The sequence below is a fragment of the Oncorhynchus kisutch genome, linkage group LG12, assembly GCF_002021735.2.
Source record: "Oncorhynchus kisutch isolate 150728-3 linkage group LG12, Okis_V2, whole genome shotgun sequence".
NCBI classification, from domain to species: domain Eukaryota; kingdom Metazoa; phylum Chordata; class Actinopteri; order Salmoniformes; family Salmonidae; genus Oncorhynchus; species Oncorhynchus kisutch.
This window is the reverse complement of record NC_034185.2, coordinates 27,194,915-27,256,681: the sequence shown is the minus strand read 5'-3', so window position 1 is coordinate 27,256,681 and position 61,767 is coordinate 27,194,915. Positions and strand designations below refer to the sequence as shown.

Sequence of the window (61,767 nt, the reverse complement as noted above, 5' to 3'; positions counted from 1 at the left end):
CTGTCATTGAAAATAAGAATGTGTTCTTAACTGACTTGCCTAGTTAAATAAAGATTAAATAAGTGTGAGTGCACAGCTGTCTGTGTTTCACACCTGACTGTCCTAGCTAATCAGCCTCACAATATGGGCATCAAGAAGTAGAATGGATGTGTTTGTGCAAACATTGACATACATGTTGTGATTTGGAGTGCGGTGGTAGCGTCTAAGAATTGGATTTCATTTTTTCTTGCGATGCAAACGTCAACCTCTTAATCTTACAGATGTACATTCGGACAAAGGAAAAGTGTCGCCAAACAGGCAGAGGCCCGGGTTGGCAAATAATTCGTCAGACACGTGCTGCTAAACAGGTACAGTCATTTGCCTCCTTCCTTGGGGCCTGAGGCACTCAATTTCAGTGCTAGAGGTATCAGACCCTGGTTCGATCACGGGCTGTACCACAATGATCGGGAGTCCCACAGGGCGGCGCACAATTGGCCCAGCATCGTCTGGGTTAGGGAGGGGTTTGGCTGGGGAAGGCCGTCATTGTAAAATAAGAATTTGTTCTTAACTGACTTGCCTAGCTAAACAAATAAAAATGACTTGAATGCTTCTCCAATGTTATTCCCTAAGATGAAAAGTTACTGTTAAAATAACTGTACTTACTGTTAATAATTGTATATGTGACGGAAAGCTCTGTAGAGATGTGGAGATATGCTCTGATGAACGTCGACTGACCGAAAGCTTAGCCTCTATTAAAATAAATGCGCTAATTTAGACTAATTTAGGTATCTAAAAAAAATTGCTGATTGAGTGACTGACACCATGAGGAAAACTGCTGATACACAATCAAATTTCGAAATTTCTCCTTGTCTATTCTACTATTCTGTCAACAGTATGCTGAGACCCCGAACAAGGGGGATTGATCCTGGGGCCTACAAAAGGGGGTCCGCCAATAGCCCAACCCTGGTCTAGCTACTGTATTTTCTGTCTGCTGTCGCCATCTAGAGGTGAAAGTGATTAACATGTTTTCACTAGTGACTCGTTACTTAGTAACTTATGACTCAGCAACATTCTTTTACGCTTGAGTCTGACTTGGAAAGTTGGCTATACTGACGCCGGTTGGTGCCACTGGTGGGTTTGGCCATGCTGATTAGGGTATGGGTGGGGGAAACAGACAGATGACAGCAGTGCCGGGTGGGGTGTTAACAGATCCACGCCAGATCAGCTTTCTGCTATGGAATCCAAAACAAAACTCCATGTAAATGTGGGTGTGATTATCATCAAATGAATATGGGTGTTTCTCTGTCCTCTGGAATATCATCCAACTGTAGACAGAATTTGTAGACAGCCTGGTCTGTAGACAGCCCGGTCAATTAATGCCCTATGTAATCACTAGTGTGGAAGACTACAAGTGTACATGTGTACCGAGAGTAGTTAAATGTTGGATTGAATAGTTACAGGAGGCTTAGTTTGATGAGGAGCATTTGTCTTCGGGAAAATGTAGGCACAACTATATCATTCATTCAGCACTGCAGCATCCACACTCAGACACACCCACAAACTGACACAGTGAATGGAGATGGTAAATAGTTGTGTTAAAAACAACTTTGTTTTCATTGTGTAACTCTCTAGCAAGTATGTTTAGGCAACTAACTACTGTAATCAACATACCCTAACACATACACCCCATGTGGGTATTAGACAGTCTCATTCATACCAGCTGGGTAGCTTTAACCAGTTCAGCCTGACTGAAGAGGCCCTTATTGCCAAGCCTGGACCAAAGCCTGGAAAATGTAATCTTATGTAGACTGGAATCTCATTATTCATTGAATTCATCTAACACTTAATAGCATAAATCATACCATGACTTGCTGGTCCTAAACCTTCCTTTACTCTCAACATATCTCCTCCAAAGTAATGGATGCTATGGTGTAGGATTACATAAGCATAGGTAGGACACTTATTCCTTGACGAAGAAGCCAGTCTGTTCCTGTTGGCTGAAAAGTACACGTCAGCACTCAATTTGTAGGTTACTCGTACGCTATACGGCAGATATGCCACGTTCAAATGCTAATGGTAATTATGAAATTCAGAAATCTCCGACTTGCTAATAGGTTGTACTTATACACGTGCCGCGTTTAACCAGTTAGAAAGTCGGATATATTTGAGTTTTCTAGTTCCCGACTATCACTTGAACGCTGCAATAGTTCTAAAACACCCTTACTTCCTGATAGCGGTTTACTGACACATGAAACTCTGTTGGTAAGTCGACTCAACTACTGTAAATGAACTTCCTGAATGGAAACAAAGCTAATATGTCTGACAATACATTATTTCATTATCTTGTTACTTTTCTCAGGTGATACCACCGAACGCTAAACTTCTAAACTGCAATAGCAACAGATTATATCAACCGAACTGACAGATATTTGTGGCAGCAAAAGGAGTCATCATCAGTAGACTTTTATATATTTTTTCGCGTGCCAGTTTGCAACGTTCTGCGGAAACCGCTGCCTCTTGGCTCTGGGTTCCATCGAAAGTTACAATGTTGCAACTGCAAGTAGGATGAAACACACGATGTGGACGCTTTCAATAGTCAGGTGATTCAAGTCATTGTTATTGTATTCAAAGTTAGCCTTTACCGTTACGAAAATGAGGTTACGATTCTTTAAAAAGAACCTGCTCATTCTCATGGGTGTTTCTTTAATTATTGCCACTGTCATGATCATAACACGTGTATTAATTTATGATGAAGTCACGGGTGTTGTCGCTCAGGAAAACATGTTGTCTGGTGACATGGCGAAGTTTCAGTATGGTTCTGTTCCTTTATTGATGAAGTCTGTTTACAATGCCAATTATCACCAATACGTTCAGAATGCGGACACGTATCCTGGGGAGCCTAAACTGGTCCTGGTTATTCAGGTTCACAACAGACCAGACTACCTCAAAATACTTATCAAGTCATTGGAAAATGCAGCTGAGGTCCACAACTTTTTGCTGATTTTCAGCCATGACTATTTTTCAGAGGAAAACAATGACATAGTGCAAGGGATAACTTTCTGCAAGGTTGTACAAATATACTTCCCCTACAGCAAACAGCTCTATCCCAGTGAGTTTCCTGGGCAGGATCCACGGGACTGTCCACGAGACATATCCAAGGATGATGCTTTAAAAACAGGATGCCTCAACGCTGAGCATCCAGATTCGTATGGCCACTATAGGGAAGCCTCCATCACACAGACCAAACACCACTGGTGGTGGAAACTTCACTTTGTGTGGGAGCGAGTGCAGGCTCTTCATGGTTACAGTGGCTTTGCAGTTTTCCTCGAGGAGGACAACTACATCTTGCCCGACCTCTACCACCTTTACAACGAGATGGTTGGATACAGGAAGAGCAGCTGCCCTGACTGTGACATGCTGGCGCTAGGCAACCACAACGGCCTGGCAGAGTTTGATAAGCTCAGCAACAAGGTGCAGACTGCCGGGTGGATGTCTACCAAGCACAACATTGGCATGGGCATTTCCAGAGAGGTGTACTACAAGCTGATGGGTTGCAATGATGAATTCTGCACCTATGATGACTACAACTGGGACTGGACCCTCCAGCACCTGTCAGGGACTTGCATCTCCAAGCCACTCAAAGTGCTGGTGGCCCAGGGATCCAGGGTTCTCCATACTGGGAACTGTGGGCTGCACCAGAACAAGGAGGCCTGTCTGCCTGAGCTGGCCCTACAGAAAGCACAGGAGTCTCTTAAGCTTGCCAAAGTCTCCCTCTTCCCTCAGTCCCTGGCCCTAACAAACACAGAGTCAATGGAGCACAAGGCTCACATGAAAAACGGCGGGTGGGGTGATATCCGTGACCATGTTCTTTGTAATAACTATGCTAAACGTCTATGAACTAAGGGTTTCTCACTTTCATCTTTTTGATGTACTGAGGATTGAGGAAATAAGTGCCATTCATACATTGAGTTCCAAAGACCGCAGTGTGTTTTAATTGTGGTTTTTAATGAGGTCTTCCAAGGGTTAGTGAACATTTGATTAGGAATGTTTTGGTGTGTATGCAGCAGTGTGATTTATAGCTTGGTTGTTATTACCGAAAGTACCATGATTGCCAAATATATTTCTTTATTTTTTTTAACAGATTATGCAAGCCTATTCTTATGGACTGTAACATCATTTGCTTTATATTTTCTAAAAATGAAGACCACATTTTTGTTGATGTAAAATGACTGTGTTAGACTTCATGAAAATAACAATGTTTCAACGCCAGCAGCTAATTATTATGGTACACATAAATTGCTTCATATTGAAAATAAAACTAAATCAGAGTAATACATTCTTGGTTTCGACTACATGTTAGATCATTGCCATATGTGTACATCCTTCAGAACAAATAAGAGAGTTGATCCATTTTCCCATTTAATGTGGTGACGCTTATCCAACTTCAGGATCTCTTACCCATTCACACAAAATCTAGAATCTAATATTTTTCCTTAAATTTGTATGTGGTGCATACGGTATAAATAGAAAAATAACAGCAACAGTCATTGTTCGGTATATAATGAACAAACCTATAGGTTCTATTGTACAATAAAAGTGACAATCTTGAAATGACTGGTTTATTGACAAATATATTAAACTATGTTCACTTTGTATCTGACAATTGGTTTTACTTGTACAATACTTACTGTACAAAGCCTACAGTATGTAATTTGTTTGACAAATGTGTGAGTACAATAAAACATGTTTTACATGGGAACAACAGGAATTTACTGATATTGGTGTGTTTTTTTTATTGTGATGGTTAGGATTTCTTATCATGACCTTACAATGATCACCGACCTATTCTTGTTAGAGCAAAAGAGTCGGATGGGTCCACACTCAAATGTTGCATAAAGCTTACTTAATAAAAAAAACATATGTGTTTGAACCAACCAAACTTCTGGCAGAGCGCAATCCCCTTTTGATTACAATGGCTTGTGAAAGTATTCACCCGCCTTGGCATTTTTCCTGTTGTTGCCTTACAAACTGAAATTAAAATACAACCCACCCCCCCCCCCATTTGATTTACACAACATGCCACTTTGAAGATGCAAAATATATATTTTTTTGTGAAACAAACAAGAAATAAGACCAAACAGAACTTGAGCGTGCATAACTATTCACCCCCCAAAGTCAATACATTGTAGAGCCACCTTTTTCCGCTGCAAGTCTCTTAGGGTATGTCTCTATAAGCTTGGTACATCTAGCCACTGGGATTTTTGCCCATTCTTCAAGGCAAAACTGCTCCAGCTCCTTCTAGTTGGATGGGTTCCGCTGGTGTACAGAGATCTTTAAGTCATACCACAGATTATCAATTGGATTGAGGTCTGTGCTTTGACTAGGCCATTCCAAGACCATTTAAATGTTTCCCCTTAAACCACTCGAGTGTTGTTTTAGCAGTATGCTGGAAGGTGGACCTCTGTCCCAGTCTCAAATCTCTGGAGGAATGAAACAGGTTTCCTTCAAGAATTTCCCTGTATTCCTTCAATTCTGACCAGTTTCCCAGCCGATGGGAAAAACATCCCCACAGCATGATGCTGCCACCAGCATGCTTCACTGTGGGGATGGTGTTCTCGGGATGATGAGAGGTGTTGGGTTTGCGCCAGACATGGCGTTTTCCTCTATGGCCAAAAAGCAACATTTTAGTCTCATCTGACCAGAGTACCTTCTTCCATATGTTTGGGGAGTCTCCCACATGTCTTTTGGAGAACACCACATTTTTTTCTTTAAGCAATAGCTTTTTTTCTGGTCACTCTTCCGTTAAGCCAAGCTCTGGAGTGTATGGCTTAAAGTGGTCCTATGGACAGATAGTCCAATCTCTGCTGTGGAGCTTTGCAGCTCCTTCAGGGTTATCTTTGGTCTCTTTGTTGCCTCTGGTTTATGCCCTCCTTGCTTGGTCAGTGAGTTTTGGTGGGCGGCCCTCTCTTGGCAGGTTTGTTGTGGTTCCATATTCTTTCCATTTTTTTAATAATAGATTTAATGGTGCTCCATGGGATGTTCAAAGTTTAGGATATTGTTTTATAACCCAACCTTGATCTGTACCTCTCCACAACTTTGTCCCTGACCTGTTTGGGGAGCTCCTTGGTCTTCATGCTGCCGCTTGCTTGGTGGTGTCCCTTGCTTAGTGGTGTTGCAGACTCCGGGGCCTTTCAGAACAGGTGTATATATACTGAGATCATGTGACAGATCATGTGACACTTAGATTGCACACAGGTTAACATACTTAACATACTGCTTGACTAGTTGGGCCCAAGCTTGCTGTACAACATTAAAACCTATTCAGTCTGTCTACAAACAGGCTCTCAAAGTGCTTGATAGGAAGCCCAATAGCCATCATCATTGTCACATCCTTAGAAAGCATGAGCTCTTGAGTTGGGAAAATCTTGTGCAATACAACGACGCATGTCTTGTATTCAAGATCCTCAATGGCCTGGCTCCCCCTCCACTCAATATTTTTGTTAAACAGAAAACCCAGACATATGGCAGCAGATCCACAAGGTCTGCCATGAGAGGTGACTGTATAGTTCCCCTAAGGAAAAGCACCTTTAGTAAATCTGCATTCTCTGTGAGAGCTTCCCATGTCTGGAATACACTGCCATCAGACACACAACTGCACCACATATCACACTTTCACAAAATGCTTGAAGACATGGCTAAAGGTCAATCAGATTTGTGAACATGGTCCCTAGCTGTGTGTTGCCACTCTCCATGTTGTCTGTTGTCTGTAGCTTGTGAGGTGTGGAAACACTTTGTTGCTTTTATGAATTTTGTCTTGCTGCTTTTTGTCCTATGTTGCTCTGTCTGTATGCTATGTCTTGCTTGTCCTATGTTGCTATGTCTTGCTTGTTCTATGTTGCTATTGTCTATATTGTAATTGTTTTTAATAACCTGTCCAGGGACTGCGGTTGAAAATTAGCCGGTTGGCTAAAACCGGCACTTTTACTGAAATGTTGATTAATGTGCACTGTCCCTGTAAAAATAAAAATAAACTCAAACAGGTGGACTTTATTTAACTAATTATGTGACTTCTGAAGGTAATTGTTTGCAACAGATCTCATTTGGGGCGGCAGGGTAGCCTACTGGTTAGAGCTTTGGGCTAGTAATTGAAAGGTTGCAAGTTCAAATCCCCAAGCTGACAAGGCACAAATCTGTCATTCTACCCCTGAACAAGGCAGTTCCTAGGTTGTCATTGAAAATAATAATTTGTTCTTAATTTGTTCTTTAACCTTAATAAAGGTTCAATCGAATTTAGGGGCTTCATAGCAAAGGGGGTGAATACATATGCACGCACCACTTTATTATTTTTTTGAAATAAGTAATTTTTTAAATTTCACTTCACCAATTTAGACTATTTTTGTGTATGTCCATTACATGAAATCCAAATAAAAATATATTTCAATTACAGTTTGTAATGCAACAAAATAGGAAAAATGCCAAGGGAGATGAATACATTTGCAAGGCACTGTAGCTTTTTTAACTTTCAGCAAATATTTCCATGGGCTTCCACGATCTTCCTCTATTGGCAAACATTATTTTCACATAATTTGCCTAAAAGGGAAATATTTGTATTTCCCTCTCCTATGCCTGTGAATTTGACAATGTACTTGTGTTTTTGAAAACCAGATGACATCATTGCATCTGTCTTTAAATAGAGGTGGAAATGTAACCTGCAGTGCTCTGACGAGTTTCTCTTCAGTGGTGGAAATGTGTAGGATGGAGTTACTTTTTCTTATTTAAAAAAGGATGTAGGATGGAGTTACTTTTTCTTATTTAAAAAAAAAAAAATCGGTGCCTCGTAGAGATGCCCCTTTCTGCTTCTTATATCATGTGTAGTTTAAGATTGCATATGCAATATATTATATGAATGCTGAATGCAAATTAATGCAAAATGTTACTCACCCACTTTTTTATTATAAAGCACAATATTTCTGAGATTTTTCATTTTACCACGGTTTCTTGTTGGGTGGCTGATCCACATTCCTTTTGGGAAATTGCTTTATGAAATTATGTTCAGACAAAAAGCTTGTAGGCTACTATGGTTCTGTTATACGCATTATAGCTGTCTATTTGCTTTCTCATCTCATCCTTTAATGTTTAACAATATGGGGAAATAAAAGATGGCATTGTCAATCAGTGATACCATTCTTCAGAATGCATGGTTTGTAAATGGGCTTGGTTTGAATAACATGTCTCGATGTGAGCAAATTACTTTATGCCCAAAACTCTCCCATATTTGGTGCAGCCTATAGTTTTAACTGGTTTATGATCATTTTTAACATTTTAATTTCGATTGATTAACATTACAGCTAGAGCAGAAAAACGGATCCTAGACCTGTCGCAAAAAGCAACGTATGGTCACATGACTCAATACGTTCTTTCCACTGGTCAAGAACCATTCTGTGCCTTTATTTCCGGAAGTGCATCTTCAGATTGTAAGAGTTCCCAGATCCAAGGTTCGTAAACATCGCTTCCACAATATTGTACAAACTAGCTTAATGATCCATCATGAAAAATATCTGAATTTTGTGGCTTTAGATTTTCGATATTTTTAGTCCATTAGGCAAACAACAAGCTAGATGCCAATTTGTTTACATTAGCAAGCTAGCTAGCTAACGTTAGTTGGAGTTGCTGTTGTCACATTTGGATAGAGGTTACGTAACAAATCACTTATTAATATTCATGTGTATTTATTTTTTGGTAACATTATCTAGTAACATTATACGAACAATGTGGTGTGTAATGTGTTTACAATAGCTACGTCGTCTTGCAATATGCTAACCCGACTAGCCTGTATGGAAACTAATGTTAGCTAGCTAACGTTACCTACGCTTAGCTATTGTAGCTAGCTAACTATTTGTGTGTCATCAAGGCACAGTCAGCAGTTAAGATACGTTTACTGTCATAAGTATTTTATTTGTAGCTAATCAGGCCGTTATATGTCCAATTTATTTATGTATTAAATAGTTAATTCATGTCCCTGTGCCTCATCTAGCAGACATCCAGCTTTTACAATCCAAGCCACAGAATGACTCATTGGTTCCACCGAAACCCATTGAAAGCAACTGCACCTGTCTCCTTCAACTTCTATGGAGTTGCTGGAAGCCCATCAGCAAACAAGATATGCAAGTATGTAGACTTGGCAATTGATATCCATTCTTAGTATGGCAATTGAAAAAAAGTTTGCTTACATGTATATTTTCCTGATCAGTGACTTGAGAACAACAAGGGCAAGACTCTTGGAGATGTTCACAGATACCACCTGCAATCCCGAAATCATGAAAAATGCCACCGATGCTTATTTCTCACTCTTACAAGGTGAATTTGCTGTTTTGTTTGTGCCTTTTTCTCCTCTCTTTAGCCGGGCTCACTGTTTTGTTGTGTTTTTGTGACGTCTTTTAGCTACACTCAGCTCAACATGCTTAACTATTTTCCTTTTGTTGTTATTAACAATTAGTTGGCTCTCTTTTGATTGACATGACACAGGATTCATTGCATCTCTGGATGGCACCACACAAGAGAACAAGCTTCGGTTCATGCAGAACTTCAAGTGGACTGACACTTTGCAAGGAAACACCCCAGGGTAAAGGCTTCTAGCCCATAGGTGGTTTCACAGAGGTGGTTGGTTACCTCCATCAGCCCCACAGTCAGGTCTCCAGTCAACACATACATTTTTAGTTACAATAGACTTGTCTTGCATTTCCTGCTGACCCTGTTTTATAAATGTGACGAGTGGCTCGATTCGGTCTTATGAAGCAAAATGTGAAATGTTTTTTACATTGGTTTAAAATTAAAGACTTAGAGCTAGACAATGGTATATCAAACTCCACAGTTGAGTAACAATGTGAATGTAATTCTGCTTTGAAAGTTGGCTCTTAAATGTTTTGGTACACCTACTTGTTAGCAATGTATGTCATTCTTCAATAACACAAACTCCAAGCAAATCAGAGGGAGGAAAATAGGTTTATTCAAAGAGGACAAATCATACGGGGCGGTAGATTGTCATTCTCCCCTGTCCTCACTGGTTCTCTCCAGTGATTCTCTCTCCAGAGCAAAGGGACAGCATGTCATTTTATAACCCATCCCTAGCCTGTGGTTGACCAATTAGAATTCCTTCCTTTAAAGCTAGCCAATGGCCAAATAACAAGTATCCTATTTCAGAAGATGTCTCTGAACCATTGATCAATAATTCCCTATTACAGAAAAAACACTATTTCCCTTAATCGTTATTACTCTATTGACTTCTCGTCCTTTTGACCTCTCGTCCTCTTGACCTCTCGTCCTCTGTCTCTTCATTCTGTATTTATCTTTGACATATTCTTACATACTGGAGAGCTCTTGTCTACACCCATTCTGCATTTTTCACACCTTAAGTTAGCCAGTTAAAATAATGATCATATAGGTGACAGCGTCTTAACTTTAGCTAATTTGTATTAATTATTACAGGAAAATAAACTCACAAGATCATTATTTACAAGTCAATTTAGAGAATTTTTTGGCCTAACGTTATATCCTCCTTTGACTTTGGTGCAGGTCATGTTGTTTTTCAAATTAAGGTCTCTGGTAAACACACACTATATAAAATAAAATTAGTGTATTTGTCACATGCATAGGATACAGAAGGTGTACACGGTACAGTGGAATGGTTACTTGCATAGTGGAGTCTTTTAGACATCTAGCTAGCTAAACAATGAACCATATCAAATCAAATTGATTTTATTGGTCACATACACATGGTTAGCAGATGTTAATGCGAGTGTAGCGAAATGCTTGTGCTTCTAGTTCCAACCGTGCAGTAATATCTAAAAGTAATACATTTCCTGGGGTAACAGTGTAAGAAATAATACATTAAAAAAACTAAATACTTCATAGTTTCCTAAGAACACAAAGCAAGGCGGCCATCTCTGTCGGCGCCAGATGTACTTGAACCATAATCCCAACTCCTAATGTAACTACCCTGCATGAAAAGCTGTGTTAGAAAGGATTACCTACACATACCAAGCAGCTCATGTTATAGACAGAAGCGTGGTACATGTCAGCATGTCCAGCCCAGCCATTATCTCAGCCAATCATGGCTAGCGGGAAGGTTCCTGTTTTTTTCCCGGTGGCTAAACCAACTAGGCTTGTAATTTAACATTTGTATTCATATTTACAGATGGCATACAAGTTTGTTATTAAGACATGAAAGTTCACATGTTCCAGAAGGCATTTCTGGCAAACGTTGTTTGCATTCAAATGCCTCTCCTGTGAAGTGACACACATGTGTTATTACATCATTACTCAGGTTCAACATTTGCATAGTTCTCTCACTGCAAACAGATGTCTCTGTTCATTATAGAAATACAGTCTCTCTCCAATATTGTTATTAATATCCTGTCCTATTGCCTCTTTACAGTGCCCAACAAGATGCTATTTTTGAACTGATCTCCATGGCCTACAATGTTGCAATTTGGCACACCAAGTTTGCCTCAAGACTTGCAGGAAAGGAAAAGTAAGTGTTTATTTTCTGCTTTTACTAATTTATCTTACAATGCATCTGATTTATGCAAATTAGGTCATTTATGACTTTGATGTCAATTCACACTCATTCTATTTACATATCGATATTTTAAACGGTACACATTGACATTGTAATTTTCTTCCCTTTTCAGTGTAACAGAGGTAGATGCAAAAGATGTCCACAGGAGCCTGAAATTTGCTGCTGGGATTTTCAAACACCTCAAGGTGATAAGCTCATATCTCATTATTATTATTATTATTATAATAATACATTTTATTTTAAGCACTTTTCAAGACACCCAAAGTCACTTTACATAGAGATAATCAGCAAGTTAAAAAGTACACTCTGATAAACCTAACATATGGTTCCTATATTGCCCACTTTACATTAACCTCAACACATGGTGAATAAATTACAGTATCATCAACCTGGACACAGGTCACTGGTTGTTGGTGCATGGTTGTGTTTAGCAGCAGACTCATTCTCCTCTCTGGTCTCTCCTCTGTAGGAGGTCCACATCCCCCGCCTCATCACCCCAGCAGAGAAGGGCCGGGACCTGGAACCCAGAGTCATTGACACCTACATTGTCCAGTGCCAAGCAGAGGCACAGGAAGGTAGCTTCACTGGACCCAGTCAACTGTTCTGCATAATGACTAGGGTTGGGAGCTGAAAATGTGACTTGGTCAGGAAAACTTCTCTGGCCTTAGGGCAAACTCATGTTCCCATGTTTTAGTCAATTCAAATTTTATTTGTCACATACACATGGTTAGCAGATGTTAATGCGAGTGTAGTGAAATGCTTGTGCTTCTAGTTCCGACCATGCAGTAATATCTAACAAGTAATCTAACCTAACAATTAGTGTGTATGTGAGAGAGGGAGAATAGCCTACTTATAAAAGTGTTTGCAATGAATATGATATTAGCAATTATTTACCCATTTTTTTCTGTTTGCAGTGACGATTGCCAGAGCGATTGAGCTCAAGCATAACGCCACTCTCATTGCAGCCTTGGCCTTCGAGACTGCAAACTTCTACCAGAAAGCTGGTAAGTATTTAGGTCTGTCCTGTCACTTCATTACAAAAATGCAACAAAGTCAAGATCTTAAATTGTGTTGGAATGTCTGGATCTAACCATTGTTGGTCCTCCTGATCATTCAAATGAATGTTATCCTCTCTGTCTTCCCAGACGGCACACTGAACACCCTGGAGCCAGAGTGCAGCAGTAAGTGGAGGAAGTACCTCCAGCTGAAACAGCACTTCTACATGTCCTATGTAAGTCATTGAGCAGTTCTAGACAGTTGAGAGAAAGTCTTCGTTTTTGTTTTTTGGTATCCAATTGGTAATTACAGTCTTCCCTCATCGCTGCAACTCCTGTACGGACTCGGGAGAGGCGAAGGTAGACAGCCGTGCGTCCTTCAAAACCCAACCAAGCCGCACTCCTTCTTGACACAATGCTCAATTAACCCGGAAGCCAGCCGCACCAATGTGTCGGAGGAAACACCATACACCTGGCGACTGTGTCAGCGTGCACTGCGCCCAGCCTGCCACAGGAGTCGCTAGTGCGCAATGGGACAAGGACATCCCTGCCAGCCAAACCCTCCCGAACCCAGATGACGCTTGGCCAATTGTGCAATGTCCATGGGTCTCCCGGTCGTGGCCGGCTGCGACAGAGCCTGGACTTGAACCAGGAATCTCTAATGGCACAGCTAGCACTGCCTTAGATCACTGCGTCACTCGGGAGGTAAAATGTGTTTCTAATGATGCTTATGCCCTTCATTTGTCACTTTTTCAGGCATACTGCTACCACGGACAGACTCTCCTCTCTAGTGACAAGTGTGGGGAGTCAATAAGATCTCTCCAAGAGGCAGAAAAATGTTGGTATTTCTGTTCTAGAGATGATACATCATGTTTTGCCTTTTTGAAGCACTTAACAGGTGTCTCTTCATCTTCAGAAGTGTAAATATTTACAGGTCTTGCTTACTGTGTTAAGGCTACTCCAGAGCTGAGACTCTGTGCAAAGAGTACCGTCAGACCAAAGGGCCGGGTAGCACGGCCAAGCCCTCTGAGCAGCTCTTCTTCACCAAGCTGGGTGGCTTGATCAAAAATACCCTGCAGAAGTGCGAGAGAGAAAACGGATTCATGTGAGTCAACACACACACACCTCCCGAAGAACATTGATTTGTTTAGAGTAAATAACATTAAGCAATTGTAGCATTTATACACAAATGTTTCATTTCTCCAGATACTTCCACAAGGTCCCAGCCGAGGCGCCCCAGCTGGAGCTGAAGGCCAGCTATGGCCTTGCTGAGCCAATCTCCTTTGAGTTCCCAGTGCTCAGCGAGCAATGCACCCCTGAAGTCTACGCCACCTTTGACCTCACCAAGGGGGCCAAAGACGAGAAGGTAATGCTGCTCAGCCATTTGGCACTGAAACATAACTTGATTACTATAGTTTTTGTGCTCTGATTTTGTTTTGAAGTTATGTCTTCACATATTTTGTCTTGTTACTGATAATAATCATATAAAGACACTGATAGAGTTTTGTTCATTTGCTTGTCTGGGACAAAAGGTTTCACATTTTTCCCCCTCACTATTTTGATTGCAGGCCAAACCAAAACGGGAAGAAGAGGTTATTAAGCCAATGAAGGAACCAGATTTGAAGCCTCAGAAAGATACAGGCTGCATCATCTCTTAAACAACAGGAAGACTACTCCCATACTGTACACAGGCTTAAATTCCACCTAACACAGATATGGAGTCCCATTTCCTTTCCATGAAAAGTAAACCATAGGAAAAGTCCTTGTTGTTTCTTTGATTTGTGGTAAAATGTTTTACATTATGCTGATATGCAGTGCTACCAAGCCAGACTATTCAGTCATTGAGTATAAAATGGCCTCTGAGAAAAGGTTATTGGTGATGGGGGGGATAACATAATAGATATGGGAGTAGAAATGTTAATCAACAAGGAACAAAAGAAAAGCATGGATTTATTCATGCATTGGCTTGTTTTACATGTAGTGTTTTATGGTCAGTGATTTACGGTAGCATCTGTTGTACTTCATTTTATACGTAGCTGTTTTCACATTTTTTGGGACAAAATATTATTGGGTCAGACTTACAGCTGAATTGTTCTCTCACTAGTGCTGTTGGGGATTTTGTTAAAAGCCCCTGTCATATTGGATCTTTATTTATTACTCATTTAAGAAACTGACAAATCGTATAGTAAGAACTTAACACTCCATGATGAATATCTAATCATTTGAGCAAATCATATGTTTTCATTTATTTTATTTTTCTGTCTCTGCGATTCTCTAATTTAATCTGTTTTCTTAACTGAAAGGACACTCCTGTACATACAGAGAGTATTCATACTCTCTCAAGACTCTCCATTGCTGGGTAGGGCCTGTATTTATTATAGTAACCATTGTGAAATATTCCCCTCTTTTTATTAGAGATTTGAGGACAAGGCGGTGCTTGTCTTAGGTCATAATAACCATAGCAAGGCCAACTGTTCAGCAGGAACATGGAACAACATCTGGGAAGCAGTCAGGAGAGCGCAATGTGCTGAATGTTGCAGATAAAAATGTAATTTATAAAGCTGATATGAGCATGCCTGTTCTACTCAAAATATTTCTCTGAACATTCCATAACATTGTACCCTGCGGATCTTCCTGTGATCTCATTTTTTTTTTTTAATAACCCAGACTAGTGGCCATGGTTGCTGTTAAGTCTGATTGATGAGCGCAGGAACAATAGAATAATGGTTAATGAAATTCAAATATGATGTCAATCAACCTGCTCAAACCATTTCAGTGAAGGGAATAATGTTGTACTTTGGCACATGGTTTTACACTATGTACGGAAATCTATCAAATTCATTTACTCAGTTTTATTTTCTGTAAATGACTGATATACTCCATATGTATGCATTACTATAGCTTTCAGAGTACTGATTCGCCATCATTTCCTAACAGCTTTTTAGAACTAATGACAACTAGCCTCTACTAAGGTAGTACAATAGGGGGACAAGTAACCACTAGTATAGTATACTAATTTGCCAATCAAGGAAGACAATTTGGCATTCTTTCTGTGCAACCTCAGAGCCCATTTGAATGGCTTTACATTTGAAATCTTATTAGTCACACCGATGTCAGACCTCAGTGTAGATGTACTGTATCCAGCTCTAAATTAGAATGAAAATAACACAGACTATATATTATCTTTACAAGACCTTTTTATTCTTGGAACAATGGATTTTCACATTCAAGGACCAATTGTATTTATTTTAATGAACACATGTCATTTGCTGTATCATAATGTATACACCAGTCTAACATTACTCTTCTTCGAATGGTGTCCTTCATTGAAAATGTGTTTCAAATGGAAATAAAAACATCAAGAAACCTGAATTACTATTTTATGTTAAGTTCAAACATTACATTTCCTGGTGTGTGTTGTAGTTAGGGTTGCAAAATTTCAGGAACTTTCAAAATCCCTGGTTTTCCTGAAATCCCAGCCTTAGATAGACATCACATCATTGTATGTCCTATTATGGTGTATGTGAGGGCATGGGCAGTGCCATTGAGGCCATCTCCATTTGAAGTAGTCAAGTTTGTTCTACTTTTATGGGTTAGCAAACAAACTGCCACCTGTAGTGTTGCTTGAACAGGTATAAAGACAAGGTTGTTGATTTACTGCCACCTATATTGAATGTTTGCTCAAGAGTACAATTCATTGGTTGATCACTCCTCGTGTGATCCTTCCTTAAACCATAGGAAGTCCCACCCAGTTGACTACCTCAAAATGGTGAAAGTCCTCAATGGCTCTGCCCATGCAAAAACAATGGCTTTTGGGCACTAGCATCCTCTTTCTATGTCTATGGTTAGTATCATTAGCCAGAGGAACAACAGTACTGCATATAACAGTTATCAATAAACCTTGGCATTTGAAAAAGCCCAACCCTCAGCCTTCGAAGGAACTGAAATGAGTAGCCTGTCTGACTTGTGTACACAGTAATCATGACTCAAATGTGTGTTTCTGGTGTGTATCAGGTTTCAAAACTAACGAAGGACTTGGTATCTTGCTTTTTTCTTTTGCCTTGATTGACCATTCCAGTAGCATCAAAGTGGAGGAAATGTATTTACTCTGAGGTGAGAAAACATTTATACTCTACAGACAGCAGCACAAGGAAAGGAAAACATTTTCTTCAGTGAAGAATGAGCGAAAGTTTCAAAGAAGTAAGTGCTATTCATATGAATGCTAAAGGTTTTACCTGTCGGAGGGTTACATGCTTTTCTTTATAATTACTTTTTCAGTATCTCAATTCAGAGCTACTTTTATGTTTGCTACCTGCATGGATCTTGCTAATAGCTCTTTAAAGCTAGAATCTGCAGTTGCTACATCAATTTTTGGATTTCTAGATGTATGATATATACTCATTGAATATAACGTATACATGCCTCATGACCTTAGTTGAACTGTCATACCCTATCAGAATCAAAAATGTAAGCTTGTTAATGTAAACAAACACTGTATAGCCTCAAAACATGGTTAAAACTATCATATCGATATCATGGGTGCATCCATAGAGCTATGTATTTGAGTGGTTGCATTTTTCTAGGCCCTTCCCCCAGCTTTTTACCAAAACAGAGGTGGGGTATCCACTTTGTTATTGTTTCAACTGCAGATTCTAGCTTTAAGACTATCCCTTGACTAATAGATGGCGCCATTGGAAATTGCTAACCATAAGTTTATGTAGTACGCACACAGACACCATTATCAACACAACCACAGACCCTATATGAATTGTTTATGCAGAACAGGGCTATTCGAGAGGATATGGAGTAATTCCCAGTGTGTCTCTCAGGGCCATGACATTCAGGGGACACAGTTCAGGGGTCCTTCTCTGTCCCAGCAGAGGAGGGTCATCCATTTCTCCAGCGGTGAGACTCTAGAGGAAGATAACAGTGAGGAAGAGGAGGATACATCACATGAGCAGGTGTTTAGGGAGCCTGAAGACATGGTATGGAAGTATTCAAACAGATAAGATTTAGATTCTTAGTAGAAATACTTTTTTGTCCATTAGTAGTCTAAATGTAGCACTAACCTGTGTGTTTTAGCTTAAACTTCCGTGGAGAGCATATACTTGGTCTCTGGGCAGGAAGTCATTGCGCAGTAAGTTGCATTCCATTCCAGTGTGCTCTTGAAACATTAAAATTCAGCAAGGCAGTGTACTCCATATAATTCAGTCAATGTATAGAAATACTGCTTTACCACTGTATGTACAATAAATACATTTTTGAAAAGGTCTTACATAAAGTATTTTTGTCTTCAGCTTGTGATTTTCTTGGGGAAAAACTGGCTGGTCTACTTGGCCTTAACACTGCCAAATACCAGTATGCTGTAGACGAATATCAACGTTCCATTAAGGTAAGGTAGTTGTACACATAACATAACACATCACATAGTCTTTCTTGACCACATAGGGCCAGGCATGAGTTTTTCCTGACAATGTGAGCTGACCAGGTACAATTGGCATTAGGCCCAACAGTTGTTCCTGTTCTGGTCAAGTGGCCAGGAAAATTTCCTAGACCTACATATAAAGCCTGCATGACATATTCAGAAATGTAAGCCACATATGAATGTTTCCATTCATCAGTCATTTTTAGCTCTTGATTAGACATATCAACTCTAGCAATCAAACTCAGACAAAACTCAATTCTGTCTGAGTTTCTAAACATAATTGAAACATTGGTAACCCAACAGTTTTTATCACTTCTAGACCACAGCCAGTAAAGAAACGGAATGCTCTTATGAGGAAGGAACAGAGAGAATTCACCTTTCTTCAAGGATGAGCAGTGAATATGGGGCCACAAGCTCCCACAGACCCCCTGCTGGTTCTCAAGCCTCCCAGAACATTGAGCACAGAACTACAGGATCCCACAACAAGGGCTATCAAAATGATAATGAGCACTGAGAAAGAACTAGCTATTATGAATTAAACATATTAACATGTGTTAAGAAAGCTAATATTCATGTTGATGATTGTATTTTTTGCTGTTCCTCTCGCTATGGTTTCTACCAAACCAGGGTTCAAATACATGTATATTTGATATTTAAAATACTTGTTTCTGTGTATTTGAGTATTGCCCAAAACCAGTACTTTTATACTCCTGAGACCCAGTAATACATTTTTGTCCTCTCTAGTGGACATCAGTTCTTGGTCCATATCACTGAGGCCATACAAGCCACTGTATTAAGTCCTGTTGTCCCTCAGAGGACATTCTGGGCTTTTCGATGATATCACGCATAGTAGCAACACAACATGACGACAACCATGTATGGCGCTGTGTGGGCGAGCGGTTTGCTGATGTCAACATTGTGAACAGAGTACCCCATGGTGGCGGTGGGGTTATGGTATGGGCAGGCATAAGCTACGGACAATGAACACAATTGCATTTTATCGATTGCAATTTGGATGCACAGAGATACCGTGACGTAATTCATAATAGCTAGTTCATCTGCCGCCATCAACTCATGTTTCAGCATGATAATGCACGGCCCCATGTCGCAAGGACCTGCATACAATTCCTGGAAGCTGAACATTTCCCAGTTCTTCCATGGCCTGCATATTTACCAGACATGTCACCCATTGAGCATTTTTGGGATGCTCTGGATCAATGTGTACGACAGCGTGTTCCAGTTTCCGCCAATATCCAGCAAGTTCACACAGAGCCATTGAAGTGGGACAACATTCCACAGGCCACAATCAACAGCCTGATCAACTCTATGTGAATGAGATGTGTTACGCTGCATGAGGCAAATGGTGGTCACACCAGATACTGACTGGTTTTCTGATCCACGTCCCTACCTTTAAAAAAAAAAAAGGTTTCTGTGACCAACAGATGCATATCTCTATTCCCAGTCATGTTAAATCCATAGATTAGGGCCTAATTTATTTATTTAAATTGACTGATTTCTTTATATGACCTATAATTCGGAAAAATAATTGAAATTGTTGCATGTTGTGTTTATATTTTTGTTCAGAGTATATATATAATATATCCCTTATTTTTTCTCCCAGCTCTCAGAAGGTTATTTTAGTATTTGAATGGTTGTTTGACAAAACAAACTAATTGTCTTCCAAATTGTATTTGAAAGCACTGTATTTTCAAATACTTATTTCAAATAACTGGGTTAAATTCATGGGCGTCAGAATTTGATCATTTTCAAATACTTTCCAAAATCAAACGACTTGTTTTTTCAAATAAAAGTGATATGAATAATTGTTTTGAAATGTATTGAAAAGTAATTTAAATACCTGAAATAGCATTTGACCTCAGGTTCTGCTGGATTTGAAAAAAAAAAAGACATTTCCCATGCATCCCTTCAATTTGATTGAATTTCTGACAAAATACGTTTGTACAGTATGCGAGAAAATGTCAGACATATTTTGTAGAGCATAGTTAGTTGCTACATATAACTACCTTCAGGACAGGGCCAAAATAATTCGACGAGGATGGGATTCGAACCCACGCGTGCAGAGCACAATGGATTAGCAGTCCATCGCCTTAACCACTCGGCCACCTCGTCGTTCTACCCAATGCTAAACAGTTAGCTTTATCAAACGAAGCTGCATATGTTTTCACAACATATAACGTTGCATTTCAGAATCGTTCTGATTTGTATAAATAAAATGTATACATTTTAGCTAGCTACATCTGTCTTAATCATTCCATTGTGGTAGATAGCTAATGTTAGCCAGTTATAATTTTTAAACTGGACCTATCAGCGTAAGAAAACACTGGCGCATTCTGAATTCAACAAATATCCAGTAACAGCAGCGAATGCTTTGAAAGCCAATATGCAAATGATTGACAGAGTAATTTAGTCTGTTTCGGATCATCGTGAGTTGTATAACATAATTTTTAACTCTTACAAGGACTCACAGAGAAAGGCAAGGGCACGGAGAGCTGTAACTCTGCAAGTGGAAATGCCTGGTAAGGACAGCTTGCTGCTAGCAAGATAACCTTAACTAGCTAACTCGTAAGGGTGAGGACTAGATGGTATATAACTACGAAGATAATGGACTTTTCGTAGCAGGTTAGGATAATTAGGTTAAGGGTAGGACAATTGTTAGGTTTAGGGATAATTAAAATGCAGAAATTCTCCCGAAACGACATTTTCTCTTTAAGATTTAGACGGTATTTGCGTCACTTCCGTTCGTAGCAGTATAGCATTTAGCCACAACCGCAAGTAAACTAGCCAACTTGCTAGCTACCTGCTTGAGCTGTGTTGTTGACCAATTACACAACTTTCTCTCACCTATTAGGTAGCCAACCGCATACATAGCTAGCTACATACTTAGCTAGCTACCTGCCAAGTATTATTTACCTAATAAAACAACAATGTGATCCCTGCAATAAGGTAAATTAGAAATAAATATATGTTTACATAAGATTCAAGAAATTGCATGGTGTGTATTTCCCTCAACCTTTGATAGCTCAGATTGAGATTGCTCTATTTGTGTAAAATGCAGATATCTTTCCCTGTCTCCCCTCTTTTTTTTGTTTGACGTGTCATTTGGTGTGTTCAGTTGATGACTGTCAGAAGAAATGGAAGAACCCGAGGGACACACTCGTCAGATTCAAGCAGGCTGAAGAGCAGAGGAAAGCCTCTGGGGAGCCAGATAGTTACAAGAAGAACTGGATGCACAGCAGGAGAATGTCCTTCCTCACCCCCTTCATCCAGGCCAAGAGCTGGCAAGGAGACACCACACTTGACTTGGAGGATAGGGGAAATAAGGAAATGGAGAGGGGAAAAAAAGTGCCACAGAAGGCGTGGATGACAAATCAGCCTTCATTATCCACGAGATCGAGGGGGACTAGGCAGACGATGAGGACGCTCCCTCTCCTGACACTGCATCAGGATCCTATGGGCCCAGCCAGAAGAGGAGGTGGCAGATGGATGGAATGGAGGACATAGAGGATGAGATGTTCTTTAGTTTGCTCCCATATTTTAGGAAGCTCCCCCATGGAAAGAAGAGTGCTGTAAAACTGAAAAATACACCAACTTTTACATGAAGCAGCATTCCAATAACCCACTGCCCCACCACACCCCCTCCTTTCCTCGATTCTGTTTACCGTGTTTTGTAAAGCATAAGCCTACATTTTGTCATGTTACCAATTATGGTTCTATACTCCGTTTGATACTATGCCTGTTGTTTATGGTGATTGCAAGGTCAATTGTTAACAAATAAATACTTTATATATTTGAGGGCCTGAATTGATTGCTGTGTCTGCAAGCAATTCTCCCAAATGCTCAGAATAATGAAACACTACACCCTTCCCTCTGGGCAGATGTGGAAACCATTGGCAATGGTGATGCTACCAGTTAAGCAAGGTTAACCATTAATGTAAATCATTGGCAAATCCGGGGAGGGAAGATCTCATTAGCCAGCTTTGACTCTGTTTTGCATGCTTTTTTAGAAGAAGCACCAACACAAGTCAGTATTTGTTTTTAACATATACGCAGAGCGGGGTAGTTTTCAATACTTACCAGGTGGTGGCAGTCTCACTGATTGTCATATAAAAAAGTGTTATTCCCCCCCAGCCAATGAGTGTTGTCCCCCATTCGTTTTCCCTGAGTTGTTTGGGGAGGCACTCTGAACTGGTTTTATAACGTCCCACATATCAGCAGCACTGTAGATTCAAGGCCCCCAGTTACTTTTTACCATAGCAGACATAAACTTTATCAAGGGCTAAAGGTCCTTTGGTTCACTTGGACACTTAAACCAAAGCAGAAACTAGTCTAGCCATATTCATCATGTCCATGCAGACACTTCTCTTCTTGACAGGGCTGGTTGCGCTGTCCAGTTCGTACACTGTAAGTACAGTCAATACATTTGAATTATGATTGTGAAGAGGATTACTAGACATGTAAAGGTAGTGCTTAAAGGAATAGTGGAATTGAAATTCTAGCATCTTTATTATTTGCTAAATATTTGTTTCTCTTTGGGGGGACAGATTCCTCTGTCTTCTCGTGTGCATGGTATGTCAACCAAATATCTTACCATAAAGTTAATTCCAAATACATCAAAATGATTCTACCTGCATGTCTTGATCTGAGCCATGCTTTTTATGTGCAGAGGTATACGGAAACGGTGAAGATGATAACCCCTTACTTAACTTGGGTGAGTTTGAGGAACTTAACAGGATGTTTGTATGTGGTCATTTTGATTAAACATGTAATGTTTGATGTTCATGACATGAATAGTGATCAAATGTTCAATTCATTGTTTTCAAATTATATTTGGCCTGACAGGAGCAGAAGAAGACTTGGTTGAAGGGGATATGCTCATTCTGGCAAGAACCAATGGCGTTATTTTGCTATATGTTATCAGATAGCTGTAAAAAAACAAACAAACAAAAAACATTGTCCTTTGATAATCTTTATAATGTCTTCCCTGAGTCCAGAAAGATTCAGTCCAATTAGTACATGACTATTTTTCTTCCTTTTAACAGCCAGGACGCAATGCCTTGATTGACACTAAATACAGATGGAAGTTTCCCATACCCTACATTCTGTCAGATGACTTGGGTAAGTGCAAGTTGAATTTGATATAGAGTCCAACTAAAATGACTTGAATTAATTTATTTACATGCAACACAGCATACAAGGCATATTATCAATTTATTACACTGTAAGCCACTTGTAATGTCTTAGCTTTGTTCTTCCTTGTCTGTCAGATTTGAATGCCAAAGGTTGTGTCCATCAGGCATTTGAAATGTATCGTCTGAAATCTTGCATAGACTTCAAGCCCTACGAAGGCGAGAAGACATACATCAAGTTTGAAAAGAGAGGCGGGTATGAGCTGACAGTGTACATATTGTCCAACAGCCCTTGCTTTTACATAGAACGCTCTATAGCTTTCATGTATGCATTCACCAGGACAGACTAAATGAACAAATCTCAGTCAATTTGTTACGCAAAACAATTGCCTTCTTGCGTAACTGCTGCAATGTTTTAACATTCGACTTTAAACATGTCTGCCCTCACACATCCATATAACTCAACGTTGAACTGTGTTTGCCAGGTGTTTCTCCAGCGTTGGGGACCAGCAGAATGGACAGATCCTGTCCCTGGGCGATGGCTGTGACCACAAGGCTGTGATTGAACACGAGCTCCTCCACGCTTTGGGCTTCTACCATGAGCAGTCTCGCCAGGACAGAGACGACTATGTCAAGATCTGGCTGGACCAGGTCACTCCAGGTCAGTATCAGTCAGCCCTCTGGTTGATGAGAGACAGCAAGGGTAGTGGATCTTGGCCACAAAGGGCCAAGTGGAGGGTTTTGTTACTGCCCAGCATTAACACTATTCAGCCTAGCACTATTCACAACATGTGACTGTCTAGATGCAATACCATTATTAGTTAAGTGGGAACATTTTAGTATAACATGTTTTTTATCCTTTCTTGCAGGGCTGGAACATAATTTCAACAAATACGATGATTCCTTCATCACTGACCAGAACACTCCTTACGATTATGAGTCTGTCATGCACTACCGGCCATACTCCTTCAACGTGGACCCCAACATTCCCACAATCACCACCAACATCCCAGAATTCAACAACATCATTGGCCAGTACCTGGACTTCAGCAAACTGGACATGCTGAGGTTGAACAGGATGTATAACTGCTGTAAGTGTTGTGAGACATATGACAGAGAGTGTTACCTATTTTTCCTGACACAGCTGTGTGGCAGCAGTGTAGGAAAATGCAAACTACTCGTTTTAAATACAAGCTAATCACCTCTCCGTTTTTGTCAAGTTAAAATGTTCTAGTGTCAGATGAGATTATCAAATTATAGTTGCTTCATTGTGATCCACGTGTCGACTGAGATATGCCCCTCCTCCGTTGCCAGCCTCCCCTCTCACTCTCCTGGACCAGTGTTCCTTTGAGTACAACAACATCTGTGGGATGATTCAGAGCCCCACTGATGATGCAGATTGGGTCCACACCAAGAGCAGCACTGGGAATGAGGATCACACTCTCATTGGCCAATGCAGAGGTCAGAGTTCAACAATACATCACCTCAGTTCAACCACTTCTAGGAGTAGATTACCATACCCCCAATCCTAACCATTAGAGTGAAGAGCTCTAACATATTGTATGTGTGATATCTTTGTGGTCTTTTAGATGCAGGTTACTACATGCACTTCAACACTTACACCGGGAAGGAGGACGAGTCAGCTCTGCTAGAGTCTCGCATCCTGTACCCCAAGAGACACCTGCAGTGTCTGCAGTTTTTCTACAAGATGACAGGCGGACCAAAGGACAGACTTGTGATTTGGGTGAAGATGGACGATGGGACTGGGACAGTTCGCAAACTGAAGAAAATACACACCATCTGGGGTATTCATTTTCATATATACAATCACTGATATATGTATTGTTTATCCTCTTTGGTTGAAACTTTGTTACTGCATGATTTCATTTCGATTTGTAAACTAGGAGATGCCGACCACACATGGAGGATTGTCCACGTCTCCATGGAGATCGAAGAGAAGTTCCGCTATGCTTTCCAAGGTGTCCGAGGAGATCCATCTACAACCAATGGAGGAATCTTCATTGATGACATCAGCCTGACTGAGACTCGCTGTCCCAACGCTGTTTGGCAGATCAAGAACTTCACTGGAATCCTCAACACTGCAAACAATAACACCGTCATGGACAGTCCAGTCTTCTACAGCCCAGAGGGCTATCGTTACGGTGTACGTGTGCGTCCCGTCTCTGACTACAGTGACCACACAGGGGGCTACACTGGGATGTACTTCCACCTGGCCAGCGGGGAGAATGACGTGGTCATGCAGTGGCCGGCCCTGAATAGGCAGGCTAAAATCGTGGTCATGGACCAGGATCCTGACATTCAATTGAGGATGTCGTCTGCTCGCAGTCTGACTACAGACCTGATTAAGAGTACGTCATTACTGTGTTTAGAGAATACACTTTAGGTTAGATTTGTCTTCATGTACACTTTACCTTAAAGTATTTTCTCTTTGCTTAACTTAATCATATCTGGATAAATCAGGAAATGCTTTGTTTGTTATACCTGGCCCAAAATCTGGTCAGATTACGACGGCAATGAAACAGCTATAATGTGATTTAATAGTCTAATGATATACAGTATGTTTCTGTGTTCTTCAGCTCCAGATGGAAAGCTGTGGTGGGACAATCCAACTAATGTGGGGACCTACGATCCAGGGTGTGGGTGCTACAGGGGAGAGTCGCGGGGATGGCGCAACATGATCAAGCATTTCGACTTGCGACGACGGAACTACCTGAAAAACGATGACCTCATCATCTTTATCGACTTTGAAGGTAAGAATTTGTTATTAACTGACTTTCCAAGTTAAATAAAGGTTACAAAAAAAATGTGGAGGAGGATTAGTATCATTACTGGTCAGATCACACACTATTACAACACTGTCAGATATCAGGATTTGACTTTCTGCAATGCTTTGCGATAGCCAGAGCAATAAAGGAGCTTGCTAGACTTTGAGGTCAGCTGATTAAATGGCCACACTGCTTTTAATGTCTCTATAGACATAACATCTCTGATAAAAACAGAGGTTCCCATCAACCCAAAGGAGTGAGGACGTATTTTATTGCCACCGAGGGGAGGTAAGCTGTTTATTTTAAATTCTTTAAAATGTATTTTATTTTTGTGCTGGGGATTTTGTGAGATATTTCCGAGAGTCACTTTTTAAAGTAGACTGACATTTGTATTTTCATTAATATTGTTCCAATTTAGTTTTTTGTGTCTTTGTATTTGATATTTTGGCAGAACCGGCAGTCCTGAGGATTTGGACAGACTCAAGAAGAGTACAGAAAATAACAGCACAATTTATCTAAACTAATGTTGTGAGTAACTATAAATTATTTTGTAGAAAATTTGATTGGTTTGAAAACTTTATAAAATCACTAAAAACTCTTGAAATGTTATTTGTTTTTACTGTTCAAACATTCTTATTCACAAATTCTTTCATTAAAGTTTGAGTCTTCAAATAAATGCTTCATTATGTTTTTTCTGTTGCACAGGATTTTTTTGTTATGGAATAAAAATCAATATTACATAACACTTCGTAGATATGATCACAGTAAAATATATATATTTGTATACGTATGAGGATCATGGCTCCTTTATATGTCACTTAAATGACAGGGGATTATTATGATTCACTTTTAGTATCTCAAAATGTTCATTTTGTAATACATTTGATCTCACACACTTCAATCATCATATTCATAATCTAAAATATGTTTGCATTGTTACCATAGCATGTTATATTACCCATAGAAATATATACTGAACAAAAAATATAAACGCAACATGTAATGTGTTGGTCCCATTTTCATGAGCTGAAATAAAAGATCCCAGAAATGTTCCATATGCAAAAAAAAGCTTATTTCTATAATATGTTGTGCACAAATGTGTTTACATCCCTGTTAGTGAGCATTTATTCTTTGTCAAGATAAACCATCCACCTGACAGGTGTGGCATATCAAGAAGCTGATTAAACAGCATGATCATTACACAGTTGTACCTTGTGCTGGGGATAATAAAAGGGCACTCTAAAATGTGCAGTTTTGTCACACAACACAATGCCACAAATATCTCAAGTTTTGAGGGAGAGTGCAATTGGCATGCTGACTACAGGAATGTCCACCAGAGCTGTTACCAGATAATTACATTTTTATTTCTCTACCATAAGCCACCTCCAATGTTGTTTTAGAGAATTTGGCAGTATGTCCAACCGGCCACACAACCGCAGATTAAGTGTAACCCTGCCAGCCCAGGACCTCCACATCCGGCTTCTTCACCTGCGGGATAATCTGAGACCAGCCACCAAGACAACTGATGAAACTGAGGGTTTGCACAAGTGAATAATTTCTGCACAAGCTGTCAGAAACCATCTCTTGAGTCCCTGTTTCAACTGTACCGGGCAGATGGCAGACAGCATGTATGGTGTCTTGTGTGCAAGCAGTTTGCTGATGTCAACATTGTTAACAGCGTGCCCCATGGTGGTGGTCAGGTTAGGGTATGATCAGGCGTAGGCAATGGACAATGAACACAACTGCATTTTATCGATTGCAATTTGAATGCACAGAGATACCATGACAAGATCCTGAGGCCCATTGTCGTTGCATTCATCTGCCGCCATCACCTCACGTTACGGGCGGCAGGGTAACCTAGTGGTTAGAGCATTGGACTAGTTCAAATCCCTGAGCTGACAAGGTACAAATCTGTCGTTCTGTTAACCCACTGTTCCTAGGCTGTCATTGAAAATAATAATTTGTTCGTAACTGACTTGCCTAGTTAAATAAAGGTAAAATAAATAAAAAATTCAGCATTGTCCCATGTCCCAACGATCTGTAGCATATTCCTGGAAGCTGAAAATGTCCCAGTTCATCCATGGCCTGCATACTCACCAGACATGTCATGTTTGGGCTGCTCTTCGTCGACAAATACAACAATGTGTTCCAGTTCAAGCCAATATACAGCAACTTCACACAGCCACTGAAAAGGAGTGGGACAACATTCCACAGGCCACGATCAACAGCCTGATCAACTCTATGCAAAGGAGCTGTGTCGTGCTGCATGAGGCAAATGGTGGTCACACCAGATACTGACTGGTTTTCTGATCCACGTCCCTACCTTCTTTTAAGGTATCTGTGACCAACAATTTATTTCAATTGATTGATTTCCTTAAATTAACTGTAAAATCTTTGAAATTGTTGCATGTTGCGTTTATATTGTGGTTCAGTGTAATTACTATGTTGTTGCCAATGGACGCTCGCAGAACTCAAAACCCCACTATTGCACTCTTGAACACACTTATCAACACTTATCACTTTCATGGCCATATCTGATTATTAACCAAAACTTTCCACTGAACCTGACAAGACAGTTTCCACACGACAATAAAGTATTGGTGTTGTATTGAAGTTTTGATATGTAACATGATCACCTGTGGGTCAAAGTTTCCCTTCCAGCTTGCTGTATTAAGAGTATTTAAAGGGCTTTAATTAGTGCTGTGGTATCAGGTCTGTGGTCAACCTCTCCAAAATGTCACTACTGGGGGTCTTGTGCTGTCTGGGACTGCTGCTGTCTCCGTCCTCTGCATTCACGGTAAGATCTCTCTCTCTCTATCTAATGCATTTGCCATGAATGCGTGATTTTGAAAACAACATTCTCATCTCACTTCACAGATTAGGCGGATGTCAAAGGAGAAATGTGAGGACTATTTTTTATTGAACCTATAATTAATCAAATCGTATGTATACATTTGTAATGCACCCGAATGGTGCTCATGTCACATTGGTGAGTTATTTTACATAACAAGACATATTTGTAGATCCAAGACAGGTCTAAGAAAAAGTGTTCAAATGGGTTTATAGCCAAATGAAAATGCATTCATTGTCTAACATTGTGGATCTTACTGTAGCCTTTGCCATTGATGCTGATGAGGTGATACGACGAGACATCCCCTTCGTCAACTCAGGTAACTTTCTTTGTGCGTACTGGTATACAGTGTATGTATTTGCTATTATATTTTGTGGTATTTTAAAACTATCTTCCATGTCTATAATCTTTGATTTTCCATAGGATTGAAGACCCCTGTTGTTGAGGGCGACATTGCATTGAATGTAAGTTAGTACTGTGCTAAACCTCTCATTGTCTGCAAGTATGTTCGCTGTCTTTCGACTTAGAAGAAAAAATAGGGCTTTCAATAATAAAAAGAAGTGTGGTAAATAGCCCGCACTCTATAAATGAAACTTTGACCTTTTATCTATCTCGATTTTTGATTGATGTGATTTCAATAAAGACAACGATAGTACTTCCGGTGCAATCAATAATTAAGTGTTGTAATAAAAGTTATATCACTCTATCAGCCTGGACGCAATGCCCTTGTGGATCCAGCCTTCAGGTGGAAATTCCCCATCCCTTACATTCTAGCTGACAGCCTTGGTAAAAATGTGCACCATCTCTCATCCTAATAACATGATTTACACTGGTGATAAACCATGATTAAAGAATACTGAACTATGGGTATTGCTACCAATACCATTATAATCAATACACATACAGATGATAATATTTCTAGTCTGTTAATCCCTTGTTTGTATTTCAGACCTGAATGCCAAGGGGGTCATTTTCCAGGCCTTTGAGATGTACCGGCTGAAATCCTGTGTGGATTTCAAACCCTATGAAGGAGAGAAGAGCTTTATCAAATTTGAAAAGCTAGATGGGTATAGTTTGTTTTTCTGATATACGAGTCTGCTCCTCCACTCGATTCTGCTAATGATCACAGTCTTAACAGCCTGAGTTGAATCTTGTGCATTACTGCTTGGCTGGAACAAAGGTCTGCACCCACACTGGCACTATGTGGATAAGATTGGTCTCTCGTGTTCAAGAGATAATTCACTGCTGTGGCATCACGGAATTGTTGCAGGTGCTGGTCTATGGTCGGAGACCTACAGACAGGGCAACAGCTGTCATTGGGCCCATCCTGTGACTACAAAGGCACCATAATGCATGAGCTCCTCCACGCCCTGGGCTTTTACCATGAACAGTCTCGCACCGACCGAGATGACTATGTGGACATCTGGTGGGACCAAGTCCTGCCTGGTAAGGTTCAAGAGCTCAACACCCAAAACATTTTTGCATGGCCAGCCTTATTGTAAGACTTACCACAACCTTTGTATGTACATTCTACAGGTATGGACCACAATTTTGATAAATACGCTGATGATTTCATCACCGACCAGAACACGCCATACGACTACGAGTCTATCATGCATTACGGTCCATATTCCTTTAACAAAGACCCACGGTACCCAACCATCACAGCCAAGGACCCAGAAATGACCAAAGTGCTGGGCCAGTACAATGACTTCAGCAGCCTGGATCTACTGAGGCTCAACAGGATGTATAACTGCTGTGAGTTTTTCCTGATCAGGTCAATTGATCAGGAGGACCATCACTTTTTTCCTAATCACTTGATTTGACCAGAGAAAACTGCTGATGTTGTGTTTAACTTATGTTATGTTTAACTGATTAAGTTTGCTTAGTGTGCTTGTGTATGATGTCTGTCCTGTAGCCTCCTCTCTGACCTTGTTGGACCAGTGTGCCTTTGAGACCGTCAACACCTGTGGGATGATCCAGAACCGTAACGACGATGGTGACTGGGTACGCACCATGAGCCAGCCAGGGTCTCATGACCACACTCTCATTGGCCAGTGCAAAGGTAGGGTTAACATACAGTAATACTAGGGTCAGGATCCCTGACATTGTCCAGAAAAAAACTCCTGCCCCTACACATGGCAAGGGTGGACACAGGTCTATCAACCATTCTGAATGGCATTCATAACTATTTTACCATAACACATCTAAGATAACATCTTGTTTGGTATCTGTGTAGATGCAGGATTCTTCATGAACTTCTACACCGACACCGGCCGGGCAGGCGACTCAGCCTTTCTGGAATCCAGGGTCCTGCACCCCAAGAGGAATCTGCAGTGTTTGCAGTTCTTCTACAAGATGACTGGAAGCTCCAAGGACAAGCTGGTGGTCTGGACCAGGAAGGAGGATGCTAAAGGCAAAGTCTTATCCCCTACTGCAGCTGGGAATTTCATAGGTAGGCTTGAGAAAACTGGTGAACAGCCATGCTCAATAATCTGATAAACCATGGCTGTGCTATGCGTTGTAGCATCATGATATAGCTTCAACAGGTACAGTTTGAAAATGTTCAACCTTAAAAATGATCATTACCCTGCATCTGTTTTCACAGGTGATGACGACCACTCCTGGAAGATTGCCCACGTTCCTTTGACGATGGACTCCAAGTTCCGCTATGCCTTCCAGGGGATCAGGGGCGACCCAGCCAACTCCTTGGGGGGGATCCAGGTGGATGACATCACCCTAGGTACGGTACTCTGTTTTAACATTTGAAGTAACTGTAAAACCCTTCGATGTGTATCACAGATGCTATGTGAATGAAGTTTTTATTGTCTTTATTCTTATTCTTATTAGCGGAGACACGCTGCCCCAGTGGAACATGGCGTATCAAGAACTTCAGCGAGTACATGAAGAGTTACGCCACAGGAGAGTACATCCAGAGCCCACGTTTCTACAGCCCCGAGGGCTACGCCTTTGGCATCCAGCTGCTACCCAACTCCTACTACGATGGGTACATTGGGGCCTTCTTCCACCTGAGCACCGGGGAGAACGACCAGGCCCTGGAGTGGCCGGCAGGGAACAGACAGGTTACCATCACACTGCTGGACCAGGACTCTGACGTCAGGCAGAGGCAGTCCTTCTCCTACAGCTTCACCACCAGTCCCACTCATCTCATCCCAGGTATGGGGCAGGCTAATGTTGGTTCAAAGGGGCACATACATTTTTTTTTCCTCACACTCAGATTATTGTGGCTATTAAAGCTTTTTGGTTAAACAATCGTCATAGAATTACCAACATTTTTATGAGTCAGCATAACAAGACATCTATACATCAATATAAATCAGGACATGGAAATCAATTGCCTTCACATAATCTATATGCAGATTATCTGCTTATTTATAACAATCTTTCAGACTCCAACATATTGTACTGGGATAACCCGTCCAAGATGGGGACGTACGACCCGTCCTGTGACTGTTATCATGGCTGGACCTGGGGCTGGAACGCCTACTTCTCCCACTACCACCTCAATAGTAGGAGCTACCTGAAGAATGATGACCTCATTCTCTTCGTTGAGTTTGAAGGTGCGCCTGACTCTACTTTCAAAGGGCTCTGAGATTTTTTTTGGATCACACTTGAAACTGTGTTAAACATGTCCCCTGTCGTTTTGTATTTCCAGATCTAACTCCGCTGATCAAAAGTGAAGTTCCAATTAAGTCTCCAGTTCATCTCCGGAGTCAGGACTGAGGCTGTCCAGAACAACTATCAGATGCAGACTTTATGCATTTTTAAATGTCAATGTTCACTTTTCTTTTTATTTCAAACATTCACAGAAAGGCAGTGGAAGTAAACATTGGCAGGCCTATACAAGTAAATGTGTCAGTTGTAATGTTAAACACTGTCTTGACAATCTGTCTGTGGCCTCCATCTGGATACTGGTTTGTTTATTTGTAGGCTGTGAAATGCACCTCCGTGCAGCTTTTAACAGATTCAAATCAAACTCTTCAAAGTATTGTCTCCAACATTAGTCTGTTCACCAGTTATCCACCATTTGCCCTGCCACCCATAACCAGAATAAAAGATAAGGATGTACAGTGCGCTCCAAAAGTATTGGGACAGTGACACATGTTGTTGTTGCTTTAGCTCTGTACTGGATTTGAAATGATACAATGATTGTGAGGTTAAAGTGCAGACTCAATTATTTTTACAACACTAACCAAACAACAACAACAAAAAACACCACATGTAAACATGACACCACATTGTTCTCTCTCATCCTATTTTGATTTAAGGGCACATTTCTATACTTTCATTTCTGTCATCCTGACAAAAAATCTAAATACAAATGTTGCATATATGGGAGGGCTGCAACAAATTTTCAAGAATAAGAAATAAATAGGTAATTAATCATTCAAGAAAATTGCCAGCATTTTTTCATTATCTACATTATCTAAATTACATATGATTATTAGTATAATATCAATAATTTTTAATCAATTTCCATGATTAGTATTAATGACATACTGTAAATAACAATATAATAATATATACAGACTGTCAGCTTTAATCTGAATGAATCGTGAATAATGATAAGTGAGAAAGTTACATACGCACAAATGTCATACCCCCCAAAAATGCTAACCTCCCCTGTTATTGTAATGGTGAGAGGTTAGCATGTCTTGGGGGTATGATATTTGTGCATCTGTAACTTTCTCACTCACCATTATTCACGATTCATTCAGGATTATCCGTAATCATGGTAGCATCCACATTAATGTAGAAATGTTTATAAACATATTCTATTCTTATTTACAATAAAATGAACAAAAAAATGGCACATTACATTATTTACCCTTTCTTTTGGGCACAAAATAATCTGAAACACAACCAAAACAAACAGCAAATGCATCCAACAAAGTTGTATAGTCACAAGCTTGATGTAGTTGTTATGTGCTATGAATATGGGACCAAATACATCGTTTTTTACTACTTTAATACACATAAGTGAATTTGTCCTAATACTTTTGGTACCCTAAAACGGGGGGACTATGTACAAATTGTGCTGTATCTCTTAACGGTTTATTCGATAGGGATGGAAATACCCTCAAATTAAAGCTAACGGTCTGCACTTTAACCTTATTGTCATTGTATAATTTCATATCCAAAAGTTACGGAGTACAGCGCCATTAAAAATATATATCACGTTCCCTATACTTTTGAACTCACTAGCTAGCTAGTTAGCGGGGTGCACGCTAATAGCGTTTCAATCGGTGACGTCACTCGCTATGAGACCTTGAAGTAGTTGTTCCCCTTGCTCTGCAAGAGCTGCAGCTTTTGTGGGACGATGGGTAATGATGCTTCGAGGGTGGCTGTTGTCGATGTGTGCAGAAGGTCCCTGGTTCGAGTCCAGGTAGAGGCGAGGAGAAGGACGGAAGCTATACTGTTACATACGTTCGAACTTTTGGAGCTCACTGTATGTTCTAACACACTATTACCCACTCTGCCTGTCTTTAATAACACCATGTAGCTCAGGACAAATGAAGACTAGTAAATACATAAACCTGGAGAAAACACAACTGCAATTAATACACTATTTGTTTTATATTAAAATCATTTAGAAATTAGGTTTAAACTTAAGAAACTTAAACCTGCATGCTAAAAGTGCATGTCAGAAACTCAATCGAAAACACTAAATCATGTTTGAAACTGTTGCTGACATAGTACCAAAACACAACAACATATTTATCTGCCAAGGTTACAAGATAAGATCATTGAAGATAATGATATGACACGACACATCTGACTGAATGGCAAAGTTAGAGAGAGAGATGTGATGGTCAAGTGTTAAGTTCACGTTACTCATTACAGTCATTATAAACAGATGTAGGATCTTAATTTGAGCAAGTTTGTTACAACAGGAAAATAATCCTCCAGCAACAGTAAATGTGAATTATTATGTGGATTATTATTAATGGACATTTATGTCAGGATTGATACATTTCCATTAGAGCAAATCAAGTCTGATATTGTAAAGTGGATACATTATTTATAGCTTTGCAATTCCTGATGTGCAAGAAATTCTTAGCAACAAAATGGTGTTCAAATTAAGATCCTACATCTGTATAGATCAAAGTTTCATCCAGACTCTGACTTTATTGGCCTGTTTACAATAGCAGATAAACACATATCCAACTCCTCCAGATTAAACATGGGCTTTGTCAATGCGCCATGGAGGTTCACCGCTTTCATTGCAATTCTGGTTGTGTTCAAGGTACGGCACACATCCTATGTTATTGAAAGGAATTGACTTAATTATAATAATTGTACATTTGATCAATTATTAGCAGTGTCTCTTTTTGTTGTAGGTGCAAGCTGTTCCGACACGTTATGGTAAGTTCTAGATCGTCTCGTGCATAAGGGTGTATGTGTGATAATGCTCTGTGTTCTTACAGAATGGTTTCTCTGTTGATTGAATAGGTGGTGATGCAGATGCAGGTGAATTGCGAGAGGATATACTTGAGATCAATTCAGGTAATTTTCTCTACACTCTCTCAGTTAAACTGTAACATTACTGAAGTTATATAATAGTATGTGCAATAATCTCACAAATCTGGCAATATTTATTTTACTGAGAGTGATAGATTTGTTTATTTCCTGATATTTCAGAAGCAGATCTACATCTCTTTGAGGGAGACATTGCAGGTGATGTAAGTACACTTCTCTTCATAGCCTTGTTCTATGTAATAGTTGACTAAACATAAATCAGTTAGCCTCATTTTTTTTAATGGATTTTGCAGCCAAGGCGAAATGCAATCCTGGATGAAACGAGAAGATGGAAGTTTCCCATTCCTTACATCTTGACAGATTCTTTGGGTATGTAGGCTCTACCAACCATGTCTCAATGCTGTGTGAAATACAGTCATTGACAACATTCTGAAAACCAGTTCATATTCACTCCCTCAGAGCTGAATGCAAAAGGTGTTATTCACCAGGCATTCGAAGCATACCGCCTGAAATCCTGTGTGGACTTCAAGCCCTATGAGGGAGAAAGCACATACATCTCCTTCACAAAGCTGAGTGGGTGAGTTCAGCCAAATACACTGTAATGTCATGAGCTCTTGGTTAACTTTATGGACCACCTGTCCCTCCAAAGCATAAAATACAAGGTTTTATGGAGAGCACAGATTAGAAAATGCTTATCTAAGGAAATTACATTCATCATAGTGTTCTATGCGTCTACAGATTCCAAACCTGTAATAAACGGTGACCCCTCTTTTAGTGTAAAGTCGAGGAATACTTTATGTCACGCTCTGACCTTAGATATCTCTGTTTTCTTTATATCTGGTTAGGTCAGGGTGTGACGAGGGTGGGTATGCTAGTTTTTGTATTGTCTAGGGTGTTTGTATGTCTAGGGGTTTTGTAGGTCTAGGTATTTGTATGTCTATGGTGGCCTGATATGGTTCCCAATCAGAGGCAGCTGTTTATCGTTGTCTCTGATTGGGGATCATATTTAGGTAGCCATTTTCCCTTTTGTGTTAGTCGATTCTTGTTCTATGTTTAGATGCCTGTCTGCATTATTCATATTAGCTTCACGGTTTGTTTTGTTGTTTTGTTAATTTGTTCAGTGTTCAGTGTTCATTCTTTTAATAAATATAGAATGTACGCAAACAACTCTGCGCCTTGGTCCGATTCATACGAAGAACGTGACAGAATATGCTAAAGCATTTTGTTGAGTACTGTCCTTCATGTCACCATTGTTATGATGAGGTACATATTCTGTGTGGACCACAGTAAAGTAATGTTATGGTGAAATATGAAGTAAGATGGACGATTGTAAATCAGTTTTCTCCACAGAACAAATGAGGAAACATTGTATTGTTCCTATTTTTCCTTTAGCACATTTTTCTGACTTACTTTTTTAAAACTCTTCATTGTTGGTTAAGGGCTTCTTGGTTAAGGTGATCATTTATGGATAATTTAGCGATTTGAGTTAGAATTTTAGAACCCCTTCAGGTCAAAAAATATATATATAAAAAAATGATTGATAAAATATTACATTAGGCTTTTATTACTATAGCCCATAGAAACACATTGAAAAACACATTCATAATTGTTTTTTAAGTGTCTGTCATATATCTAGGAGCTCAGAAATATTGCAGTTTTTTTTATACACATATTTAACCCCTTTTGGGGGATAGGCAGAAAACTACCTTCACACTTCCATTCATTTTTTGAAACTAGTACCAGTTACCTTCAAACGAGTCCCATGACACCATCATTTTCGTGAGAATCTCCACTTTCCACAGTGGGGTCACATTAGTTTGTAGCTGTAACAGTTTGGACAGATGAGTCCCCTGACACTTGTGGGGGTCATAATAGATAGATAATGGGCAAAATAGTTCAGACGCTACAGGCGTTTTCGTGAGAAGACCGATTTTTCTCATGGTGTGACAAACACATTTCACCGCGACATCTGGGGAGGTGGATTGAGAAACATCCAATGCAAAAAAAAAAAACGGATATCTCTATCTTAAATTGACAGATTTTGATGGGGATTGTGTCAATCGACACTTAGGGATAATTAAGGTCTATTAAGTAAGCATTTCTCGGTATGTGACGAATAACATTTTTTTAAATTTGATTTGATTTTGTGTTTACTCTCGTGTCATAATGCGTAATCCTGTCTGTGACGGTCACAGATGCTGGTCATTTGTAGGAGATGATAAGGTAGGACAGAACCTCTCCATAGGGGCGCGCTGTGACACCAAGGCCATCGTGGAGCACGAGCTCCTCCACGCTCTGGGCTTCTACCATGAGCAGTCACGCTCTGACAGAGACGACTACGTCAAGATCTGGTGGGACCAAATCATAGAAGGTGGGTGTGATGGAGTTAAGCACAGACGGTGGCAGATACAAGTATCAGTTGTGTATCAAAGTGTACACAGATTTGCAGATGTTATCACAGGTAGAGCAAAATGATTGTGTTTTTAGCTCCAACAGCGCAGTAATACCTAGAAATAGGAAGAAAAAAACCCACACAATCCACACAAGAATAATTGCAAATCTTACTTGGAAAAGTGATTTACAAGCGTCTAACCATTTTGAATAACACATTCTGTAACCTGCATATCTACAGGAAAGGAGCACAACTTTAACAAGTATGAGGACGACTTCATCACAGACCTGAACACGCCATATGACTATGAGTCCGTCATGCATTACAGGCCATTGTCTTTCAACAAGAACGCCACCGTCCCTACCATCACCACAGCCATCCCAGCGTTCAATGAGATCATCGGACAGCGTCTGGACTTCAGCGCAGTAGACCTGCTCAGGCTGAACCGCCTGTACGACTGCAGTAAGTGACCCAGATGGAATGACCTACATGATCAAACTGCAAGAGCCATCAACTTTGCTCAGTAGCATCAAATAAAGTATAAGGAAATTATGATGAACAACCACAGCCTTAGACATTGCCATTCTGATAGAGATTTGATGATGATGATTATGAATAACAGCTAACAGAGTTGCTGTTGTTGCAGCCAATACACACACTCTCCTGGACCAGTGTTCCTTTGAGCTGATCAACATCTGTGGTATGATCCAGGGTGAGACTGATGAGGCAGACTGGGTCCAGACCCTGAGCAGCGCTGAGGAGCCAGACCACACACTGGCAGGCCGCTGCAGAGGTTCCTACAGTACTACCTACACACACGGACAAAATCTTTCACATTCTTCATCCTGTCGTGACTTTACTTTCATTCATATGATGACTGTTATTCATCTAATCAACTGACTACGTTTAATTGTTTCCCGATTAAATGAATAATGTTACAATTAACGCATAAGAAATTTGGGCCACCATGAGAGCGGTTGTTTATTTAGTTACCATCTCCTGAATTAAACTCTAAAAGGTCTTTACTTATCACATCCATAAAACAGTCAATGTATGAATCAACCCCTCGTATCATATCATCATTCTGAACAGTCATAACCTCCTGCATCTGCAAAAACCTCAGCCTTACTTATGATTCAGTACTACACAAATTTGATTAATTATTTATTTACTAGCTAACTAAATGATAACACAGGATAAACATACACACTTAATACATTAGAAACAGGTCCCGAGCAGACTGTCACAATATTGCAGCTTGTTACAAAGGAGATGGAGAGGGCGAGAGAGAGGGGCAGAGACATAACACTTTGGTACATTTAGAAACTACTCTCACAGTAATCATATACTTTGCACACGAACCGCCGCCCGTTTGGAGTAAGAAATCATGAATGTATTCACGTGTAAATGCCTTGGTTCGCCAGGTATCTCGGTTGGAACCAAGCCTTCTTGGAAGGGGTTTTGTTTGGGCCTTTCCCGAAGCACGCTTGTAATGCTCCAAAAGGGTCCCCACCTGTCTCTTCTACTGTTGTCCTCTGCCGTTGTCCAGTATCCATTGACTTGTCGCATAGTCCTGAACAGAACTACAGAGTTTATTCTACTTTCCATTCGCTCCTGAACCTTTCTCTTTGAATATAGGCTAGCCAGCAGTGTCGGTGTTATACATTGGGGGATGAGATTAAGAAGAGTAGTAGTATGGTCCCACTTAAGTTCACTTTTCTAGATACTTTACTTAGGACAGCTGATCAGCTGTACCAGTGATTGTCTGGGAGGTGACTATCGTCTCTACCTCATGTTGAGATTTCGAACCACTCATATGTGAATTCTTAAGTCCTCGTTTTATACAGTTAATTCAAAATGGGGTTGTTCGAGAGACTGACATGCTCTCTGACCTCCCTCAAGGGGCAGTGACTACTCAATTGTACAAAGTTATAGAAACAATTTCCTCTTATATTTCTAACATCACATCGTTCTCTTAACAAAAACACTTTCATCATTGTTCATATTTCATGCACAACGTATTGGATGGAGATTTCGCACATGTAGTGGGTATACTTTTCAAGTTACAGTATTTCCTTTATAACATATTTAATGACATCACAAAATAACCAACAATGTCACCATTCCCAAGTTCTCTGTTGGGAATATTGTTCCAGTATTCACTTTTGAATGAGTTAAAGTTTCTGCGGGAAAAGTCTCTGGAGATAAAGCACATTCCTTTATGAATTTGGAGAGGGAGACACTGGATCTCCTCTCCTTTAATTTACCACAGGGTGTGAGGTCTCAACCCCTCCACACCAATTCCCTCCTCCCCCTATACATTTGGATCCTCACAGGACAGTCATGACAATCCTTCCACTTGATGTTAGCAATCATATATGGTTGGTTAAGTATGTGTACTGTATCAATGACCCTCTCTGTAGATGCTGGCTATTTCATGAGGTTTGACACATCTAAAGCGACAGTGGGGAAAAGCGCTCTTCTAGAGTCACGCATCCTCTACCCTAAGAGGAAGGAGCAGTGTCTGCAGTTCTTCTACAAGATGGTTGGGGCCCCCAGGGACAGGCTGTTTGTGTGGGTCAGAACAGACGATGGGACAGGAAATGTCTGCAGTGTCAAGAAGGTCCATACCATCACAGGTACTGTATTCAGGATAACCCCACTTTCAACGAAATACAGTGCCTTGCGAAAGTATTCGGCCCCCTTGAACTTTGCGACCTTTTTCCACATTTCAGGCTTCAAACATAAAGATATAAAACTGTATTTTTTTGTGAAGAATCAACAACAAGTGGGACACAATCATGAAGTGGAACGACATTTATTGGATATTTCAAACTTTTTTAACAAATCAAAAACGGAAAAATTGGGCGTGCAAAATTATTCAGCCCCCTTAAGTTAATACTTTGTAGTGCCACCTTTTGCTGCGATTACAGCTGTAAGTCGCTTGGGGTATGTCTCTATCAGTTTTGCACATCGAGAGACTGACATTTTTTCCCATTCCTCCTTGCAAAACAGCTCGAGCTCAGTGAGGTTGGATGGAGAGCATTTGTGAACAGCAGTTTTCAGTTCTTTCCACAGATTCTCGATTGGATTCAGGTCTGGACTTTGACTTGGCCATTCTAACACCTGGATATGTTTATTTTTGAACCATTCCATTGTAGATTTTGCTTTATGTTTTGGATCATTGTCTTGTTGGAAGACAAATCTCCGTCCCAGTCTCAGGTCTTTTGCAGACTCCATCAGGTTTTCTTCCAGAATGGTCCTGTATTTGGCTCCATCCATCTTCCCATCAATTTTAACCATCTTCCCTGTCCCTGCTGAAGAAAAGCAGGCCCAAACCATGATGCTGCCACCACCATGTTTGACAGTGGGGATGGTGTGTTCAGGGTGATGCGCTGTGTTGCTTTTATGCCAAACATAACGTTTTGCATTGTTGCCAAAAAGTTCAATTTTGGTTTCATCTGACCAGAGCACCTTCTTCCACATGTTTGGTGTGTCTCCCAGGTGGCTTGTGGCAAACTTTAAACAACACTTTTTATGGATATCTTTAAGAAATGGCTTTCTTCTTGCCACTCTTCCATAAAGGCCAGATTTGTGCAATATACGACTGATTGTTGTCCTATGGACAGAGTCTCCCACCTCAGCTGTAGATCTCTGCAGTTCATCCAGAGTGACCATGGGCCTCTTGGCTGCATCTCTGATCAGTCTTGTCCTTGTATGAGCTGAAAGTTTAGAGGGACGGCCAGGTCTTGGTAGATTTGCAGTGGTCTGATACTCCTTCCATTTCAATATTATCGCTTGCACAGTGCTCCTTGGGATGTTTAAAGCTTGGGAAATCTTTTTGTATCCAAATCCAGCTTTAAACTTCTTCACAACAGTATCTCGGACCTGCCTGGTGTGTTCCTTGTTCTTCATGATGCTCTCTGCGCTTTTAACGGACCTCTGAGACTATCACAGTGCAGGTGCATTTATACGGAGACTTGATTAGACACAGGTGGATTGTATTTATCATCATTAGACATTTAGGTCAACATTGGATCATTCAGAGATCCTCACTGAACTTCTGGAGAGATTTTGCTGCACTGAAAGTAAAGGAGTTGAATAATTTTGCACGCCCAATTTTTCCGTTTTTGATTTGTTAAAAAAGTTTGAAATATCCAATAAATGTTGTTCCACTTCATGATTGTGTCCCACTTGTTGTTGATTCTTCACAAAAAAATACAGTTTTATATCTTTATGTTTGAAGCCTGAAATGTGGCAAAAGGTCGCAAAGTTCAAGGGGGCCGAATACTTTCGCATGGCACTGTACATAAATATGTTACACATATGGTTTGTAGAGTTTTGATAGTGTCTGTGTTGCATGTTACTCCAGGAGTATAGGAAGGTGATCAGGAAGCTGATCAGATGTCTTATTTCCTCAGGTGATGGAGATGACTCCTGGAATGTAGCCCACGTGACCTTGAAGGTCAGAGAGAGGTTCCGCTACTTCTTCCAGGGCACGGTAGGGTCCAACAACAATGCAGAGGGGGCCATCTTGATCGATGACATCACATTAACAGAAACCACCTGCCCCAGCGGCGTTTGGAGAATTCAGAACTTCACTGGCCTGCTCGCCATAACTCCAGCCGGAGGGCGCATCAGGAGCAAGCCGTTCTACAGCGCTGAGGGTTATGCTTACGGGATCAGCCTCTACCCCAAGGGAAGAGACGGCACATATCCTGACTATGTGGGTGTGACCTTCCATCTATGCAGCGGGGAGAACGACGGTGTGATGGAGTGGCCAGTGATGAACAGGCAGGCTACCGTCACTGCCATGGACCAGGACCCTGACGCTAAGCTGAGGATGTCTGCCACCAGAAGCTTCACCACCGGTCAGTTAATGTAATCATGTGCTTATGAGTCCCTTACGTAAAATATGTCTTGCATCGCATACAAACAGGCACAGTATTGTTCAGTATTTACTGATTCGCTGTGAAATTGTATACGCTTGTACGATCTTAGTCCACCATAAAATATACTATCAAAAGTATACACCAGGCAATCTTTTGATACATGTAAAATAATTGGCTTTGTAGCATGTTAATACCATAAACTGTTTTTTCCCCCAGATACTACTAACCCATATTGGGTCAAGCCCACCAGCACCAGTGGGGCGGAGTGGGACGCGAGCTCCAACTGCTACAGAGGATCTGAGTATGGATGGACTACGTTCCTCTCTCATGACCAGCTGCACAGGAGAAGCTTTCTCAAGAACGATGATCTCATCATTGTTGCCGACTTTGACGGTGAGGGCCTGTACATCAAACTTGACAACATCAGTTTATTTGCTCCACATACAAAATAGCGAGACATACAGTGCATTCAAAAAGTATTCAGACCCACTTCACTTTTTCCACATTTTGTTACGTTACAGCCTTATTCTAAAATGGATTACATAAAACATTTTACTCATCCACCTACACACAATACCCCATAATGACGAAGCGAAAGCAGTTTTTTTAGAAATTTTTGCAAGTGTAAAAAAACAAAAACAGAAATACCTTAGTTATATAAGTATTCAGACACTTTACTATGAGAATTGAAATTGAGCTCAGGTGCATCTTGTTTCCATTGATCATCCTTGAGATGTTTCTACAACTTGATTGGAGTCCACCTGTGGTAAGTTCAAAGGCACACACCTGTCTATATAAGGTCCCACAGTTGAAAGTGCATGTCAGAGCATAAACCAAGCCATGAGGTTGAAGGAATGGTTTGTAGAACTCTGAGACAGGATTATGTCAATGCACAGATCTGGGGAAGGGTACCAAAAAATTACTGCATCATTGAAGGTCCCCAAGAACACAGTGGCCTCCATCATTCTTAAATGGAAGAAGTTTGGAACCACCAAGACTCTTCCTAGAGCTGGCCGCCCGGCCAAACTGAGAAATTTGCGGAGAAGGGCCTTGGTCAGGGAGGTGACCAAAACCCCATGGTCACTCTGACAGAGCTCTAGAGGTCTTCTGTGGTGATGAGAGAAACTTCCAGAAGGACAACCATCTCTGCAGCACTCCACCAATCAGGCTTGGCACATGAGAGCCCGCTTGGAGTTTGCCAAACGGCACCTAAAAGACTCTCAGACCATTAGAAGCATGAATGCTTAGCGTCACGTCTGGAGGAAACCTGGCAACATCATTACGGTGATGCATCGAGGTGGCAGCATCATGCTGTGGGGATGTTTTTCAGCGGCAGGGACTGAGAGACTAGTCAGGATCAAGGGAAAGATGAACAGAGCAAAGTACGACTGGGGCAAAGGTCCACCTTCCAACAGGACAACGACCCTAAGCACACTGCCAAGACAACGCAGGAGTGGCTTTGGGACAAGTCTCTGAATGTTCTTGAGTGGCCCAGCCAGAGCCTGGACTTGAACCTGATCTAACATCTCTGGAGAGGCCTGAAAATAGCTTTTCAACCTGACAGAGCTAGAGAAGATCATCAGAGAAGAATGGGAGAAACTTCCTAAGTACAGGTGTGCCAAGCTTGTAGCGTCATACCCAAGAAGACTTGAGGCTGTATTCGCTTCCAAAGGTGCTTCAACAATGTACTGAGTAAAGGGTCTGAATACTTATGTAAATGTGATATTTCAGTGGTTTTGCGTTGTCATTATGTAGTACTGAGTGTAGATTAAGGAGGGGGAAAAAACCCAATTTCATCCATTTTAGAATAAGGGTGTAACTTAACAAAATGTGGAAAAAGTCAATAGGTCTGAATACTTTCCGAATGCACTGTACACTGTACATTTATATATAGTGTATATTGTTATGTGATGATTTGAACAGTTTCTGACTGTTACTATTTAACCTAACCCACGTCACCCTAAAACTGTGCAAAGCAATCAATTGACATGGTCACTTGACAGCAAGAGACAAAATAGAGTTGAATAATTTAGCAGTTGGATTATTACACCACAAAACAACAAAAACAACAACATTCTCTCTCCTAACACTAAACAATTATTATTTGTGGATGTGTTCCAGATTTGACCCACCTGGTGAAGATGGAGGTCCCTGTCCAGCCAAAGAGTCCCAGTGGTGACCTCCCAGAGGAGGAGACCCCCAGACAGGAGAAGGAGATGGCTGACGGTCCCAAACACAGACAGGCACGGGCCGTCCCTAGTGACCCGTGTAGCCCCGACCCCTGCCTCAACGGGGGAGTGTGTGTGGTTGAGAAACATGGGAAAGCCACGTGCAGGTGTGTTTACAAGTATGACCTGCACAACCCCATACCAACACCTAGGGTTCAATTCAATCTGTAAACGCTGCATATGTCGGCTCAATCTGAAATTATCTTTACATATTAATTGCGCTATAGTGCTGAATTGATAGTGCAGTTATACTGTGTGACAAACCATACACTAATTTCCTTTTCTGTTTTTTCATACACACATTTCCACTCCAAAATCTGCCAGATCTTTGTCTGTGTTGACTGATTCTGTAATTGTGAAGTTTGACATGGGCACATCACATCTGAGTCACTACTTGTAATATACAGTACATTATCATTTTGACATGCTCCCTGCATTTTTACTAGGGTTAGCTTCCATGAAAGTACAGTACAATATGGTATAGGAAACAAGGAGTGAGTATGTGTATTCACTGTTATCACTGACTCATAATGGCTGTTATTCTCACCAAGGTGTGCCACTGGCCAGGCCACATACTATGCTGGTGAGACGTGTGAGAAGCAACATATCGATGGCCGCATTCTGGGCGTTCTGATTGGTGGAGCGGCAGGGACGATCGTGCTGACTCTGGCCATCTTCTCAGTCATCCGGAGAGTTCACTGAGTCACCATACTGCTTCACAGCTATACTTATGTACCACCTCAATCCCAATGCCTCTCTAAGAAACAGTGATTATAGATTGCCACGCATATTGTATATTTGATATTGTTATTTTGAATCAATAAGAACTCCTTGACCATGGCTGGCATGCAATCAATTCATTGCAGAGAGTGACTTTTCATAGACCAGTTCACTCTCCACTGTATGTGAAATTATTTATTAAATTACTTATGTTTATGTTAGGTTTGGACGCTTGTAATTGTCTATAACACAAACTAAAACAATATTGTGGCAAGTTGCTCAATAATTGTTTATTTAACTAGGCAAGTCAGTTCAGAACAAATTCTTATTTACATTGACAGCCTACCCCGGGCCAATTGTGCGCAGCCCTATGAGACTCCCAATCACGGCTGGATGTGATACAGTCTGGAATCGAACCAGGGACTGTAGTGACATCTCTTGCACTGAGATGCAGTGCCTTAGACCACTGCACCACTCAGGAGCCTGAATGAAATAATGAAATAATTGCTTCTGTGAGATGTATGTTTCTTTATTTGATTGATTATTAGATGATTGCAAGAGCACACACACATACAGATAACAATGTAAAAAATAAACATTAACACAAGATCCATGTTACAGCGTAATTGACATTTAAAGGCAATTTCCGATTGGACTGACATTACTGTGACTGCAGTCTCTGAGAAATGTGGGAACATTGCCTTTAAATGTCAATCACACTCTGGATTGAATCGAGACCATAGACTAATGGAGATACTACCTTTCCCTAATAAAGCTAGTTAATCTAGGGGCTCTATTCATTCCGTAGCACTGAAGATCTTAACATTTTTATGTGGATCTTCCACGATACTTTGTCGAAATGGATTGAATCCAGCCCTAGGTTTCTCATTCTATTACATAAATGCATTTGCTCTACAGCCACAAATGATACACCTATATTCCAAACAATGAATTGGTGGCAGCGGGTTTAGATTAAAAAAGACAATTAGGCACGTTGTCTACAATCAAAGGCACGTTGTCTACAAGTGCAAAGCACTTGAAGGGCATTTTCAAGGTAATCTCAGCTTGAGCCAATATCTGCAGTGTTTACCGTGAATGCGATCTTTGCAAATGTTGGGGAAATAGCCTTTAAAAGGCACTTTGTCAGTATGCAATGTGTTTGTCTACAACATGCCTGGAATCCTGGCCTTCCTTTATTACAATAACTTTGATTGCCATAGTTCATCTACAGTTATAAATAATGCAAGTACAGGAAAACTCAATCAATTGAATCATTAGTATTATTAACCAAATGCCATTGACCAACACAACAGTAATATTATGACATCATAGTATGCTACTGTACTGTTTGTAGAAAATACGTGTACAGGAAATCACAAAGATGTGTTTAGCAATTGATTCATGTCTAGGAGTTCAGATATTAATATGAAACTTGATAGGTAATTGACATAATATAATGAAATCATGATAAGACCTGTCTAAACACCACCTAAACCACAGCCATCCCTGTCTTTGAGGAAACAACCAGGTGGATGTTTCTGTCTGGGTGAGAGTAGTGGCAGACATATAGGTTGGTCCTGATCCAGTATATAGCTTGATCCAGAATATAGCTCGTTTTCTGAGGCAGAAAACATATGATGAGTACGGTGTCTTTCATTCCCCAATCGTGCAGACCCTTAAAGTGTGCAGGCTTTTGTTACAGCCCAGTACTAGCATGCCTGATTTAACTAATTAAGGGCTGGAGGAGTTAAGAGTTAGGTGTTTAGCAGCAGACATGTTTGTCTTGTATCAAGACTGTACAAACCTTGATGTTCATCAATTATTTGAAGTGGACTTTGTCAGGTCTTTTATACTCTCACTTGTCCCTTTGGTAGTACGTGCCTGGTGAGAGAGGTGTGCAGATTTATATCTGTGCTTTCAGTAACACATGACACTATGTTGGCATTACAATATTGATACATGGTGCTTTATTTTGCTTTCTTTGTTATTTAACAGTCTTTATAAACTGGGTGGTTCGAGCCCTGAATGCTGATTGGCTGACAGCCGTGGTATATCAAACTGTATACCACGGCTATTTTAAAAACTTTTATTTAACCAGGCAAGTCAGTTAAGAACAAATTCTTATTTTCAATGACGGCCTAGGAACAGTGGGTTAACTGCCTGTTCAGGGGCAGAACCACAGATTTGTACCTTGTCAGCTCGGGGGTTTGAACTCGCAACCTTCCAGTTACAAGTCCAATGCTTTAACCACTAGGCTACCCTGCCTCCCCAGTATGACAAAACATTTATTTTTACTGCTCTAATTAAATTGGTAAAAAGTTTACTATGTCATTACAAGACAATTACCATAGTACTATGGAAGTACAGTGTTGTAACTAGCGTAATTATAGCATTCCTACACAGGTATAAGAGCAACTTGAAGAAAGATTTAACCACATTTGACTGCTCAATAATTTATTTTTTTTATTTTTATTTATCCGTTATTTTACCAGGTAAGTTCACTGAGAACATGTTCTCATTTACAGCAACGACCTGGGGAATAGTCACAGGGGAGAGGAGGGGGATGAATGAGCCAATTGTAAACTGGGGATTATTAGGTGACCGTGATGGTTTGGACACCGGGGTTAACACCCCTACTCTTACGATAAGTGCCATGGGATCTTTAATGACCTCAGAGAGTCAGGCCACCCGTTTAACGTTCAATCCGAAAGACGGCACCCTACACAGGGCAGTGTCCCCAATCACTGCCCTGGGGCATTGGGATATTTTTTAGACCAGAGGAAAGAGTGCCTCCTACTGGCCCTCCAACACCACTTGAAAGGAAAGACAACAAAAGCAGGGAAAAAAAGAGCAGAACTCACCCCAGCCAAGAAAAGTTTCAACACCTCATCTTTCACCTGGTATTAACATGACAAAGAAGGAGTAGTAGTAAGGGTACATAATATCTATACAGTTAGTATACATTATTCACTATTGTAACACTATTAAATGATATCTTTCATTTATTTCTAAATTATATCTATATCTTTAAGGATGGACAAATACCCTTTTCTCTGCAAAACATCCAGTCAGCAAAATGAAAAGGCCCTGAAAAACATCACACAATGAATACAATGGTAAAAACTAATTACAGCTAATTTCACTCAATAATTTCAGACAGGAATATCTGTAATGGAAAATGGATGACAAAGTACCTGAAAGGAGTTTATGATGGTGAAAGCATATTTCATCAGAACACCCATTGGTGCGTTGATATCAATGAGCAGAACAAAGAATCCCAAAACCCATGTTACTCCAAAGACTGGCGTTAAAAAGACCATCACTTTCATGATGCTTTTGGCTGCCTCTTTCTCATCGGCTTTACTCCCATCAGAGACAGTGGACTTTAGGAGTGTCATAATGACAACACCCATGGAGAAGAGATTCATCAAAATAATCGTCCCGACGGGCAGAAGAAATGCGTGAATGGACCCCTTCAGAAGTCCCTCGTAAGTGAGCCAGCAGGTTTCCGTGTTGTGGTAGGGTTTCCCTGTGTATTTGTAGTACACATAAGTAGCTGACACTATCACTGTGGGACAGATGTAGCCAAGGATGGTGGACAGGAGCAGATATACCCTCTTCCTCAGCGGGTGGAAGATGAAGATGAGCTGGTGTAGTAGCATGATGCTGAGGCATAGCATCCAGCAGAACATAGCCAGGAAGAAGTACTGCTTGGTCACGGTCAGGACGAGGCACCAGGTAGAGGTTTTGATGCTGGAGAGGCAGGCGGCCAGGAAACTGCAGTCGGCCAGTAACAGGCACAGAGAGATGTTGACCAGGGCCGTGTGGCGGAAGTGCGAGAGGTTGGACTTGACGACGGCCGACCACACCAGCGCCTCGATGATGAGGAAGATGATGAGGGAGCAGATGGACACGCCGAGGCCCACGTAGGTGATCTCATCCAGAAAGAGCAGGGTCACTGGGATCTTTGACATCAGCACTGAAAAGGAGGTCAGGTGGGTACACTCGCAATAGCTTCTATTGTTGACCCCTTTCTTCCACTTGCAGCCTTCTTCAGACCATTCGTTCAATGTGGTGTTCCAGAACACACAGAGGATGTTGGAGTCTTGAGTCATCGACTGGTTGATGGGAAAGTCCAATTTGATGTCTATTTTGGAGTCATTGCTGTTTTGCAGTGTGGCTGACACCACAATGCTAGGGAATTTATAGTCTGAGAATTTAGAATTGTTTAATTTGTCAGCCAGGTTTTTTACTCCCACAGTTTTCACTATTCCCGAGGACAGGGCCAATTTGACCTCTACACCAAACACAATGTCATTGCAAGATGTGCCGTTTTGAACATTGCAGAGTTTGAGTTGTATATTTGGGGTGTCATTTCCCTCACTGGTATTCATTTTGATGTTATTCACTAGACCTTCGATAGACGTGAGGTATTTTGAGGACATGTCGTATTCAAGGGTTTTGTTGACTGCCTTCCAAGTGTTATTCAACATGTTGCTCGCTGCATCAAGAAATGTCTGAAAAATAAATATACATTTATGTTTCTGTATGAGATATACTGTACACGACTGTATAACAGTTATTTGGGGTATGGCTCACATCTAAAATGGAGTTATCCAGGGTGATGGTTTCTGATGCACTCGACATGGTATCCAGCACATTGATGGATGCACTCAGATCAGCAACTGAGTCAGCAACCATGCTCTTCTTCAAATCAGAAAAGATTTGAATAGCAACCTGAAGAGTAGCTCCAAGTCCCTCTTTAAAATTCTGTGATGTAAAAACAAACATAGAATAGTAACTTGGTTTCCTATACCAACACATTCTACAGGCCCAGAGTATTTCAACACAAGTCACACAGCATTCCATTGGCTGGATGTGTAGTTGAAGAATGTGATATATCATATGACCAACCCGTGAGTAGTGTTGTCATATTACTAAATGTCAGGAATGCACTTTTACAGAAAATGTAGGCATTCACCGAAACATTACCAACGTTCCATATCAACTTCGCAGTATAAGAGTTGTGTGAGTGCAGAAGGTGAAAGGTCATACTCACTGCTGCTGCATTGACAACTTTGTTGAGCTCCTCATTGACACAGTTATCCAGCACCTCCATCCACTCAGGCCCCTTGCATGTCCGCTCTTTGTACCCAACTCTATTCACCTCACATTTTCGGATGGTGACAGTTACACCTTTTGGGGTTTTTGGCCAAACGTTACTGTCTTCAGGACAAGCCTGGTTCCTGTCATGAGCTGAATATAAACAGCAGTAAAGAGTATTAATAGGAATTAAGCCTCATCTTCTTCATCCCTTCTGGATGTAAGGGGACTTTAACCAATCACATCATTTCACACATTTGAGGGATAGTAATTAACTGGAATGGCTTTTCCTTTTTCCCCTTTTTTGTATGGACTCATACAATCTGAACATACCATATATCACTGGGATAGTTATGCTTGCTTTCTTGATCTCATCCATCTGATTTGTAAAGCTGACGATGACAACATGGGGTGAGCTTGATGGACTGCAATTTATAGATATCACTGTGGTGTAGGCTATCCCCGCTGGTGGTACTAGAATAGAATGTGGTCACACTTTATTTGGATAGTGAAGATTTTCCATCTGGAGATGCTCTACAGATGGTCGTACTATCAACAAACTATCTGTTGATAAGCAACTGCTTATTTATTATCAAGTTACTGCAACTTTAATCATTTTGAGCACAAAAATAAACAAGGTGATACATAGTTCAAGACACAAGACTAAGAGTTCCTGGTACCTGGTTTAGTTTGGAGATTTGGAGTTTGGAGATTATTTTGGTATGACCAAGTGACCGTGTATTGCTCTGTGCTGTTATCGATGGTTGCGGTGACTGTCACAGGAGGCACTGCATCTTGGCATTCTACAGTCAGTGGGTCAATCGTCATGGTGATCTTATCTGGTAGCAGGGCTACCTTCAACTCTGCAGTGGCTGCGTGCACAATGGACCCTTTGGAAAATCCACACTTATAAATCCCTTCAGAAGCAGAGGGATAAAATAGTTAATCATCACTCAAAAAGCAATAAACATTACCAACAGTAGGCCTATTTCAGCATCGAACAAAATGAGATGCTATATTTACAATGGCTTCATAAACATGAAATAGAATCCTACACCCTCAACTTATATTGGCAAGCATCATAGGTCTCTCAGACTCACCTGCCCAGTTCCCTGACAACTTTATAATTTGGACTGTGGTACAATTGTGTGGCGTTTCATTGGGTAATGAGACTGTTATGCTGCTTCCAGTGTTCAGATCAAATGTCTTATTTCCTTTTAACAGGTTCCAGTTCCAAGAGCCGTTTGTTTTCTCTTCAAATCTGCAGTTTAGCGTCGGTGTTGAGGAGAATTTCACTGTGTCCATTGGATACTGAATGCTCACGAGTCCTGTGGAAAAGCAAAAACATACAGTATCAATGCAATAAATAATACAATACATCCTTACACGCTTTACATAATAATTTCCAACATAACAATCTATTTCATACCATAATCCTTGCCACATTTCTCAGTATGAAACTGTCTCTGCACTTGTTTGTATGGTCCGGCAAAGGTCATCATAGTATCGAAAGCTTAGCAAGTTAAACTCTGAAACTACAACTGATTAGAGTGTGCAGAGACTCCATTTAAAAAAAAATATATATATACTGTATATAATATTTTCTCGTGTGACTTATCTGAGCCTAATGCCCCGGTGTTTTTGGCAGATCTACTCATGGTCTTAATATCACTACGTGAAATGGCTGTACTGTATTGGAAGGGGCAGGGCATTTACCTGATGTTTCAACAGCTATTTTGCCAACAGTAGGTTCCAGGTCAGCTATTATTTTTGCAAGTGTATCAGTCAGAAATATGACACTGAGATCCACTTTGAAATCAACAATTTGTCCATCATCCCTTATGTGTCCGTATTGAGTTGCCAATGGGTGAAAGGGAGACAAAATCAGAAATTGATGTTGCACCTTTGGGGAGAAAAACAAGCACTCTGCCAAATATTAAGCAATGAGAAAATACATCCAATACATTTAGATTTCATTACCTTGGTCCAGACACATTGAGGCACTCAAACCCATGTAATTGTTTAAAACCATCTGTAAGCTGAGATGAAAAGGACATTTTAGCATCAATATTACATATAGTGTGTGTTCAGGTGTCACATTAACTTACTATACATGTTAATCATTTTCATCACAATTTCAGCGAATTTGAATTCCCTAAAATTAAAATTAAAATGTACCTGTTTTTTGATAGTATCAGTTTGATTAATTGTTATTCTCACTCGGACTGTTCCATTAAAGCGAACTATGTCAACAAAAACAAACAATTACAATAGTGTAAAATATACAGCAACACTGCAACAATAACAATAACTACATTAATAATAGCAGTGGATGACAATTAGTAGAACCAACAGCAACAATGACACAATGAAGAAGGAATCATAACAATACTTGTTTAATAGTATCAACTAGGGCTAGGCTATTGATCATATAGAAGAATGATAGCACAAATAACAGTATCAGCAATAGTACCTTTCACTTTGGGTATGCAGAGGGCTGGGTAGTCAGAAATATTTGCGTTACAATATGAGTAATTGCAACACTGGAAATTGCCACACACGTCGTTACTCCAGATGTACGCTGATGAACAGTTACACGTAGAAGCATTCCCGACAATTTGACATTCTACAAAGAAACACACATTATCAATCGGGCTATGGATGAAACACTGATAGAGAATCATTTTAAACACATTTTTCTCTATGAAACCATATTTGGTAGAAATAGTGATACTGTACCTGCTGTTAGTTCAAGCAGTTCAATAGTCATTGTTGTATTAGGTGTTGCTATTTGCTTGATTGCTGATAGAGCACCAGAGACGTACAACGTAGCATTGCTTTCTATCATGAACTCAGCCATGTAGGTATCTAAAACAATCAGTGACATAAAGGAAACATTTTGGCAAATAGGCATGAGAGCCTGTTCGACTTCTGATTTAAATGATAAGAGGAGAGGGTCTCCAAGTGTGCATCTGCTTGTGTGAGTTACTTAGTAATTTCACCTTTTCATAGAGAGTAAGCTGCTTGGTTTGTTATGTATTCAGACATAAATGCATAAATAACTCACCCACTGCTAAGGCCTGTGTCAATGAAGAGAGAGACACATTATATTTCATCACTAAAGGGACATTATAAACTGGCTGATTTGAGCCCTGAATGCTGATTGGCTGCCAGCCATAGTATATCAGACCGTATACCACGGGTATGACAAAACATTTATTTTTACTACTCTAATTACATTGGTAACCAGTTTATAATAGCAATATATGGCCAATATACCACGGCTAAGGGCTGTATCCAGGCACTCTGCATTGCGTTGTGCATAAGAACAGCCCTTAACCGTGGTATAATGGCCATATACCGGCTCATTTCAAATACCATTACAATGTACTGCTTACCTGCTGGTAATGGAATAACACACCAATGAAAAGTATTACAGCTCTGGCCCACATCGTTTGTCTGATGGAAGTAAAGAAGATGGACACTGCTTCAATCATTTGGACACATTACTTAATTACAATGTTTGGCTCGTCGAGTGAAACAAAAAGTGAAGACATAACATCACTTTTCTGATAGTCCATTCCCATTGTTGTTATATTTACCTCATTTGAGTCTGTGTCTATTTGTTGCTTTTATTCTTCTATTCAGATGTTATTATCCATCTCTGGGAATGTATTTTATTTTATTTTTTAATATTTCCCTGTGAGGTAGCTACTTAAATAACGAATACACTTCAGAACCATTACTAACCTCTTATCTCATGTGCCCCTTTCCCTGAAGTACAAAAAGTCATAATTTAACTAGACAAACATTCCTTTGCATTACTTTGCATTTTCCCCGTAACACAAACACAGCAGGCAGTGAGCTTGTCCTGCTGAACTGCTGATGGTGTACTGAATCTCTCTGATCAATAAACAAAACCCAGAACAATGCACGTACTATGTACACTTTTCTGTATGTCCTCTCAATCATTTACATGTCGGAAGAGTCCCTTCAGAAAGTATTCAAACCCCTTAACATTTTCCACATTTTGATGTGTTACAGTCTGAATTCAAAATGGAATAAAAAAAAGTTCTCCACCATCTACACACAATACCCCATAATGACAAAGTGAAACATGTTTTTATAAAATTTTGCAAATGTGTTGAAAATGAAATACAGAAATATCAAATTTACATAAGTATTCACACCTCTGAGTCAATACATATCTTTCTGGATTAGTCTCTAAGAGTTTTGCAAACCTGGATCATACATTATTATAAAAAAATAGATTTGACAGACATTTTGAAGTCTTGCCATAGATCTTCAAGCCGATTTCAGTCAAAACTCTAACTAGGCCACCCAGGAACATCCAATGTTGTCTTGGTAAGCAACTCAAGTGTATATTTGGCCTTGTCTTTTAGGTTATTGTCCTGCTGAAAGGTGAATTATTCTCCCAATGTCTGTTGGAGAGCAGATTGAATCAGGTTTTCGCTAGGATTTTGCATGTGATTATCTTTATTCCGTTTATTTTTATCCCTAAAAAACTCCCTAGTCCTTGACGATCACAAGCATACACATAACATAATGCAGCCACCACATTGCTTGAAAATATGAAGAGTGGTACTCAGTGAAGTGTTGTGTTGGATTTGGCCCCAACATAACACGTTGTATTCAGGACATGAAGTTAATTTCTTTGCCACATTCTTTGCCGTTTTACTTTAATGTCTTGTTGCAAACAGGACGCATGTTTTGAAATGGTTTCATTATGCACAGGCTTCCTTCTTTTCACTCTGTCATTTAGGTTAGTATTGTGGAAACGACAATGTTGTTGATCCATCCTCAGTTTTCTTCCTTCACAGCCATTAAACTCTGCAACGGTTTTAAAGTCACCCGTTGGCCTCATGGTGAAATCCCTGAACGGTTTCCTTTGTCTCCGGCAACTGAGTTAGGAAGGACGTCTGCATCTTTGTAGTGACCGGGTGTATTGATTCACCATCCAAAGTGTAATAACTTAATAACTTCACGATGCTCAAAGAGATATTCAATGTCTGCTTTTTCCCCTTTTTTTTTTACACATCTACCAATAGGTTCCCTTATTTGCGAGGCATTGGAAAACCTCCCTGGTGTATGTGGTTGATTTTGTGTTTGAAATACAATGCTCAACTGAGGGGCCTTGTAGATAAGTTTATGTGTGGGGTACAGAGATGAGGTAGTCATTCAAAAATCATATTTTAAACACTATGTTTGCGCACACAGTGAGTCCATGCAACTTATTATGTGACTTGTTAAGTAGTGATGAGTCGTTCGTGAACGAGTCGGCTCTAAGAGCCACAGTGTCTCCTGACCCCTCCTGTCTCAGCCTCCAGTATTTATGCTGAAGTAGTTTATGTGTCGGGGGCTAGGGTCAGTTTGCTATATCTGGAGTACTTCTCCTGTCTTTTCCGGTGTCCTGTGTGAATTTAAGTATTCTCTCTCTCTCTCTCTCTCTCTCTCTCTCTCTCTCTCTCTCTCTCTCTCTCTCTCTCTCTCTCTCTCTCTCTCTCTCTCGTGCTGCTGCTCCAGTTTCAACTGTTCTGCCTGTGGCTATGGAATCCTGACCTGTTCACCGGACGTGCTACCTGTCCCAGACCTGCTGTTTTCAACATCTCTAGAGACAGCAGGAATGGTAGAGATACTCTTAATGATCGGCTATGAAAAGCCAACTGACATTTACTCCTGAGGTGCTGACTTGCTGCACCCTCTACAACTACTGTGATTATTATTATTTGACCATGCTGGTCATTTATGAACATTTGAACATCTTGGCCATGTTCTGTTATAATCTCCACCCGGCACAGCCAGAAGAGGACTGGCCACCCCTCATAGCCTGGTTCCTCTCTAGGTTTCTTCCTAGGTTTTGGCCTTTCTAGGGAGTTTTTCCTAGCCACCGTGCTTCTACACCTACATTGCTTGCAGTTTGGGGTTTTAGGCTGGGTTTCTGTACAGCAGTTTGAGATATCAGCAGATGTACGAAGGGCTATATAAATACATTTGATGTGATTTGATTTGAGAATTTGGATGCATTTTAATAATGTAGACAATGTTAGAGCACAGTGTAGAATTTGCCAAAACAAAATCTCAAAACAAAATCTCATATAAAGCCAGTTCTATGCACAATCTACAGCGCCATATGCGAACTGTGCACCCAACTGTGAAGCTAGCTGTAGCGGAGCTTCGAGAAACTAGCGGGCCTGCTAGTGATAGTGGTGGAGCCAGCACCTCCACACATGGAGATGTATCCACTCAGTCAAGTAGGCCTACTCCGCGACCCACAGAAACACAGTCTTCTATGGACCAGTTTATGCCAAAGTCTATGTCTGTAGCAAAACAAGGCCAAATTTATATTGCATTGGCTAAAATGACTGCCACCGATTTCCAGACATTTTTGATCGTGGAGGACAGAGGTTTTAGAAATTATAGCAATAGTCGAAATCCAATGTACACAATTCCAGGCAGGAAAATCCTTTCAAAATCACTTATTCCACAGCTGTACGAGAGCACACAGGCTTCAATGCGGAAAGAGTCCAAAAAGCTACTACAGTTTGCCTTACCACTGACTGCTGGACATCAAGGGTAACCACTTCTTACATGTTGGTTACATGTCACTTCATTGAAGATCTTTCGATGTCTAGCTGTCTTCTGGACTGCTTTGAGTTCAGTGACAGACACACCTCAGAGAACTTGACAGAGGAACTGTTGAGAGGGGCCTGAGAATGGCAACTAGATGGAAAAGTGGTCTGTTGTGTTAGCAACAATGCAGCTAACATAACTAAAGCCATGAAAATGTTTAAATGGACCCATCACCCATGTCTTGCCCAGACAATCAACCTGATTGTAAGAGATGCTATGAAGGTGATGAAGCCCACTGTGGACAAAGTTAAAGCAGCTGTGGAATATTTCAACAGGAGAACAGTAGGTGCTGAAAAACTAAAGTCTACACAACGCCAGATGGGGATGGCTGAGCTGAGGCCTAAACAAGACTGCACTACAAGGTGGAATTCAACATGTTTTATGTTGAAGAGGTTTCTTGAGTCAAAGGATGCCATCATCTCTACCATGGCCATTGTCAATGCACCTGTTGATGCTCTGACCCAAGAGGAATGGGAGGTGGTGTGCAGAGTCCTGGAGCCCTTTGAGCAGGTCACGGTGGAGATCAGTGGAGAGAGGTACAGTAAGCAGTTATTACTACATCATTATTTAATCCAGTAATTATATATGTATATGAGCAGTAGATGAGGATGTAGTATCAGTAGACAAAACATGAACCTGAACTAATAAGTTACTGTTCTCTCTTTCCAGCTATGTGACAGCCTCAAAAATTATACTTCTGTGTAAGGGTCTGCAGCGAATCACCGCCAGTCGCCAGAGAGAAGCAAATGTAACCACAGGACATGTGACATAGTTGATTGACACCCTATGTTCATCAATGGACAGAAAGTTCCACAGAATGGAATATAATCACGCACTATCAGAAACCGCTGCACTTGACCCCAGGTTTAAGAAGTTAGCCTTCAGTGATGCCAGAGTGATTGATGAGGCTCTTCAAAGAATAACCTCTGCAGCAGGGAGGGACAGCCCCAACAGTCAGCTGGCTCAAGCACCAGGGCAACAGGAAGAAGAGGGATCAGATGGAGCAGAAGCACCAGCAGTAGTGCCACAAATGTCTGCTGTTTGGATGTTGTTTGACGAGAGAGCAACTGGGGATGCAGCACGAAGGAATCCCTCAGCAGATGCCATAATGGAGGTCTGATCCTATTTGGAGGAGCCCCTTCAAATAGTGGCCACATCCCTTCCCTCTGAGCCGAACGAGCCGGCTCACTGAAAAAAGCCGGAATGCCTATCACTATGGTTAAGCACATTTTTACTCATGAACTTATTTAGGCTTGCCATTACAATCTTTGACATTATGGAGTATTGTGTGTAGGCCAGTGACATAAAATCTCAATTTAATACTCAACCAAATGTGGAAAAAGTCAAGGGGTTTGAATACTTTCTGAAGGCAATGTCGATATTGATAAAAACGATTCTAAAAATGTAACTGCAATAGAGCATGCTGGGAAATATAGGGATGGGTGTAGTTTTGGTTCAACTCTGGTTATTGACACCTACACTGGGGGTTATTGTACTTCTTTACAGTGTTAATTTAACTGATATGAAAGGGACACATTTGTAGGCTTCCATATATTTCAAGAAACTTTTAGAATTCTGAAGAACCGTAGATGCCACGTCAAGTACCTCACACTTAACTCAAAGGTTCTTTATCGCATAAGAGTTCTCCAAGGAACCTTAAGAGCGGAGGATGAACCATTGAATAATTTTCATTTTTTCCAGTGTAGACCACCATGGCACACATACAGTGGGGCAAAAAGGTATTTAGTCAACCACCAATTGTGCAAGTTCTCCCACTTAAAAAGATGAGAGAGGCCTGTAATCATCATAGGTACACTTCAACTATGGCAGACAAAATGAGAAAACAAAATCCAGAAAATCACATTGTAGGATTTTTTATGAATTTATTTGCAAATTATGGTGGAAAATAAGTATTTGGTCAATAACAAAAGTTTATCTCAATACTTTGTTATATACCCTTTGTTGGCAATGACAGAGGTCAAACGTTTTCTGTAAGTCTTCACAAGGTTTTCACACACTGTTGCTGGTATTTTGGCCCATTCCTCCATGCAGTTCTCCTCTAGAGCAGTGATGTTTTGGGGCTGTTGCTGGGCAACACGGACTTCCAACTCCCTCCAAATATTTTCTATGGGGTTGAGATCTGGAGACTGGCCAGGCCACTCCAGGACCTTGAAATGCTTCTTACGAAGCCACTCCTTCGTTGCCCGGGCAGTGTGTTTGGAATCATTGTCATGCTGAAAGACCCAGTCATGTTTCATCTTCAATGCCCTTGCTGATGGTAGGCTTTGTTACTTTGGTCCCAGCTCTCTGCAGGTCATTCACTAGGTGCCCCCGTGTGGTTCTGGGATTTTTGCTCACCGTTCTTGTGATCATTTTGACCCCACGGGGTGAGATCTTGCGTGGAGCCCCAGATCGAGGGAGATTATCAGTGGTCTTGTATGTCTTCCATTTCCTAATAATTGCTCCCACAGTTGATTTCTTCAAACCAAGCTGCTTACCTATTGCAGATTCAGTCTTCCCAGCCTGGTGCAGGTCTACAGTTTTGTTTCTGGTGTCCTTTGACAGCTCTTTGGTCTTGGCCATAGTGAAGTTTGGAGTGTGACTGTTTGAGTTTGTGGACAGTTGTCTTTTATACTGATAACAACTTCAAACAGGTGCCATTAATACAGGTAACGAGTGGAAGACAGAGGAGCCTCTTAAAGAAGAAGTTACAGGTCTGTGAGAGCCAGAATCTTGCTTGTTTGTAGGTGACCAAATACTTATTTTCCACCATAATTTGCAAATAAATTCATTAAAAATCCTACAATGTGATTTTCTGGATTTCTTTTCTTCTCATTTTGTCTGTCATAGTTGAAGTGTACCTATGATGAAAATTACAGGCCTCTCTCATCTTTTTAAGTGGGAGAACTTGCACAATTGGTGGTTGACTAAATACTTTTTTGCCCCACTGTAACTGCATATGCTTATTAACTAAAAATCCTCAACATTTTACTTGAGGTAATTTAACAGTGAAAAGGGTTGGCCTACACATTCAGCTGGATCTTACACAATCTTACATGATACTTAAACCTATGGACTAGCACAATTACACAATAAAAACAAATTGTTCTATATAGTGCCATATAGGGGTTATTTGGCTTGTAACCATAGCAGAACCCTTGTATATAAAGAACCATGCTCATAAGGTTCTACATGAAATGTATGGTGCTATATAGAATCCTTTTCTTAAAAATAAAATTCTACATAGCACCAAAAAAGGGTTCCGCGATGGTTACAACCCTTTCGGGGTTGTTTTTTAATGGTTCTTTTAGAACCTTTATGGAGGTTATAGGGTTTATAGAACCTTTATGGATGTTCTCTATCTCAAAGGTTATTTTTTAGAACTATAACATTTTTTATTCTGGTTTAATAGCCATATTATATTGTTAAAACACCATATATTTCATTATTGTGTTCATTGTATTATTGTGTTTATTAACAAATTGCATCAGGTGTGTTAGCTCTGGAATGGCTGAGGAGAGAGCTGAGAACTACTGACTTAGTCAAACATTCTCAATTGACACAAGTCTATACATTCGTTTTTCACAAGACACCATCACTGGACATATACTGTACAAAATGTAATCGCATAACACAACAGATCAGATAAACTGGAATGACAGTCTCACTCACGGTTGGACAAAAAGAGCCGTGAAAAACCACGCCTCAAATATTCTAATAAGCCACCCCTTCATTTTTATAATTACTGAAAGAGGATAGAACCCTTTTTTGAACAGCAATGAACCATTGAGTCAGTATGGTTCCACATTTTTTATTACCGCAGATATAGATATTACTGCATTGTCGGAACTAGAAGCACAGGCATTTCGCTACACTCGCATTTCGCTACACTCGCATTACCATCTGCTAACCATGTGTATGTGACCAATAAAATGTGATTTGTATTAAGAACCATCACCCTTCCCAGAGAACCCTTGTGGAACCCTACTTTTTTTTGTGTGTACAAAACCTCCTGGTGCGTTTAGAGGTTATCACAGCACAGAAAAAGTTATTAAGCCACTTTTATAAAGTAATGTATGGCCTCTCAATATGACATTCATTTAAGCATTAATGAGATGGTACACCAGGCAGTGTGAATAGAACAGAATACTATGCAGAAGCAGCCTGTTTAAACAGGCTACATTATTCCAGACACACCTCTTTTCGGTCTATTGAAGCTCACTTTATTTTAAAAGAACTTGAGCAGAAATAAACTGAAGTGTCTCAATTGAAAGCACTTTTTAGGTCTTGGGTCTTGGAAATCTCCCCTAAAAGTAAACTATTTTTCAACATCAATACAATACAGCCATTCTGCTAGCCAAACTAATTATTGGTAACTAAATTTAATAAAATGTCACAATATTCAAAATGTTTCACTCACACAATAAAATGTTCTGTTTAAAGTTATTTTCAAACTACATATTTGTCACGGGTTACTAGCTGTGGAAGGTAGGAGTCAGGCGCAGAGAGCAGAGGCTTC

General features: G+C 40.5%; 7 protein-coding genes and 1 non-coding gene across 9 annotated transcripts in view; 6 read left to right on the top strand and 2 right to left on the bottom strand.

The window, feature by feature from the left end:
• Positions 1-2,145: 2,145 nt before the first annotated feature.
• Positions 2,146-4,747, top strand: LOC109900801 (alpha-1,6-mannosyl-glycoprotein 2-beta-N-acetylglucosaminyltransferase-like). The gene is made up of 2 exons (XM_020496630.2): positions 2,146-2,241; positions 2,339-4,747. Exon 2 carries the CDS (start codon positions 2,632-2,634, stop codon positions 3,874-3,876), a length of 1,245 nt encoding a protein of 414 aa, XP_020352219.1. The 5' UTR covers positions 2,146-2,241; positions 2,339-2,631; the 3' UTR covers positions 3,877-4,747.
• Positions 4,748-8,366: 3,619 nt separating this feature from the next.
• Positions 8,367-15,924, top strand: LOC109900802 (BRO1 domain-containing protein BROX). Of its 2 annotated transcripts, none has more exons than XM_020496631.2 (13): positions 8,367-8,474; positions 9,014-9,147; positions 9,230-9,336; positions 9,505-9,601; positions 11,414-11,509; positions 11,670-11,742; positions 12,027-12,132; positions 12,472-12,561; positions 12,703-12,788; positions 13,309-13,390; positions 13,507-13,657; positions 13,759-13,918; positions 14,121-15,924. In XM_020496631.2, exons 2-13 carry the CDS (start codon positions 9,047-9,049, stop codon positions 14,208-14,210), a joined length of 1,239 nt encoding a protein of 412 aa, XP_020352220.1. In that variant the 5' UTR covers positions 8,367-8,474; positions 9,014-9,046; the 3' UTR covers positions 14,211-15,924. The 2 variants fall into 2 exon arrangements, with proteins under 2 accessions (XP_020352220.1, XP_020352221.1); XM_020496632.2 differs by having other exon boundaries at positions 8,392-8,474; positions 9,017-9,147.
• A 715-nt stretch (positions 15,925-16,639) lies between these two features.
• Positions 16,640-18,505, top strand: LOC109900805 (protein FAM177A1-like). Its single transcript, XM_020496634.2, has 5 exons — positions 16,640-16,752; positions 17,382-17,537; positions 17,635-17,689; positions 17,850-17,944; positions 18,297-18,505. The coding sequence occupies exons 1-5, from the start codon at positions 16,732-16,734 to the stop codon at positions 18,489-18,491; spliced, it is 522 nt and encodes a 173-aa protein (XP_020352223.1). The 5' UTR covers positions 16,640-16,731; the 3' UTR covers positions 18,492-18,505.
• Positions 18,506-20,025: 1,520 nt separating this feature from the next.
• trnas-gcu (transfer RNA serine (anticodon GCU)) lies at positions 20,026-20,107 on the bottom strand. Its single transcript has one exon. It is a non-coding gene; the product is annotated as a tRNA-Ser (tRNA).
• Positions 20,108-22,238: 2,131 nt separating this feature from the next.
• On the top strand, positions 22,239-26,609 carry LOC109900798 (meprin A subunit alpha). The gene is made up of 14 exons (XM_031837297.1): positions 22,239-22,399; positions 22,540-22,564; positions 22,662-22,706; positions 22,838-22,878; positions 23,038-23,113; positions 23,263-23,380; positions 23,610-23,785; positions 23,994-24,215; positions 24,439-24,585; positions 24,714-24,929; positions 25,029-25,493; positions 25,722-25,895; positions 26,121-26,198; positions 26,362-26,609. The coding sequence occupies exons 1-13, from the start codon at positions 22,340-22,342 to the stop codon at positions 26,168-26,170; spliced, it is 1,815 nt and encodes a 604-aa protein (XP_031693157.1). The 5' UTR covers positions 22,239-22,339; the 3' UTR covers positions 26,171-26,198; positions 26,362-26,609.
• A 1,988-nt stretch (positions 26,610-28,597) lies between these two features.
• LOC109900796 (meprin A subunit alpha-like) lies at positions 28,598-33,010 on the top strand. The gene is made up of 14 exons (XM_020496622.2): positions 28,598-28,707; positions 28,788-28,812; positions 29,024-29,080; positions 29,185-29,225; positions 29,472-29,547; positions 29,711-29,828; positions 30,032-30,207; positions 30,298-30,519; positions 30,680-30,826; positions 31,001-31,216; positions 31,370-31,504; positions 31,612-31,938; positions 32,172-32,342; positions 32,438-33,010. The coding sequence occupies exons 1-14, from the start codon at positions 28,645-28,647 to the stop codon at positions 32,503-32,505; spliced, it is 1,842 nt and encodes a 613-aa protein (XP_020352211.1). The 5' UTR covers positions 28,598-28,644; the 3' UTR covers positions 32,506-33,010.
• Positions 33,011-34,150: 1,140 nt separating this feature from the next.
• Positions 34,151-45,717, top strand: mep1a.2 (meprin A, alpha (PABA peptide hydrolase), tandem duplicate 2). The gene is made up of 14 exons (XM_020497401.2): positions 34,151-35,029; positions 35,124-35,148; positions 35,236-35,289; positions 35,425-35,465; positions 35,556-35,631; positions 35,722-35,839; positions 37,458-37,633; positions 37,895-38,116; positions 38,301-38,447; positions 40,078-40,293; positions 42,076-42,525; positions 42,763-42,939; positions 44,668-44,881; positions 45,326-45,717. Exons 1-14 carry the CDS (start codon positions 34,967-34,969, stop codon positions 45,474-45,476), a joined length of 2,130 nt encoding a protein of 709 aa, XP_020352990.1. The 5' UTR covers positions 34,151-34,966; the 3' UTR covers positions 45,477-45,717.
• Positions 45,718-46,140: 423 nt separating this feature from the next.
• Positions 46,141-61,767, bottom strand: part of LOC109900794 (adhesion G-protein coupled receptor F3) — a 16,181-nt gene continuing 554 nt past the window's right edge. Inside the window, exons 2-18 of the mRNA XM_020496619.2 lie at positions 53,996-54,056; positions 53,665-53,677; positions 53,337-53,465; positions 53,071-53,223; positions 52,776-52,840; positions 52,578-52,636; positions 52,314-52,435; positions 51,698-51,925; positions 51,278-51,514; positions 50,931-51,071; positions 50,554-50,750; positions 50,094-50,264; positions 48,689-50,011; positions 48,540-48,581; positions 48,356-48,391; positions 47,299-47,375; positions 46,141-47,112 (exon numbers count right to left, since the gene is read on the bottom strand). Of these exons, the coding sequence (XP_020352208.1) occupies positions 47,310-47,375; positions 48,356-48,391; positions 48,540-48,581; positions 48,689-50,011; positions 50,094-50,264; positions 50,554-50,750; positions 50,931-51,071; positions 51,278-51,514; positions 51,698-51,925; positions 52,314-52,435; positions 52,578-52,636; positions 52,776-52,840; positions 53,071-53,223; positions 53,337-53,465; positions 53,665-53,677; positions 53,996-54,056 (3,043 nt within the window). The 3' untranslated portion in view covers positions 46,141-47,112; positions 47,299-47,309. The remainder of the gene's footprint in view (positions 47,113-47,298; positions 47,376-48,355; positions 48,392-48,539; positions 48,582-48,688; positions 50,012-50,093; positions 50,265-50,553; positions 50,751-50,930; positions 51,072-51,277; positions 51,515-51,697; positions 51,926-52,313; positions 52,436-52,577; positions 52,637-52,775; positions 52,841-53,070; positions 53,224-53,336; positions 53,466-53,664; positions 53,678-53,995; positions 54,057-61,767) is intronic.

What these genes read in the sequence shown, in the direction of transcription:
- LOC109900802 (XM_020496631.2), top strand. Translation starts at nt 9,047, where the DNA reads ATGACTCATTGGTTCCACCGAAACCCATTGAAAGCAACTGCACCTGTC. An exon ending in TCAGCAAACAAGATATGCAA is followed by an intron (nt 9,148 to 9,229) that starts GTATGTAGACTT and finishes TTTCCTGATCAG; the next exon opens with TGACTTGAGAACAACAAGGG. An exon ending in TTATTTCTCACTCTTACAAG is followed by an intron (nt 9,337 to 9,504) that starts GTGAATTTGCTG and finishes GACATGACACAG; the next exon opens with GATTCATTGCATCTCTGGAT.
- mep1a.2 (XM_020497401.2), top strand. Translation starts at nt 34,967, where the DNA reads ATGGGCTTTGTCAATGCGCCATGGAGGTTCACCGCTTTCATTGCAATT. An exon ending in CACCAGAAGCTTCACCACCG is followed by an intron (nt 42,526 to 42,762) that starts GTCAGTTAATGT and finishes TTTTTCCCCCAG; the next exon opens with ATACTACTAACCCATATTGG. An exon ending in CATGGGAAAGCCACGTGCAG is followed by an intron (nt 44,882 to 45,325) that starts GTGTGTTTACAA and finishes ATTCTCACCAAG; the next exon opens with GTGTGCCACTGGCCAGGCCA.
- LOC109900796 (XM_020496622.2), top strand. Translation starts at nt 28,645, where the DNA reads ATGTCACTACTGGGGGTCTTGTGCTGTCTGGGACTGCTGCTGTCTCCG. An exon ending in CTCCGTCCTCTGCATTCACG is followed by an intron (nt 28,708 to 28,787) that starts GTAAGATCTCTC and finishes CTCACTTCACAG; the next exon opens with ATTAGGCGGATGTCAAAGGA. An exon ending in TGCAGCTGGGAATTTCATAG is followed by an intron (nt 31,217 to 31,369) that starts GTAGGCTTGAGA and finishes CTGTTTTCACAG; the next exon opens with GTGATGACGACCACTCCTGG.
- LOC109900801 (XM_020496630.2), top strand. Translation starts at nt 2,632, where the DNA reads ATGAGGTTACGATTCTTTAAAAAGAACCTGCTCATTCTCATGGGTGTT.
- LOC109900798 (XM_031837297.1), top strand. Translation starts at nt 22,340, where the DNA reads ATGTCCATGCAGACACTTCTCTTCTTGACAGGGCTGGTTGCGCTGTCC. An exon ending in CATTCTGTCAGATGACTTGG is followed by an intron (nt 23,114 to 23,262) that starts GTAAGTGCAAGT and finishes CTTGTCTGTCAG; the next exon opens with ATTTGAATGCCAAAGGTTGT. An exon ending in TCTCATTGGCCAATGCAGAG is followed by an intron (nt 24,586 to 24,713) that starts GTCAGAGTTCAA and finishes GTGGTCTTTTAG; the next exon opens with ATGCAGGTTACTACATGCAC.
- LOC109900805 (XM_020496634.2), top strand. Translation starts at nt 16,732, where the DNA reads ATGAGCGAAAGTTTCAAAGAA. An exon ending in TGAGCGAAAGTTTCAAAGAA is followed by an intron (nt 16,753 to 17,381) that starts GTAAGTGCTATT and finishes TGTGTCTCTCAG; the next exon opens with GGCCATGACATTCAGGGGAC. An exon ending in GGGCAGGAAGTCATTGCGCA is followed by an intron (nt 17,690 to 17,849) that starts GTAAGTTGCATT and finishes TTTTGTCTTCAG; the next exon opens with CTTGTGATTTTCTTGGGGAA.